Source organism: Urtica dioica, chromosome 8 (assembly GCF_054948205.1).
Source record: "Urtica dioica subsp. dioica isolate 48M chromosome 8, U.dioica_male_clone48M_v1_H2, whole genome shotgun sequence".
In the NCBI taxonomy this organism is placed as follows: domain Eukaryota; kingdom Viridiplantae; phylum Streptophyta; class Magnoliopsida; order Rosales; family Urticaceae; genus Urtica; species Urtica dioica.
In genome coordinates this window covers 39,858,886-39,930,974 of record NC_142763.1, presented here as the reverse complement: position 1 = coordinate 39,930,974, position 72,089 = coordinate 39,858,886, and the positions used below count along the sequence as shown (strand labels likewise).

General features: G+C 38.7%; 3 protein-coding genes, 1 long non-coding RNA gene and 1 pseudogene across 6 annotated transcripts; 4 read left to right on the top strand and 1 right to left on the bottom strand.

Annotated features, from left to right (window-relative positions):
* The first annotated feature begins 1,945 nt into the window (after positions 1–1,945).
* Positions 1,946–2,677, top strand: LOC149389782 (secreted RxLR effector protein 161 pseudogene; annotated as a pseudogene).
* Positions 2,678–18,710: 16,033 nt separating this feature from the next.
* On the top strand, positions 18,711–23,094 carry LOC149389781 (Inositol 1,3,4-trisphosphate 5/6-kinase family protein). Of its 3 annotated transcripts, none has more exons than XM_089623203.1 (10): positions 18,711–19,177; positions 20,119–20,200; positions 20,428–20,460; positions 21,209–21,329; positions 21,431–21,523; positions 21,759–21,866; positions 21,950–22,126; positions 22,558–22,613; positions 22,724–22,812; positions 22,909–23,094. In XM_089623203.1, the coding sequence occupies exons 1-10, from the start codon at positions 18,990–18,992 to the stop codon at positions 22,925–22,927; spliced, it is 966 nt and encodes a 321-aa protein (XP_089479329.1). In that variant the 5' UTR covers positions 18,711–18,989; the 3' UTR covers positions 22,928–23,094. The 3 variants fall into 3 exon arrangements, with proteins under 3 accessions (XP_089479329.1, XP_089479327.1, XP_089479328.1); XM_089623201.1 differs by having other exon boundaries at positions 22,724–22,808; positions 22,909–23,092; XM_089623202.1 differs by lacking the exon at positions 20,428–20,460 and having other exon boundaries at positions 22,724–22,808; positions 22,909–23,093.
* A 215-nt stretch (positions 23,095–23,309) lies between these two features.
* Positions 23,310–42,349, bottom strand: TOR (target of rapamycin). Its single transcript, XM_089623200.1, has 57 exons — positions 42,044–42,349; positions 41,140–41,478; positions 40,912–40,986; positions 40,422–40,594; positions 40,067–40,165; positions 39,244–39,403; positions 38,945–39,088; positions 38,694–38,863; positions 38,413–38,617; positions 38,139–38,333; positions 37,887–38,039; positions 37,485–37,606; positions 37,202–37,301; positions 36,989–37,084; positions 36,411–36,541; positions 35,954–36,062; positions 35,430–35,612; positions 35,229–35,321; positions 35,085–35,120; positions 34,749–34,847; positions 34,565–34,663; positions 34,213–34,375; positions 33,871–33,995; positions 33,717–33,769; positions 33,316–33,463; positions 33,050–33,235; positions 32,753–32,905; positions 32,532–32,684; positions 31,585–31,656; positions 31,338–31,472; positions 31,152–31,213; positions 30,865–30,962; positions 30,245–30,354; positions 29,988–30,161; positions 29,825–29,890; positions 29,539–29,607; positions 29,343–29,453; positions 29,130–29,270; positions 28,897–29,025; positions 28,646–28,808; positions 28,343–28,557; positions 28,055–28,261; positions 27,690–27,803; positions 27,397–27,600; positions 27,012–27,092; positions 26,447–26,521; positions 26,304–26,370; positions 26,033–26,193; positions 25,744–25,917; positions 25,471–25,599; positions 25,290–25,373; positions 25,027–25,088; positions 24,885–24,957; positions 24,660–24,794; positions 24,406–24,576; positions 23,544–23,794; positions 23,310–23,457 (listed from the first exon to the last, which is right to left on the bottom strand). Exons 1-57 carry the CDS (start codon positions 42,161–42,163, stop codon positions 23,439–23,441), a joined length of 7,434 nt encoding a protein of 2,477 aa, XP_089479326.1. The 5' UTR covers positions 42,164–42,349; the 3' UTR covers positions 23,310–23,438.
* A 418-nt stretch (positions 42,350–42,767) lies between these two features.
* Positions 42,768–43,303, top strand: LOC149389779 (uncharacterized). Its single transcript, XR_016300699.1, has 2 exons — positions 42,768–42,868; positions 43,042–43,303. It is a non-coding gene; the product is annotated as an uncharacterized LOC149389779 (long non-coding RNA).
* A 5,317-nt stretch (positions 43,304–48,620) lies between these two features.
* Positions 48,621–49,191, top strand: LOC149389778 (uncharacterized). The gene is made up of 2 exons (XM_089622719.1): positions 48,621–48,692; positions 48,775–49,191. The coding sequence occupies exons 1-2, from the start codon at positions 48,621–48,623 to the stop codon at positions 49,189–49,191; spliced, it is 489 nt and encodes a 162-aa protein (XP_089478845.1).
* The last annotated feature ends 22,898 nt before the right edge of the window (positions 49,192–72,089 follow it).

The following is a 72,089-nucleotide window of genomic DNA, read 5'->3' as shown; positions in this document are numbered from 1 at the left end:
TTATAGATATTAAACGCCCCAATAATAAGTATTTTTTATGAAGCCATAATAAGTATTTAACCTCCGAAATAATGGGTTAGCATAGCATTTCTTTCATTTTCTTTCGGTACTTAGCGTTTTCAGAAAATATATTAATAGCTCTCGAGACTACGATTTTCTTTTCTCTTCTACGATTTTTCTTCTCTCCTCCCTCCCTTTCTCTCTCAACCAAATTGTTGGTACATTCAAGTTGGAATAATTTTTTAGTGCAAGTTTTTTAGGATAGATGTCGGTCTTCATGCTTCAGCTTTTGTCGACACATCCTTCTTCTTGTGCACGGACTGTTTTTCTGGCAAGTTTCTTGTTTTGTCAGATTGCTTCGCAGACACTTTCCTTGGTGATCTTCTCGCGTGTATGGGTAAGGAAACCCTAGATTTACTTCCAGAGATGTATGACTGCTATAAAAGCCGTGCGCTCCCCCTTAGCAGTATTGACGCTTTAACAAAAAGAATTAGGGTTCCTAGGCGTGCACGATCGGCGGATTGGGAAACTAATTATTTTTGGTTAAGAACGGTGTTATTCTTCAAACACTATTCCAGAAGACTGAGTGTTTGTGAGTTTTGGGTTTTGTTTCTACGTGATTGAAGTTTTCGCGTATAAAGAGATTGAAGCCAACCAAGCATAGGCGAGTGCTTGAAGAGTGGAATTGAAAGGGGTCTCAAAGTCAGGGGGAGTCCTTGTTCTAGGTAATCACTCGTGGTAATAGTTTCTAAGGCATTGATATTTGTTATATTCATATAACTCCTATTTGTACTATTGACTACATTATAGTGAAATCCTTTCTACTGACTGTGAGCCCCCAGACGTAGGTGACGTTACACCGAACTGGGTAACCAATTTGTGTGTCTCTTACTCTTTTGTACTCTTTGTTATCTATTTATTATTTGTGTTAAAGCAAGTTGTCGGACACATTGACTCAACATTGTGAGCGACATCTCGTCTTCCTTGCTAAACAGATTTTCAATTGGTATCAGAGCGGGCACCCAGATCTTAGGGTGGTTTCCTGGCTATTTTATTATGTTTGGCTGTGATGGATAGTTCAAGCGAAGGAGGATCCATAAATCGTCCTCCAGTACTTGATGGGACCAACTATGATTAATGGAAAGCTCGTATGGGCGCCTTTATGAAGTCCCTCGACAACAAGACTTGGAAAGCTTGATTCACGGTTGGGAAGCCCATGTCATGTTGACGATAAAGGCTCAGAAACTGGCCACAAACCTGAGAAAGACTGGAGTCCTACAGAAGATGAAGCAGCGTTGGGTAATTCTCGTGCTCTCAATGTTATCTTTAATGAGGTTGACAAAAATGTTTTCAGGCTTATAAATACCTGCATGAGCGCTAAAGAAGCATACGAGATCCTCAGGTGGCAATATAACTCAAAAAAAATCTAGACTTGTGGCACATGGTTATACTCAGGTGGAAGGTGTGGATTTCGATGAAACTTTTGCTCCTGTTGCTCGCCTCGAAGCCATCAGATTGTTGCTTGGCATTTCTTGATCTCTACTTCAAACTCATTCAGATGTGTCAAAACTGCCTTCCTAAATGGGTACCTGAATGAGGAAGTGTATGTTGCCCAACCTAAAGGGTTTGTGGATCCCAGTTCGCCTCAACATGTTTACAAACTTCGAAAGCTCTCTACGGGCTTAAGCAGGCATCTCGCGCCTGGTACGAAAGGCTAACTCAGTTTCTTGTGCAGAATGGATATGTCAGAGGTGGAGTCGATAAAACTCTATTCATAAAGAAGGATGAAGGGAATGTCATGATTGCACAAATCTATGTTGATGACATTGTCTTTGGTGGAATGTCGAACAAGAGATGGATCTTTTTGTGCGAAAAATGCAATCTGAGTTTGAAATGAGCATGGTTGGTGAGCTCAACTTCTTTTTGGGTTTTTCAGATCATACAGATGGATGATGGTATATTTATCTCTCAAAGTAAGCATGCCAAGAACATTGTAAAGAAGTTTGGGCTGGAAAAATCGTCTCATAAGCGAACTCATGCTGCTACTCATGTGAAACTCATTAAGGATGAGCTTGGTGAATCTGTCGATCAAAGTCTATACAAGAGCATCATTGGAAGCCTTCTTTACCTCACGGCCAGTCATCCAGACATAGCTTACTCTTTTGGGGTTTGTGCTCGATATCAAGCCATTCCCAAAGCTAGTCATCTGTCTCAAGCTAAGCATATTGTGAGGTACATATCAAGAACTGCTGATTTTGGGCTACTATATACTTTTGATACGTCTTCTACTCTTATGGGATATCGTGATGCTGATTGGGTAGGAAGCACTGACGATAGAAGAAGCACATCTGGTGGATGCTTCTACCATGGAAACAATCTTATATCCTGGTTCAGCAAGAAGCAGGACTGCATTTCCTTGTCCACTGCTGAGTCAGAATATATTGCAGTAGAAAGCAGTTGCACTCAGTTGCTATGGATGACACAAATGCTGGATGAGTATGGTGTCGGACAAGATGTCGTGACATTGTTTTACGACAACATCAGTGCCATCAATATTTCTAAAAATCATGTCCAACACAGAAAGACTAAGCACATTGAAATCAGACACCACTTTATTCGGGATCTGGTGCAGGATAAGAAGATCAGACTAGAATACATTCACACTAAAAACAACTAGCTGACATCTCTACCAAGGCATTGGATGCAAGCCGGTTTGAGAGTCTCTAATCTTCCCTGGGTCTATGCATTATTGACCAATAGCAATTACAGGGCTGTGGGCAGTTGTATAATCGTGAGTCTCGTCTATATTGTGGTGATACTTTTCTGACTCGTGTTTCTTTGTTTCACGAAAGTTTTCTCTCATGGGCCCATGTTTCTGGTTGGCCCATTCGACATGTTTAAAGGGCTACAATGCCATTAATTTCTCACTTGGGCTGGGAATGGACCAAGATTTGGTTATTCAGCAACGTTTTGATCTTCGTCAACTCCTCAAGCATGCAATAGAGGGTTTGTATTTCGGGAAAGCATGGGAAGTTACTCTTTTTTCAAATTTTGCTGAAGCTCCGTTTCTTGATTTCTCGCCCATCTCCCATGCGCGTGCCAGCGCGCGCCTTGCGTCCGGCCGCCTGCCCGCACGTGCGCCCCGCGCTCGGCCGGGCCTCCTACCCATGCGCGCCCTGGCCGAAGCTGCTGCCCGCGCGTACGTCACTCCTCGTGCCCGGCCTTCCGCTTGCACGTCGCTCCCCGCACCCAGCCTTCTGCATACACGCTGCTCCCCGCGCCTGGCCGTCCTATGGGCCCCCAAGAGGCCGGCTCATAGCCTTCTCCAAACTCTATAAATACCACCCCCCCCCCCTCTTCACTTGAGGGGGACCGAAAATTTCCTCTCTTGAGGCCATTCTCTCTACTCTCCTCTTGTGATATTCCAAGAGCTCTCTCCTTCTCTCCAGGCTCGGCTCAGAAATCCGAGAACCCCCTCGACAACAGGGAGCGCGTTCCAATTCTGAGACCCGAGCATTCGCGACGCACACGATGTGCCCTCGCCTCTTAACCTCCGAGTCTAAGATAGCCACAACCCCTACATTGAACTACGTTCTGACCTGATCCCAGACTATGGGTACGTAGGCAGCCAACATTTGGCACGGTCACACCTCCCGAAACACACCTCTAGGTTTGGAGGGTGCAACTCGGTCTTCGAGTTCACACTTTGGTTCAGGCGCGATCACTTGGTCCGACCTTGGATAGAACCGCCCGAAGTCTTAAATCGTTGTCCGTTTTTGTGCGACAAACATTTTGGCGCTAGAAGGAAGGGACTTCCCGACTTATACAGCCCGAGATCACTTCTACAATCATAGTCTTCCCTTTCTAGACTTGAGGAAGATATGAACGACCAACCACCCATTCGTTCTGAGGGCGTGAACAACCCCGATAATGCAACCCGAGTGAAGAAATACTTCTTGCGCTCCTGAGTGCATGGTGATGAGGAATCTCTCCAAGACGAGAGTCAAACTGTTGTCAATGGTGCCCACAAGAAGAGTTGTAGTCTTTATATTTTACATTTGATGTAATAAAGTCTCATGAAGACTCTTGCTTGTAATTGCTTATTCATTAATAAATAGTTGAAACGTTCATTCATTCCTCCTTGTCTGTTTGAAGCTTTATGATAAAACATTAGTCTTTAGTCCATAAACAAACTAAACAACTTACGAAGAGACAAATGTAGATTTGCATGAACAAACTCTTCGTAGTTTTCTTAAAACGAAATATTCGCAATCTAAGGGTCAAAGGACTATTGACCTCAGTACGATTGTTAGGAGAATCTATGATGTCTGGTTATGGGGCATTGAGAGTTGGAGACTCTATAGTTCTTCTAGGTATCTTCTGAAGGTACTGAATTGATCAGTGCACTTCTAGAGACAAAATAAGAACAAACCATTTAACCTCTTATGTCTCGAAGTCACTACGTATGAATTGCATCGTGCTTACCTTAATCCTGAAATGAGACATGCCATTTCACAGCTTACGTATTCTCATTTGAGAAAGTCAGAGTTCGGACTCACTATGTGATTCCGAACAGGGCCTATTGGTGAAGTAATAAGTTGTGAGAATGTCATGAGTAACTTTGTGAAGTTCTCATAGATATGGAATTAATGTACAAGATTGCTGAAATGCAATGTATATCACCTCATGCTTTGTTCCTTGGAGTGTGAATAAATGAACTGGCCAGTGTCCAAATTGAGTTCTGACTCTTTTTGGATGAAACAATGTGACTTGTTAGCTCCTCGTCAATACATTGTTTCTAACTTATTCACAAGCGACAAAGGAGTTGAGGAAATAACAGCTAGAAGGGTAAAATGGTAATTTCGTAAATCCCGACTAGCTGATGATATTCATGAAGGGTAAACACTGATAATATTCTGTGGATCCACTCATTACAATTAGGTTGAATTCTTGAGTAGAAAATAAATTCATTTTAACCGAGAGATTTTCAGTGTCAACTCTTTAGTGGAGTCAGTTGACACTAAGCTAAACTTGGAAAAGGTTTGTGTACTTTTGAGTCCAAGTGTTTAGCTCAAGCTTTGTTCATTAGGATCCATGAGGTCACTGTCACAAATCACATCAAGTAGGAATAGTTAAACTACAAGCTAAGTCAAAACAAGAACGAGACAAGTTTTACGAAAATTGTCAAAAGGGTAATTTTGTCTTTTTGGACATGGCATGAAATGAATGTCAATAAATTTTTTGACATAGTCATATGATGATATTATATCACTCGGCCATGATGTGTTCATTGGGTCTAGTGAATTAATTTCATTTCATAGAATTTTACTTGAAAATTCTTAATGGGCTTTTCTTATGTTGTCATGAACAATTAAAGAAAAACCTAGAAAGCCTTTCTAGAAGGCTTTTGGCCGTCCAACCCAAGTGAATGGGAGACCAAATTTCGTGCAGCCCTTAGTGTGAAAGAGAGATTATTTTGTGCATTAATGTATGAAGATACTTGCCAAAAGAAAAAGAGGAAACAAATTTCCTCAAGGAGGAAATGACATGGGCGGCCAAGGCAAGCAAAATAGGAAACAAATTTGCTTCTAGATGCCAAGGCTTACACGCCCAAATGAGAAAAGGAAATAAGGAATATTTCCTCATGAATATGTGATATTCTATAGAAAAGGAAACTACCTTATTGAAGGTAAAGCCTCTCCTATAAATAGGGGCCTTATTCTTCTCATTTCATTCATTCCCAAGTTTTAGATATTGAGAGCTTCTCTCTCTAGCTTGGCCGCCCCTCTCATCTCTCACTCTCTATTCAATTTCGGTTTTTGTTTTGGCACCTAGGTCCTCATTTGACCTAGTCTTTAGCTCTTCGACTTCAAGACTCGTTCTTAAGTCGTAGTGTTTAAAAGTACCCACACACTAATTCCTTTTCATCTTGAGTGATTTAGTGATAGAAACTTTCGTGGTTGCTCGAGTTAACGAGGAAAAGAAGAGAGACGTGCTGCGAGCGAGACGAACGTTTTCAACCTTCCGAAGGCTCATCAACGTTCAAGCTTCTAAAAGGTTAGTAAATTAATTATGCTCATAATAGTTTTTACTTACGTGTGCTTGCTCTTTGTCTAGGTTAGTAAAATCGTTTTACTTGTTAAAAGAAAAATTTTAAAATTCCGCCGCTTACCGAAGCGTTAAACTTTTTCTTAAACCCTAGATCAATTCCAACACAAACTCCATCACCATCTGCGCCTCAAGATAGCCGGGATAACCGCATCCTCAATATGGAGGAGAAGATTCTCCAACTAAGGGCGGCTAACGCAAGGTACCACCGCCAACTGGCGAGTAAGGGACCTATGCAAGAAATTCCGCAAGGGGAACCAGGGACCTCGTAGATGAAGGACATGACTATGATCCTAACTACGAAGGTCTGGAAATTTTGGCAGATATCAAGACTTCTCTCACTAAAGACGGGGAACTGCCCATAGAGATTGAAGCCGGTACATTGAACCCGCCACCTGAGAAAAAAGTAATATCTGTTTCCTCCCACGATGAGACTTCCCGACGTTCAGCCCATGACCGACTTGGTCAAAGAGGAAATGTCAGGGAAGGCCAGGAAACTTGGCGAGTGAGGCGTGTTACTCAAAACTCACGCCACTGCCACTGACCGAGACCTAAGGGATCGGATTACCGCCCAATGAAATAGTCGTGGCGAAGACCTACGAGAGAGGTTGAGTACCCGTCAGGGCAACAATCATGCGGCCCCAATCAATGGGAATCCCCGCACGGCACAAGGGTTGAATGAAAGGCGTCAGGTGACTCCTCCCGAACAGAGAGTGACTCCGAAGACTGGCCTCGACGTCGTCACCATGATTCACAATCTTTGCAATGAAGTACGCGATCTACGTGAGGACGGCCTGGCCGGTGATAATATGGGGTCGTAGAAGAACATTCCTCGCCATTCACCGCCCAAATTCTGGCTGAGGTATGCACGGGAAACTTTAAACTCCCGAATCTACCTCTCTACAATGGGAAAACCGACCCCACTTACCACATCCAACACTACGAAACTTGGATGACGATGCAGGGTATTGCACTTGGGGCTCTATGCCAAGCTTTTAGTTTTACCCTCACCGGACCCGGTTTTGAGTGTTTAAGAATTTAAGACCAGGAAGCATCCAGTCGTTCAAAGACCTAAAGCACTTGTTCCTCGCACTAATTTGCTACATCGATGGTTCAAAAGAAAACTAAGATGTACTTATGGTCATTCAGGCTAGAGAATAATGAGTCCTTGAGACAATATCTCACTCGATTCACCGGGGAATCGAACAATGTCGACCGCTTCGACGATAGTGACGCAATAACAGCCATCATCGAGGGCTTGCGCACTGGAGACTTCCTAAAGTCCGTCGTAGACAGGGTCCTATCTACAATGGCCGAGTTAATGAACCGAACCAAGACTTTCATGGGAGTCGAAGACTACATTGACAGCCGTAGGGGCAAGAACCAAAACCCCCATCGTCGAGATGAGCCAGGCAACGAGCAGGGCAACCCCAAAAAGATAGTGAACAAGGGAGGTCAGGCTTCGGATAGCCGACCCCCTATGTATCAGAAACCGCGTCTTGCAAACAATTTCCGAGACTATTCACCATTCACTCCACTGAAAGCCCCGGTAGATCGAATCTACGCTGTGGCGCGTGACAAGTTCACCACTCCTACTCCAATGAAGGGAGACCCCGTATCTCGCGACCGGTTCCGTTATTGTGAATTTCACCAGGATTATGGTCATTTGACCGCTTAGTGCTTCGCGCTCAAGAGGCAGATTGAAGCATTGATTCAAAGAGGCGAGTTCAAAGAGTTCGTTCTCTGAATGATAAGTGTTGCGGTCCCCACCACTAACGGGCAACATTCCAGGAAGGATAGAGGAACCAACACTAACGCTAACTGTTCCACGGTCGCGGTCACAGCCGACACACAACTCCATGTCCTTGCCACTATACTGGGTGGTCCGCAAGACGGTGATTCAGCCCAACAAAGAAAAAAGCTCCTGAGGGCTGCCTCTTAAGAAGGCCTTGCCGGGCAGGTTAACCTCACCTATGAGGAGTCTCCGTCCGTACCATACGAGACAATACAATTCACCAATGAGGAAGCTAAGCGAGTTGTGCATCCACACAATGACGCAATAGTCCTCAAAGCCCACGTGGCTAACAACTTGGTGAAAATGGGTCCTTATTGATAACGACAGCGCAGCCGATATAATCTTTAAGACTACCCTAGAGCGCATGAAGCTCGGGGGGCTCCACCCCGTCCCGACCCAAACACCTTTGTTTGGGTTCACGGGAGAAAAGGTCATGACCGAAGGAATCATCGATTTATCGGTCACCTTCGGAACTGCCGGAGGTATTGAAGTCGTTCACATGGTCTCATTTCTTGTGGTTGACCAGGAGTCGCCCTACAATGTTATCATTGGGCAACCCACGTTGAACATGCTAAGGGCCATCACATTCACATATCACCTACTGGTGAAGTTCCCCACCGAAGAGGGAATTGGCGTCATGGTTGGGGATCAAACCCAAGCGAGGATACGCTACGTCCAAGGAGTGGATGGCAAGCCCGCTGAAAAAAGGGTTAACACGATCTACCAGTTGTAAGACGACTACCCGCGTGATAAAAAAGACGCACGACAGTTTGGGGACCTAGATCCCCCCCGATGAGAGCGGGAGGTTGAAGGTTGACACCCCCGATGATCTCACTTCGATCGTTCTCGATGAAGCCAAACCTGACCACGTTGTGAAGATCGGTGCACAACTCCCTCTCGCCATCAAAACTCAACTAGCGTCCTTCCTTCGGGAGTTTAAGGATGTCTTTGCATGGAATCATGCAGACATACCTGGAATAGACCCCGATGTGATAGTGCACCAGTTGAATGACGACAAAAGTATCGCCAAAAAAGTACAAGCTAGATGCGCGTTCAATCCTGAATGATACCTGGCAATAAACGAAGAGGTTGAAAAACTTCTCTCCGCTGGCTTCATACAAGAAGCCAAGTACCCCAAGTGGGTGGCCAACGTGGTCCTAGGTAAAAATCCTAATGGGAAGTGGCGCATTTGTATAGACTACAAAGATCTTAACAAAGCCTGCCCAAAAGATTGTTGTCCACTTTCGCGCATCGAACAACTGGTCGACGCCACGGCCGGACATGAGTTACTAAGTTTCATGGACGCCTAATCGGGCTACAACCAGATACAAATGCACGAGCCCGATCAGATAAAGATAACTTTTGTCACTGATCGAGATTTCTACTGCTACAAGGTCATGCCTTTTGGCCTTAAGAATGCGGGAGCTACTTACCATTACTGGTAAACCGGATCTTCGCCGATCAAATCAGCAAGACTAAGGAAGTATACGTGGACGACGTGCTCGTTAAAACCCCATCGGTAAAGCTCTTTAAAAGGGAACATCGACTCGCATGGCGATCTGGTCCCAAGAATTGAGCGAGTACGGAATTGAGTTCCACCCGAGACCGGCAATAAAGGCTCAGGCCCTAGCTGATTTCGTGGCAGAATTCTCCTATACTCCCGACATGGAGAGAGCGGAAGATTACTCGACCGACAACTTGTCGGCTCGAAAGAGAAAGGTTGACCCTACAGGTCCCATCTGGGAGTTACACGTAGACGGAGCGTCCAACGCTCAAGGGGCTAGCGCCGACGTAATCTTGACCAATCCCGATCGGAAAAAATTACGCTACGCCCTCCACTATGGATTCCAAGCCTTCAACAACGAGGCCGAGTACAAAGCCCTCATTGTGGGGCTACAGCTCGCTCAAAAGCTCAACGTACAGAACTTACGAATACACTGTGACTCGCAGTTGATCGTAAACCAGGTCAAGGGCGATTACATCACCAAAGAATCTAACATGATTGCCTACTTGGCAAAGACAAATGCCAAGCTTGACGTCTTCTCTTGGTTTGAGATCACCCAGATCCCAAGGGAGGAGAACACCGACCGAGGCTGAGGCTCTTGCTCGCCTCGGTTCTGGCATCACCGAAGACTGGTTAGGGACTATCCCGGTCGAGTCTCTCTCGCGACCATCCGTCTCTCGAGACGAGGTTGGGACGATCGAGAATACCGCTCATCCGACTTGGATGACTCCAATTATAGACTTCTTGCGAGGAGGGATACTCCCCGAAGACCGCAAGGAAGTCGAAAAACTAAAGGCCCTCGCATCTAAGTATGTGTTAAGAGGAAAAGTCATGTACAAGCATGGGTACTCGACCCCCACTGCTCCGATGCCTCAGTAGTGTAGAGTCCACTAAGGTCATCCACGAAATTCACGAGGGCATCTGTGGGAACCACTCCGTTGGGAGATCCCTCGCGCTCAAAGCGCTCCGACAAGGCTATTTCTGGCCCACGATGAAGAAAGACGCCTGCAACTGGGCGAGAAAGTGTGACAAGTGTCAACGTTTCTCTAACGTTCCACGGCAACCGCCATCTCCCCTGGGCAGCATCGTTGTGTCGCGTCCCTTTGCAAAATGGGGCATGGACATAATCGGCAAGCTTCCTAAAGCTCCGAGGCAATACGAATATGCCATCGTTGCTATCGACTACTTCACTAAGTGGGTCGAAGCCGAGGCTCTAGCCAGAATCACCGAGGCCAATACAGCAAACTTCATCTGGAAGTCTATCATATGCCAACACAGCATCCCAGCATCAATTGTGACCGAAAATGGTGCATAATTCGACAACGACCGGGTTAGAGAGATTTGCACCCAACTAGGGATCAGCAACACATTCTCGTCCCCGCGACATCCACAAGCTAATGGCCAAGTGGAAGATGTCAACAAGACGATCAAGAGCAATCTCAAAAAGAAGCTCGAGGCCAAGAAGGGTGCCTGGGCTGAAGAGCTACCGTTCATCCTATGGGCCTACCGGACAACTGCTCGAAACGCCACTGGAGAGACCCCCTTCTCCCTAGCTTACGGGATTGAGATGGTAGTCCCCGTGGAAACCGAGGTCCCCACTTACCGAGTCGACACTTTCGACGAGGAAGAAAACAACGAGGCCATGTTGCCAATGGCACGAAACACACGGGTTTGAGTAAAATCGTCGGCCTACCCTGGTGTGCCGTAAGTCGTGTAAAGGCCCAGGTAAAGGCGATTGGGCCACTCCTACCGCCACGGCCAAATCTGAGCCACACATTCGGTCGCCAAATGGCACGAAACAAAATTGGTCGAGCCACTCCCGGCGCAACGGCCAAATCTGAGCCACACATTCAGTCGCCAAATGGCACGAAACCAAAGTCGCTGGGCCACTCCCGGCACAACGCCTAAATCTGAGCCACATATTCGGTCGCCAAATGGCACGAAACAAAAGTCGTTGGGCCACTCTCGGCGCAACGGCCAAATCTGAGCCACGCCTTCGGTCGCCAAATGGTACAAAGCAAAGTCGTTGGACCACTCCCAACGCGATGGCCAAAACTTGGCACGCAAAACTGTCGGCCTAACCCGACATACCGATATCGCCACACAAGATGGGTCAATTGACCGCAGCGAGTCGCATCTAGCAATGAAAGCTGAGCAATGCCTAGCTAGGCACGAATGTCACCCACCTCGAACGCTAAGTGATGATGATTCATAACGCTAAACGAGTGGAGGCTGAATCCCAACTAGGGATGCAAACTTGTCAAAACTATTAACAAAGTTACAAGCCCTTTGAGATATGCTATGGCAGCTCAAATAAGAGGCACGTACAGGAAAAATTGTTCAAACAATCAACAAAGAGATAATCATTCACCTTGAAAGAAAATAGATGTCTCGTAAACAAAAGAGCAACTGCTCTAAAAATCCCACAAAGAAAAGCACTAGACATACGTGCTATAAAAATAAAGAAGCCATTCGGCTCACGACTCGTCCTCATTAAGAGGAGGGAACAAGGTATCAAAAAAGTCGAACTGAGTCTCGTTCTCGGCCGCGGTCGCCTCCCGACACTCCATCGCCCCGGCACGGCGGGCTTCTTCGGCCCCAATGTTGTAGTCGTCCTACAGATCGGATGCCCGCCGCTCTGCCTCAGCAAGCAGAGAAGAAAGGCGAGCATTCTCCTCCGCCAAAGAGTCGCGCTCGCGCTCTGCCCGAACACGCGCTGCTTTGCTCGAAGTAAGTTGGCCGTGAGAAGTCTTCATGGCGTCTGACCGGGCGTCCAGCTGTTGGCGGAGTTTGGTAGCCTTGGTCCAAAAAATCTCTGTCGATCGGGATGCCACTTCACAAGCTCGACGCTCCTCAGTCAGCTCTCCCGCCATCTTAGCGACCGACGTCTGAGCTCTATCGCACCGATCCTGAATGACCTAGAGCTCCACTTGAGCTTCCCGAAGTTGGTCCCAAAGCGTCTCGAGTTCCACCCCCGAGTGTGAACTACGATCGACCTGGGCCAGCCTAGACTTCACCTGAGCAAGCTCCTCTTGAGCAGCTCCCAAGCGCCGAATGAAGTCGTGCAAAATCTTGTCACTCCGCACGGCTCTCGCATACGCCTATGGCAAAAAACAAAAACAAAGGTCAAATATGAACCTCTGCATATCGGAAGATAAAGAAAGGTACTGACCCTCTGAGTGTCGGTAACCCCAGCCTGGAAGAAGGCGATGTCACTCTTTGACACCACGCCTTTCCACCAAGATAAGGGAGACTCCTCAAGATGTCGGAAACATTCGGCTCGAGACTCCCTGGCCTCTATCTCCACTGCAGAGTTCACCCTCTTGGACTCAGTACGTTCATCAGAAAGCACCGAGGCAGAGGCCCTCTTCAGCGAGGCATGGGACTCTTGCTCAACTAAGCGGGTAGCTCCAACGCGGTCCTCTCTTGTCCGGCGGTCGGCAACTCTAGAACGGATCTTCGTCATCCTTTCGGGATTCCAGGAAGCTGAAGCCAGGCTCCGAGCCCTCTTCCTAGCAGCTGCACCCGCTAAACCATGAACGTTAAGGTTTCAACTAATACAAGAAATCTTAAATAACGGAGCTACCTTGAGAAACAGGGGTAGCAAGCTTGGCCTCAGGGCTAGGCGGCCTATCTACCCGGAGCGCCTGCTCGGAGCCTAGGGTGAAAGGTGGGAACTACTTGGTCAGCGCCACCAACTCAGGAGAGCGAAACCGTTCGCCCGCCTTACGAGCCTCAGACACTCCCAAAATCTCCCTCACAAATGCGAGCTCCGTCACTCCCTCGTCCGCCAGGAAGTTCGCCATGCAACCAAAACGAAGGGGTGCTTCGCCAAAAGCGTCCGTTGAAACCCACGCCCACGACCTGGGGCTAGGTGGGTCGTTGTCGTCGATCAGCCTCGTGTTTTCGCGGGCACGGGCCATGTGAAATCCCGCTTGCCCCGGCGCCAGGAATACGGCGACTAAATTACGGAAGTCATCCACAGTCATGGCACGTTGAGTCTGACAATGCCACTCCATAAAACTCATCGCCAGCAGGCGATAGAACGCCAGACTCATCTGGCAAGCATGAACTCCTAATCGAACGAGAATGTGCTGAACAATAGGCGGGAAAGGGAGGCGTAACCCGCAAACAAGACTCCCTATTGTGACGGCGGCAAACCCGTTCCTCAGGCGGGTCGACCGGTCCTCGGGGGCAGGCCGAAGTAATCCCACCGAGGAAGGGATGTTGTATGTCTCCCAAAGTGTGTTGAAAACTCGGGTGGTGAGCGTGCTTGCAACATCGACCCCCTTGCAGTCCAAGCCCTCGGGGGCAACGGAATCGCCCACTCTACACCAACGAGTCCTCTCCAAGGACCGATCCTTCGGACAGAAAGACCTCTTTAGCCATCCCAGCACTTTCCCAGTACGTTCCACTATCCCCGCCACACGGAAGGCATCCAGGTCCAGGACCCTCCAAGTCTGACCCAAGGGGGTCATCGAAGTGGATCTCATCCAAGAACGACTCAGACGGAGCCATCACAGATTCAACACCCGAGGCCTCTAAGTCAGGCACCCGGGGAAGCCTTGCAGACTTGGCAACCTCATCTCGCTGCTTAGGTGATGGGGCATCAAAGGACGCCTCACGGGCAACCAAGTTGATTACTAAGCGCGAAGAGCGTGCGTCGTGAGGGCCCTCTCCTCCCCTATCGGGGCCACACTTAGTTGGAGGGCCGCTCCTGGGTTCCGCCAACTCGGCTACCGCCACGGCGTTAGTCTCTAATTCAGTGAGTCATTGATCGGCCACGCGAGAATCTTCCTCGACATAAATCGGAATCCCATCAAGTTCCTCAAAGGGGCCTTTTACCGCCCTCCAAGAATCCTGAGAAGGGCAGGAAAGGTCGACCTCGGGACCATCGACTTGGGAAAAGAACTCACTCCCCATCGAAGGATGGAAAAAATAGGCAAGTCCCAAAATATTCAACTCAAAAAATGAACTTTTAATTTTTGAGGCTGCCAGGTGTGAAGAAAATGGGAGGGGGGGCTCTCCTATTTATAGGAGAGGAAAGAGTATGAGACCTGCTCCTAACCCCCCCCCCCCCCCCCTCATGCGTGCGCGCAAGGCCCGGCCCGTGCGCCTGGCCTCGTGAGCGCCCGGGCCCGCTGGCTAGCATGCCTCGCGCGGCCCGCGGGTCTTGCGGTCCAGCCGGTCGGCTAGATACCGGCCTGACCCCGGCGGTCTGACCACTATGGGTCCGACCCCTGCCAAAAAAAATGAGGGAAAACCTCAAACGCCCTCAAGATTGAATTTCACGACTCGTGATCCACGAGCCATAAACATGGGGGGCTAATAAACTTCGCCGACCAGATCGTCTGCTGGGCCCCCGGCCCATGCTCGTGCCGGTGCACGCACGGCCCTGCCGGGCCTCCTGCCCATGCGAGCCCCGCGCCCTAGCCAAAGCTGTTGCCCGCGCGCACTTCTCTCCCCACGCCCGGCCGTCCTACGGGCCCCCAAGAGGCCGGCCCATAGCCTCCTCCAAACTCTATAAATATCACCCCCGTCTTCACTTGAGGGGGACCAAAAATTTCTTCTCTTGAGGCCATTCTCTCTACTCTCTTCTTGTGATATTCCAAGAGCTCTCTTCTCCTCTCCAGGCTCGGTTTAGAAATCCGAGAACCCCCCTCAACAACAAGTAGCGCGTTCCAATTCTGAGACCCGAGCATTCGCGACGCACACGTTGTGCCCTCGCTTCTTGACCCTTTAGTCAGAGCGCTAAGCTACGAGTCAAGCGACCCCTCTAAAGTCTTCACAGGAAGCTACGAGCGAGGTCCTTCTCTAAAGTCTTAAGTTCTTAACCTCCGAGTCTAAGATAGCCACAACCCCTACATTGAACTACGTTCTGACCTGATCCCGGGCTACGGGTATGTAGGCAGCCAACATTTGGTACGGTCACACCTCCCAAAACACACCTTCGGGTTTGGAGGGTGCAACTCGGTCTTCGAGTTCACACTTTGGTTCGGGAGCGATCACTTGGTCCGGCCTTGGATCGAACCGCCCGAAGTCTTAAATCGTTGTTCGTTTTCATGCGACAATAGTGTCCGAGTTCGTGGAATGCGACCTAATAATCGTACCGATGGTAATTCCGGAGGTGTTATTGCTTGGTCTTCAGTTCCACCTGAAAACCCTTCCCTCGCCGCCGCCAGAAAAGCTATGCTCGAGAAATCTACCTTTACCATCGCTGACATCACTGGAGATGTTAGCTCGAGCAGTTCCACAGAAGAAAGGACTGATGATCCTATCGATGTCATTGAAGAAGTTCTCGCGAATGTCTCTCCTCTTGAAAGTCTGCATATCTTGATTCATGGTAATCATGTTCCTCTCACACGCCTGATCTTGTAGAGGAGAACCTAAAAGATAGTGAGAACCTGGAATCACTTCTTGTGGATCATGAACCCCTACATGTGGATGTGATCGGTGGAATTTTAGGCTTAGGTCAACATGTCGAAAGTGTTGTTCCAACATCTTCTTCCCCTGTCTCTGAAGGGGATATTGAGAAAAAGAAAACCACTTGTGAGGCTATTCCTGCCTCCTTAAAAGAAAAGGTTGCTCATGATGATGATGTGTGCATTGCTACTCTTCTGTCGGAAAAGAAAAAGAGAAAGAGGAAGATTTCATAGGCCAACAAGCCTAAGGATGTTGTTGTCAGGCCCAAAAAGAAGAAGAAGGCCAAGGTCGGTCTCAATAAGAAATTGATGAAGAAACCAGTGGTGGAAGAAGTAGTCAACAGCTCTGCTGACATTGAAGAGGAGATTCCTTCGTTGCCTCTCTCTCTTGAGAACAGAAGGTTTGTGGGAGGACAGAAGCTCCCAAAGAATGTCTCGTCTGCTCCCATGGACAATGTCTCTTTTCACAAGGAAGATGGGGTTCTTAAGTGGCGGTTTGTGTATCATTGTGTGATCTTTCCCGAGAAAGAGTTGTCTAGCAAAGCTCTAAAGATTTGAATCATCATGGAACTCATGCATGATGCTGAGATGATCAAGACGGTCACTGACATAGGAGTCTACCACCCCAGTCTGGTGAAGGAATTCATATTAAATTTCTCCTCGTCCTTTGATGTTCCTGATGATGCTGAATTCATAAAAGTGTATGTCAGAGGTCATTGTTTTGAGATTTCTCTTGATGTTATTAACGACTTCCTTAGTTGAAGAAAAATCATAACTGCTAACCGAGTCTCTTCCCTGGACATCATTGCTAAAGAAATTACTGGTGATCATACCAAAGTTTGGCCTTCCAAGGTACTTTGCCGTCTTCTGATCTCTCTGCAAAGTACTATGTGCTCTATCGCATCGCTATCTGGGCTCTCTCCTCGCATGGGTCTAGCATCAAGGCAGAGCTGGCCTGCTTGATCTACCAAATATGTACTCGCTCCTCCTTTGATTTTGGAGAATTTTTTTTTATCACTTGGCAAAACATGCCAAGTCATATGTTGTGAAGCTTCCCATCGATTTTCCATCTATCATCACTGGCATTTTGCTCAAGCAAAACCACAACATTCTGCGAAGTACGGATATAGCAAGGAAAAAGTCTAGTGTTCTTTCTTTTAGCCACAAGCTCTTCGAAGGGAAACATGCATGTGACCTTGTCAGGCCTTCTACCGCGACATATTTCGCCTCAGACAGCACACTGAAGATAGGTCATCTCTCGATTGTTATGCAAAGTAATCTCTTGAAGGGACCGTATGATGAGATTGATGCCCTCGAGGAAATCATAGAGACCTCATCTCGCAGGAAGTCCATTTGTGAGCGACTTATGAAAGAGATGACGTCTGGAAAAGATGGAGCGTCTACCTCGCAGCATGGTCAGGACAAGGATGCTGAAGGTGATGAAGAGAATGGAGCTTCAGGCAACAGTGACTCTGACGAGCTTGAAGAAGAAAGTGATGACGACTCCTCCAAAACTGTTGCTGCCTAATCTGTCTTCATGATAGTCTGTTTCTTGAATTGTGCTCGTATATTTTGTTTGTTCTGGCTGGAACACCCTGACTGCTTTTTGTGTTCAGCTTTTTCTACTACTTTGGTATGTACTTGTTCAGACTATGATCGGATTGTGGTATGTTGTTTATCTGCTGTTTCAATTCTGATCTCTATGCCTTAGACTTTTTGGTTCCTCTCTTTGTCTGGTCTTTCCTTGCCTTTGGTATGTTTTTGAGGCAATCAGGGGGAGAGGTAGTCTTGTGGTCATGTATTTTGACATGTTCTACTCATGACGTTGTCTGATTGAAAACTGTTCTAGAAGTGCTTGCCTAAAAAATAGCCAAAGGGGGAGATTGTTGGTACGTTCAAGTTGGCATTATTTTTTAGTGCAAGTTGTTGAGGAAAGATGTCGATCTTCATGCTTCAGCTTTTGTCAAGACATCCTTCTTCTTGTGCGCAGACTATTTTTCTGGCAAGTTTCCTGTTTTGCCAGATTGCTTCGCATAAGACTTTCCTTGGTGATCTTCTCACGTGTATGGGTAAGGAAACCCTAGATTTACTTCCAGAGATGTATGACTGCTATAAAAGCCGTGCGCTCCCCCCTTAGCAGTCTTGACGCTTTAACAAAAAGAATTAGGGTTCCTAGACGAGCACGATCGGCGAATTGGAAAACTAATTGTTTTTGGTTAAGAGCGGTGTTATTCTTCAAACACTATTCCAGAAGACTGAGTGTTTGTGAGATTTGGATTTTGTGTCTACGTGATTGAAGTTTTCACGTGCGATGAGATTGAAGCCAATCAAGCAAGGTGAGTGCTTGGAGAGTGGAACTGAGAGGGATCTCAAAGTCAGGGGGAGTCCCTGTTCTTGGTAATCACTCGTGGTAATAGTTTCTATGGCATTGATATTTGTTGTATTCATATAAGTCCTATTTGTACTATTGACTACATTATAGTGAAATATTTTCCACTGGCTGTGAGCCCCCAGACGTAGGTGACGTTGCACCGAGCTGAGTAACCAATTTGTGTGACTCTTACTCTTTCGTACTCTTTGTTATCTATTCATTATTTGTGTTGAAGCAAGTTCTCGGACAATCTGGAAAATAAGGAGTGCAACTTGTTGGGAAAAGATAGAGTGAATACGTGCGAATAATTTAAAAAATTTTGACGTTTTGTGCACGAGAAAAGACAATCTGGATCTGATATGCTAAAAGGAAAAAAATAGAAGGATGATATCGCAATTCTTCAAATAGTTGAAGGGGCAGTTATTTATGCTGTAATAAAGTTATTGGATCATGCATACAATACAAAGGACAAATACATATCAATATCTTCAAATTAAAAATAATAATAATAACAATAAAGGAAAGATGAATATTCGCTGCGAAATCCATGGCCTCATCTATTTCTCATCTCTTTCCTCGTCTTTGAAGCACACGTATATATACACTCATTACAACGTTGCTATATATTCAATCGCTCGCGCGTATAGATATAAATCCTTCTTCTTCTTCTTCTTCTTCTTCTCTGCCGTACCCATTTCATTAGTCTGTTTTTCTTTCGTGAATCGCATTTCCGAAGCGATCAGAGCATAAGGGTTTTTTTTTCGTTCCTTTCTAGTGGAATTGGTTGATATGAGGTTTAACGGTGAGATTCGAATTATTGAAAACAACGACGACGAAGAAGAAGAAGAAGAACAGAGCTATTCGGTAATATGCCATGGCGTTGGGCTTCACAATCCAAACAAGCTTGTCGTTGGTTATGCTCTCACTTCAAAGAAAAAGAAGAGCTTTCTACAGCCCAAGCTCTTATTCTTGGCTCGGTATATTGTATATACATATACACAATATGCATATATACATATATATTCCTCTATAATTAGTCCTTATGGTTATGGCTCTGTGATTTTGTGTGTGTTTGTGACGGGAAAAAAAAAATCAACTTTGCCTAGCTTTTGAGTAATTTTCCTTTTATAGGTTGGTTCGACATTTTTTTCGTTATTTGTTTTGTAGTTTATCAGGTTTTTTTGGTTGTTGCTATGCTTTTATAAATTTATTGGCCAATAAGGTAAGAAAAGACAATAAATTTTGTAGCAATTGCTTTGTTTGTTTATAGCAGTTAAAAATAGAAAGAACAAAAATCACTTTCTCCAAAAGATTGGTAATTTGCCTACTGTTTTTGGCTTTTGGATTTTTGAGTCATCTGTTTTTGCTTAGAATCTGTTGTGGGTATATTGGAATCTATTGTTTTTGCCTTACTTTCTTTTATGGGAATATTCCATATTCCAGAATTACCCTTTGGACATTCGCCTTTTTATGGAACTAAAAGTCAATTCTTGTGGGTAGTTCTATTTTGACATCATTCAGCAATTTTACATTCTTGTTCTTGAACTAGTTTGTAATTGCTTATAACATTTTCCTGAGCAATTGATGTATAAAAATGATATTTTTTAAACAAATAATATTTTTCCCCCAATTTTCTGTATGGAAGTTTAACAAGAAGCCTTTGAGAAATGTGAAAAATATTTTTCTTATAGAAAAACATGGTTATATTCAATTGAGATTGTGAAACGGGAATCGGAATTTCGGCTGTAGAAATCTTCTGGATGGGAGCTTTAACATATGTTCAAGCTATCTGTTTTAAGCTTGATGAAACAAGTTTTATAATTTGGTTTATTATGTTTTATTAAACAGACTTAACTTGCAGACTACTGAGAAGATCTACACGTGCAAATAATTAAATTAATATAATTTTTGGATGCAGGAGCAAGGGAATATTCTTTGTTGCAATTGATATAAATAGGCCACTCTCGGATCAAGGTCCCTTTGACATTCTTCTGCATAAGGTTAGAATTTGTATTCGATGTCTCGTATTCAATGAATTGATTTTATTATTTAACTAGAGAAACTGTAATAAAATTAAGTAAAGAAGGTAAAGTCAAAGAAATAGTAGGGAAATCTGAAACTAAAAACTGTGAGGCAAAGGGCTGCCCAACACTTTCTTGATACGCTCGCAGTATTCGCTTGCATATTCAGTTTAAACAATCTTTGACGAACTCTTTATTTCTCTCAGTTGTCAGGAGATGAATGGAGCGACTTGATTGAGGTTCGTAAGAATTAATCCTTGCTCAACGACACATCTCCTCTTTTTGTTTCATTTTGATTGAAAATGTAGTCGTACTTTCTGGCTGTATACACTATTATGATGATATGTGTATTGTGTAGTAATGATCCGGATTGGCTGCTGGAAAAACCTCTTAACCCTTTCAAAACTTATTTTTTTATTGACATAAGTTGCAGTGTTCTTGGTTTCATGAATATTGATCGCTCACACGAATGTTGAACAAGAGTTTCATTGATATCTTGTATAGGTGTTTCTGAGCAAGTACATTGAGATGTATTGAGTTCTCTTACCGAATTCATTGTTTTTTAAGTAATTATATATTAGTATTATGGCTTGGATTTAATTACGTTTCTTTACTAGGTAGTTATGATATTATTCAGGAGGGGTATTTTAGTAATGATCTGAAAATTTAGTACAAATACTGCTTGTAATCACATTCCGGGGAAAATAAAATACATTCACCTTTGGAGGCATGATTTTACCACTGATATCTAGTTCAACATCAGGTACATAGGGTTCAATTTAAATATGTTTGACTGATTCGTCATTAATGGTTATGCTCTTCTTTGAATTTGATTTCTTATGACTATCTGGTTCTCAGTCATTATATTTTTTGTCGAGTTGATTACAAATTATCCTTTATTGTTCTTGTATGAAAGCCTAATGCTTTACGTGATGGAATTTGTTATATCTCAATTCTATTTCTAATGTTTCTCTTTCTCTTGTGTAGGATTACAAGCAAAAGCATCCTGAAGTAACTGTGCTTGATCCGCCAAAGGCAATCAAGCATCTGCATAATCGCCAGTCTATGCTTCAGGGTGTAATTGATCTAGACTTATCTGATTACCACGGTATAATAGTTATAATAATATGTTTTGACTATCTGTGGGAATCATTTGAAATGTTTCTTCTGATTTACAGAGTCTTTTTTTTAATTCGAGATATAATGCAGGTAAAGTTGGCGTCCCGAGGCAATTGGTAGTCATGAAAGACCCAATGTCTATACCGTACGAAGTTACTAAAGCCGGTTTACGGTTACCACTAGGTATGCTACGTTCTCTTGTATTTTGTATTTTTACATCATTTATAACTGAATTACAAAAGTTCTTGTCAGGAGGGTTATTTAGTATGGTTTTGGGGTTCTTAAGGTCTTTATGAAATAGGGCTTTTAAGGTGTTAGATTCATGAGAATCATCTAGGGCTTTTAAGGTGCTAAATTCATGAGAAAATTGCTCCAAGTTAAATTATTTGATGTTTCTTTCTTCGTTTTGTCACCTAAGTTGCGAAGCCGTTAACAGCCAAGTCTCATGAACTATTTCTCGCCTACGATCAATTCTCTCTCCAAGAGCTAAAACCTCCCTTGGTCCTACAAGAGTTTGTAAACCACGGTATACTGTTATTTCCGATGTATTATCGACCCGAAAAGTTTAGTAGGACATTGCAACTTATATTACATTTTACTTGTTTTCAGGTGGTGTTGTTTTCAAAATCTATATTGTCGGAGAGAGTATAAAAGTGGTGAGGCGCTTTTCGCTCCCTGATGTCACTAAGCAGGATCTATCAGAGGTCTCTGGTTTGTTCCGTTTTCCTAGGGTTTCGTGCGCTGCGGCTACGGCCAACGAGGCTGATCTGGACCCTAGTATTGCTGGTGAGGCACGATTGAACTTGTTCCTTTTTAGGCAATTATTATGGTCAATAAATAGTTCTTAGTCGGTTAAGCAAAGATTGTTCCTTTAGGCAGACATTTGAAAAAACACTGGCCGGATGGTTCCGTTTACAGAAATGCAGAAGTGGATGAAAAGGCCGACGGAAATTTTATAACCTTTTGATTACAAAAATTCACCGAAATTCCAACAAATCTATGTTTATCAATTGAAGTTTCGTTATTTGGAAGGAAAAAAAAAAAAATCAGTGTCCCCATTTTTTGGCAGGATGACGACTTATAATAACAAAACAAAATAATATACATTCCATCGGCGGTATATGTCAAAAATCGAAAGAAATAAAAAACGATTTTACAAACCTTGGTTCTACTAAGATGCATCGTCCTCAAATAGCCGTCTCTGTTGACTGTTACAGAACTTCCTCCACAACCGTTGCTCGAGAGACTTGTTAAAGAGCTTCGTCACAGACTGGTAAAAATTAATTTACCTGCAGCAAGCATTTGTAATTTATTTTTACCTGCAACAAGCATTGGAAATTTTCTCTTAACCCATGTTTTGATTTTGATCATATTGTGTGACAGGACCTCCGATTGTTCAACATAGACATGATCCGAAAACTTGGGACCAAAGATGTATTTTACGTCATCGATATCAATTACTTTCCCGGCAAGTATACACAAGTCATGGTCTTTCTCTCTAGTTTCTGACGATTACACTAATTTAATAATACTGAACGTTACATATGATAATAATAATAATAATGCAGGTTACGGGAAACTGCCTGATTACGAGCACGTCTTTACGGATTTTCTGCTGAACCTAAAGCAGAAAAAATAAACTTACGACTTGGATGTAATTTATCACTAATATATATATATATATATATATATATATATATATAGAGAGAGAGAGAGAGAGAGAGAGAGAGAGAGATGCATAACACAGGCGGTGAGCCATGTAATTAATAACCAGTTACAGATTGACATTATACGTACTCTTTTTAGTATATAACTAACTTTATTAACTAATTTTCTCGTATTTCAATCGTAAAACAAACATGCATTTGGACTCGAAGCGCAATCTAGATTTTTAGGAGATAGCGAGAATACACGAGGACAAACATAAATGAATTTGGCTTCTTAGGATAAATGCTAGGGAATCATCGACTATGCACATATATGTACAAATAACAATAATAAAAAAAGACAATGTCGTCAAAGAAACTTTCACAGATATTGACTATTTACACAACTATGTAAAGCAGTGTATGTACAGTTCCCAAGACAACTCCGAATTCTACCAAAATGGGCACCACCTGAAAGCAGCAAAGTCACAACCAATCACTTTCAAACAACAAATCCAAGGCGTCAAACGGGAAAAAAGAAACCAGCTGAAACATACCCGACGTAATTTTGGCAGAGATTTTCATGGGACGTGGCTTGAATGATCAACTTTTGAACTTGAACTTTGACCGACAAGCCGTGGTCCGCCTCTCGGGCATCTCCAGCAAAGGCATTGTGGTCAACAGCGGGTGGAACAGAGTTGGTCGGCGTTGAAAAGTCGCGGCCGGTGAGTTTGTGACTCATGCGAGCCATCACAACCACCGCCCGCTCGTTCAGCACCTCGTTTGCGTCACCCAGTTGATTTACGGCCTACATGTCACAATACGCTCAGTGGTTACAGTGACAGTAAAATAATGTTAACCTTCACTTTTTTTCTTTTTTTTCCGACGTCTAGCTTTTTAATTGTACAAAAAAATACCATAACATTTCAAAATTTTGCAATAATACCCAATTTTCAATTTTGCAAATTTATGCCCTCATTTGTCAATTTTTAAATTTTATAATTAGATAATTTTGAGAGACATTAAATATTAAAATCATGTAGTTAGGAACTTAAAATATAAAAAATATTATTACTATATAGTAAATTTAACCAAGGTATAAAATTGAATATGAAAAGTGAGGGTTTAGTTTCGCAGAAAGTGAAAATTGTCAGATATTATTTTGTAGTTAGTACTGATAGGACCCTGGGTAGTTTAGACACTCAGATCAAACTTGACGAGTACACCAAATCGGCCAACAATTCTAGAGACCAGTCAATCTCTCCGTCTATATCACTCTACTCATAATAACTCAACTTATAACTAAATCAATTATCTCATGAACCCCTATGATCTATTCATTTACTAAAATATAGTTAAACGAATAAAATTCCTAATCCACCCCTCTTGCTCGTTAATGTTACTGAGTCTAACAGGTACCTGAAGCAATTCTCTCTCACGAGCACCACGCTGGGGTTGCTGAAGATTATCTTCTGGAGGCTCTTCAGCGTTCACTGCAGACGTGCCGTGAGAATTTCCGAGCAACGACATTTGTGGGACTTCGTTGAAGTTGAACAGACGCCAATTGATGAGAGGGTCATGTACAAAGGCCTGTGAGACAAGCCACAAAGGATTAGCTCTGAATTATGACAGAGAGAGAGAGAGAGAGAGAGAGAGAGACTCGTAGGTTCTACCTCCATCATCGCCATAACACTATCTTTGTGCGCTCGTAGAACTTGCATTACATTTTCACAAGTTGAACGGAAGTTTCCCTCGATACCACTGACCTCCATAGCTTTTGTGAGCATTCTTGTCAAGCGGAACGGAACCTGAATGATAAATTACATAAATAAGAAAACATATAGGCAAAAATAGAAAAATAAAAAAGAAATATTTTTTATGTTATTCCGAGGGAGAACCTTCTCAGGGAACTTTTCACGGTTCATAGAAGCTTCGAAACAGTCTCCAAAATCAATGTGCAAGATCTTCCCACTGCAAAAGAAAACAGAGATAAGATTTTCGGTATATAGTGGCAAGCACTATTTTTCATCTCCTTCATACCTATAGCGGTGCAGCATAAGATTGCTCGGGTGGCGATCACCTAACCCGAGAAGGTAACCAACCTGGAAAAGTTAGATATGCAATGTCAATGGCCGAGCTTTCTTATTTTACTTGATAATGATAAAAAATGAAACTTAATAATTACTACGAGAGAAATGGCAATTACAGCCATAGTTGTGAGATAAAACGAAGGAGCAAGATGACAGAACAAGAAGCCATTCATCAGGGTTGAGAAAAGAGTGCAAAACAAAATAAGTTTGTACCATGCTCATAACAGCTAAACTTCTAGTGTAATTCGTTCTTCTCTCCAGCCATACTTCAGATGTGCGACTTTTCAGCCAAAGAACCTACATGAAAAGCAGATCCAGTAAACTTGAGATAACACATTCAAGGAATGGGATGTAAAGCATGCAATGAAGGATATGGATTCTTAAGTATATGCACCCGTGAAAGATCGTTTCCTTCTGTATTTTGAAGCGCATAGTCAAAAACTTCAACTTTTGCTATAAGTGGCAAATGGTCGTAATCTGGAGCGAAACTTAGCATAAATTTGTGCTCTTGATTCAGTGTGATCTGCGAAACCAACAAACCATATTATCAGTTAGTACAGACAATCGAGCACCTACAAAAATTCCACCCACGCATGCATGCACAGACATACAAGCCAACACATGATAAGTATCACAAGTTTCTAAAATAAAAGAGTCGACAACAGACCTTTCTAGCATCTCTATACTCTCTAATAAGATGGTGAAGGGTGTCGCAGTGTGGGACCCAACCAATCAATCCACTGTTTGGAGACAATGGAATCACATCATATCGTTGAATTGACAAGTCCTTTTCCGAAGTTTTTCTCGAATTCTCCAGAAGAGTATTTACCAACCCAAATAGCTGAAAAAAGGTTAAAAAAGAGACGTATTATAGAAAATGGCAGGAAAGAAAGTAACAAGCAACATTTGGCACACAACTATCCATGTGAAAAATTTGAGTGGAAAGGATAATTCACCTGCATTACTCGTTCATCTTGTCGCAAGTCTTCGTGTCCCTTCAAGAGAAAGGCATAATCCTCGCCATCACTCCCATGAATTGTTAATTTTCTGGGTCTTTGCTTAGATGTTATGACAACAAGCTGGGGTGCGAATGACCCAATTGTTACAACTGGCGAGTCTGGATATATATAAAAACAAATAATAAATAAAAAAACTGACTATTTTTAGGCATGTAATTTCAATGAAATACCAAAACATTCCCTATAAACTATCCATCATAATCTTTACCGGCACGATATGTTCCGGGAACAGCAAGCTCTAAGTCACGACATTGTAGCAACTCCGGTGAGACGGACTATTAACAACACACACAGATCGTTAGCATCACTATAAAGAAAATAAGAGATCATAAGCTCGAAATTTAATCTTACTTGCAGATCCAGAGTAGTAAGAGTTTGAAGCTGCTTATCTATCCGCCTGAATACATGATAGTAGAGATCCCATGCCTATTTGAGCAATGAAAGAGATCATCAGAACCAAGGGTGTGCTAGATTGAAAATTGGGAGAAATGAACTTCCTCCTATAAACATTCTATTGTAACAAAATAAATAAATGAATAAATTTAAAAATTAAAAAATACATGTTTTAGAAAGAGGTTCCCTAAAATGAAACATTTTACCACAACTTCTATGCTGCTAAAAGCAAATAATACTATCCTAAGAAAATAAAAATAAAAGGAAAGAAACTATGCGTTTTGAGTTTCTATACCTGTTTAATTAATTTGGGAGGAATGAACTCTCTGCTATAACCAGTCTATTGTGACAAAATAAATAAATAAATAAAATAAATGAAAAAACAAATATAAATACATGTTTTAGAAAAAGGTTTCCTAAATGAACATTTGACCACAAATTCTATGCTGCTAAAGCATATAAATGTACTATCCCAAGAAAATAAAAATAAAACGAAAAAATTATGCGTTTTGAGTTTCTATACCTGAGTAAGCTCTGCGTCCTTTCCAGTTCTCTTGTATTTCATACAACACTCGTAGGCTTCAAGTAGTTCTCGGCGATAAGCCTCAATAAACAAAACCAAAACAATTAGTTTGGATAGCAGTCATGCACTAGACAGAATTTATAGTTCAAGAGTGTTATATTTATGAATCGGTTCCAAGTGCTGATGTTCAAATAACGAGTCAAAAAACTTGAGTAAAAAAAATTCACTTAATCACAATATTACTACTATTTTTTAGCAAAACAAACGATAGTAATGGATGCAATCAATTAGCATGAAAGTGGTTGACATTGCCAACAAGATCAATATCACTTTCGCTTCTTATTCTTTAAGTCACATGAAATGAAGGGTGAATTAATGCACCAACCTCAATAAATGCCCTCTCTTTCGTGGTGGTATTGGCTCTCATAGCACCTTCCTCGAGCATTTCATGTAATGGCTCTAATGTTTTTAACATTCCCTCAATGTTATGTTCACCAAAATACAACCGACTAGCTTCTTCAAGTGCTTCATGCCACATTTCATGCCAAAGTATAGCAACCCTGATTAGTTCCTGTGACACAAGTTGTGCCTGCCAGAAATATAACATATCAGACCCAACAGGCAGAAAAGGGTGAAATAAAACAGAACCATGAAGAGAATTTAGGTTTCTTGTATTACCTGGTCCACAAGCACACCACTGTGTTGTCGAACCCTGTCAACCACTTCTTGAGCTGCCGCTTTGCGCAAGTTACTAATGGACTTGCATGCTACAAGGAGCGGGTACATGAGAGCCTGCAATAGATATCAAATGCTGATTTACTTGGATCGAATTTTGGCAGCTTTACCTTTTATTCAATTTTTTTTTTTTTCAGGTTACAATTTAGTTAATATAGGAACTCAAAATTGTGTCCAAAATGAAAAGATATAATTTGAGAAATAAAATATTTCATAAATTAATACCACACTAACTCAAAAGAGAGAGAGAGAGAGAGAGAGAGAGAGAGAGAGAGAATGATTTGAGTGAAAGGCCAATAACAACAGACCTGCGGATGGGTTTGACCAATTCGAACCAATAGTGATTGTATGAGTTCTCTCACAGCATGATTATTAGAATGTATACGGGCAATTATCTGCGGTAAGACCACCAGCCATGTGTTGATGTTCACAAGTGCAAATCCTTTTTGAAGCGCCATTTGTACTTCCCCCGTGGCTCCATGATTGAACCATAATGTAAGAAGGCGAAGAATGTCCTGAAATGAGTCCACAGTCATTATATATGACGTTGATGAGAAATTAACATGTAACGCCCAAGTTGAAGGATAAACATTCACCTGCAAGCTATCATCAACCCCTTTTGCATTTGCTGCACATGCTATTGAATGAAAATATCCAGTGACTGCAGCTACAACAAACTGTCCGGCCACATTGGGATAACCTCTCAAGGTGTAATGAGACATTACTGCGGTGTTGAACAATGCCCACTTATGCCATGCTTTCGACCATTTGGTAGCACACTGGGTGGCGTTCCCAAAGGCAGTCAGGATATCTACACCAACCGAAAGTTACCAATCTTGATATGTTTTTCATGGAAAAAAAAAAAACAGTAACTATATATCAACTATAAGCATACATACCTTGTATAGAATCATCATCCAATCCAGGAGACAGAGCCCATTGCCAAATTCCAAGTCTAAGGTAGGCACGGGCAAGGAGCGGTACACTTGAGGTGTTACCGCTCATTATGCTCACTTGTGCACCTTGAATATTAGTTGAACTCGAAATCTCCATGACTAAACTCTGTGAGAGAATAGAGTATTGTTTAGATAAACCTCATCCTTAGCCAATCCTATATTCGTGGCTTGGAACATACACAAATAGGCTATACCTGCAACCGAGAAAATGCTTCCTTGCGCTTGAAATCCTCACCAAGAGACCATTGGTATTTCAAATATGCAACCATCACTTGTGGAGGCCCATTATATCGCACACTTTCATGAGATGTTTCGGGATCATACTGAAAAAAGTTCATAAATTTATCAGAGAACATGCATACACACAATACAGACGTGAACAAAGGAACATGGAAACATCAACTCAGAGCGAGTATAAACCACTGACCTGTAAGAGCTTGATTAGAGTAGACTTGGCCTGACTTATCCGTCCATTTTTTCGGCAAAGTGAAGCAAACTTAAGCCAATTATCAGTGTCTTCTGTGGGAGGAAGCACTAGTGCTCTGACAGCTAATAGTGCCTGCCAAACCTGAATTTTGGGAGAAAGATATAAGCATAATCATAAGATGAAATTCACTTACTAGAAAACTAATGTATATACCTCAACATTTCTTTTTGCTCCTTGTATGCGATCAGTCCACATATTACGGATAAGTGCTCGCCGTCCTTCAGCGACTGGATTTCCAATGGGAAGCGTGCAGTAATCAATTACCTGGTCAAACACCATATTTATAACCAACACAGCACGATAAAATAGGCACTGATATAAATCAACAAAGTTAAGCATCAGAACAAACCTCTTCAAGTTCCGACAGCTGCTGAACACGAACCATGTTGATATAAGCGCGGTCATAGCTTTCCAGAACCTGCACAGCAAAGGTGTATAGACTATCATCCTCTTTGACTATGTTAAAAGTACACACACACACACACACACACAGTATTTTCTTTGGAAGAAATCCACATGGAAAATGATGAACCTTGGAAGTTCATGCATCATAACAGAATTTAAATCAAGTTTTTTTTTTCAAAGGTATTAAATCAAGTATCCAGATAGCCAAAATTCAAAGCAAGAATACTCACCAGAGCAGCAAGCTCTGTTGCCAGGCATTTCCTAGCTCTCTCCACATATTCGCGTGCTTCATCATACTGGCCCAAATGAAACAGACACAAGATGTACGAAAATCAAAGCATAGCTGAAGAGTGAATAATCACCCATCGACGTCAGGAGGCATAATAGTTGTACCTTTGCTCTATGAACTAGTAGGACAGCCCTGAAGAATGTACCACTGCTGCTCCCATCACCACTAGTGGTGGTATTTCCCAATCCTCTCAGTTTAGTTTCATCCCCATCATCTAATCGAGAAACATACTCCGACATCTGATCCCACTCTCCCATATTCCAAGCAGCATTTGCAGCCTGGCACAATCATATCCATTATACATACAACCAACTATACATATTACAAGCGTTTTAGTCACAAATGAAGCACGCAAACTAACCATTGGTGCCATTTCCAACCGGGCAGCAGGTTCAGCCGGAGTCCAATATTCCTTACAAAGGCTGTTCAGCTCTTCCCACCGAGCCAAAGCAGCAAGGCATCGCATACGACCTTAAAACAGGACGCACCACAGAAAACGTTTATTAACAGTAAGATAATGGCATAAAATGGAAAACCCTTGAATCGGAAATGCAAACACAGAGAAAAAAAAATGCACTCTAGGATAAGGAGTTCGCAAAAAAGAGTGTATTATATTTTATTACCGATTTTTTTTACTGTTCCCTGCCTGACCACACAACATTTGGGAACCTGAAACACTAGCAATTGCTAGGTGGGTACCCAGATGTTTGTGAGAACTGAACTCAGGAGTCCGGGCCTCTTGGAAATAAACCAAGGGCCTGACCACTGGACCAACAACACTTGGGTATATTATTTTTTTTCGAACAAGAACACCATTATATTCTCTCCAAGATTAACTAAGCCTACACCACTATGATGTTTCGTGCAATCATCATTTTATTACTCTTTTTTTTTAACAAAATTGTTCTAAATATGTCAGTTACAAATTTGAAAGACCGCTCGACGAAATCTAAATAATGATAGGTCAAACTACGTACATACCTAAAGTTGCATCCAAAACAAGATGGGGACTTGACGCTTGGGCGGCTTTAGCAGTGTAGGCCTTCAAAGCATCCTCCCACCGTTGCAATTTCTCATACCTAAACAAATGCAACAATCATAACTATCTTGAATACAATTGAAAATAGTTCAAGAAGAAATGGCGATTAACTTACTACATGGATAGATCATGAATACAATATGACACCATAAGTACAACACAAACAGAAATGGCAATAAATCTTAAGAGTAACTAAATGATAAAGACATGAATCCCAATAATTATTTACCATGATTCCTTCAGTTGTACTTCCAAAATTTGCTGAGCATAGGTTAATATTCCAACAGCAGCCTACAAAGAAAAAATAATGAATAAATAATTGACACCCATATTCAAGAGCACACAGCTCAAAGTGCCTTCAAGGGGAAGCAGATAAAACTTCAGCGTTATAGATACATAAACATTTTTAAGAAACCTCATGCTGATGCAGCTGATTGTTGATATGGATAAGTGCTTCCACTACAGCCACAGGATTCGCATCCATCTTCTTGGAACAAGCTCCTTCGAATTCCATTTCTTTATAATGAAGGGCCTTTGCGAAGGCCCGACACTGCAGCATAGCGTTAACGATGAAATGTGTAAGGAGTAACAGAATCTGAAACTACTAAGGTATGGAGTATTAAAACAACGTCAGGAAAAAAGGTAACTATAAAAAAAGTTACCTTTTCTGCAAGAGCACCAAGAAGGCGAATATCTATTGGAAGAGCTTTTTCATCATGTTCCATAAACTCAGCCTGAAAAATCAGTCCATTTAGAAGACAGCAGGTCTCTACTACAGATTTACAATAAACAAAAACTTCCCGATCAAACAGAAATTCAAAAGGTAAGCACTTCAATTTAAGATCAGCTAGCTAAAAGGGGGAGGCTTTCTCATAGCTTCTCTTAACTTCTTCCTCTGGAAAAACAAGATCAGTTTCCACTTAACAAAATTGTTAGTTCTGGAATATGGTGGTGTCAAGTAGATATGTAACCTGTAATTTTTTTTTCAAAAAATTAGCCAAATAAGCCACCGAAAATCTAAGAATTGCTAGATAGCCAACCTTTTGTAAATTTTTTGTAAATAGCCACCTCAACTTATTTAAGGCACTCAAAAAGACACAAATACCCAAAAAACATTCCCGCTTATTTTGGGTTTTTTTTTTTTTTTGTCTTTTTAAGTGCCGTAAATAAGTTGATGTGGCTATTTACAGAAAATTAACAAAAAGTTGGCTATTATACAAAACGCTATAAGTCAAACGGCTATATAGCTAAAAGACCCCCTTTTTTTTACAAAAGTAACGAATAAACAAGTAAAAGCTTTGATAATGTAGAACCTCACACACTGATCATTCATATCAACACAAGAAACAGGGCACGATTCTGGTGCGCCCTTATGATCAAAGATTAAAACTAACTTGCTTACACTTAAAGCTTCCGAGAATCGCTTGGGTAGCTATAGAACAACCATGTTATAACCAAGGTGTAAAGCTATCAGAGACAAAAGCAGCCTCGACTAATTGAAAGTTTTGGTTGAAGTGCTATGTAAATTTCTCAAGCAACAAAAGTATTTTTAAATGAAAACAATAATGACATTAATGAGAATAGTTGTTTAGACGCTGAAAATACCTACCAAATTAAGAAGTGTAGCCAAAATATCTGGGGGGATGTTAGGAGATGAAAATGCCATCTCCATACTCCGAATCAACTGTCTCTGACTAGTCTCCTTCAGTTGTGACCAACAACTTACAAAACCGGCCGCAAACAACTCACGCCCAACAAAAGGCTGCAAAGCTTCTAATTAAAATCCATGCTTCAGATCAATGACCGGAAAGCAGAGTAACAAAATACTACCTGCAATTGTGCAAGCCTTGCACAGGTTCGCAAAGCTGGAGAAGGGGATTCCTTTAGAAGTTGAATACTAAAATGTCGCATCCATTCTGTCCAATCTTCTCTGGTACTACGCTGAGAAGCCTCTCCAGCGGAGCGTAACCGGCCATCATTAACCTATAATTTTCTCATAGTAATGAAAATCAGAAACACGACCATCTATTTTTTCAGCAAGAAACACAACCATCTATAATAGATTACAAAAATGCAAGGCGCGGCCAGTGATGCAAAACAGGCAGAATACTTCCGTACTCTACGTACCTGATGACCTCGAAGTTGTTTCTGTGCATCAGACCCTTCGTCATATGGATCATTCTCCACATTATTCAAAGGATCACTTACAACTTCAACTGGAAGCTTCCGACTTAATCGTTGGGCAGCAGTACTTCCTAAGATTAGTGGTTCCCGCTTTTTCAATCGTCCTTCAATTTCCTCAAAATCCTTATGCTACAGGAAGAACACGTTTATAGTTACAGAAGAATGAAATATATACTTATCATATTTGGAGCCAGAAAATGGTCATATACCCGCAACCGATGCTTCAACATAAGCTTGTGTATTGATGGGATAAAGATGGTGAAGTCCTCTCCGAGAGCTTGAGCCAAACAACAAAGGGCATCAACTGTATCCTTTCGAAGCGCATCAACTGCATCTTTTCGAAGCTCGTCATTCTTCCTGTGAATTGAAAAGAAGTTGAGCCTTGAGTTGTGGATATAAACAATTTTTTTTTTAAATCAGATTTAAGCACTGAAGTGCATCAAGGAAAGATCGATGAAAGGAAACGTAAGTAGAGAAGCCAGATGCAGCACATGCCTCTTTACCACTCTTCATTTGATCCCATTATAGATTATTCTTTTTTGTGTCACGGTTATTTTCAATCAGCCAAGCTACACTATTACATTTTAAATGGCGTGAGAATGAGGCATACCCATCCAAGACGACCTTCAGGTGATGCACAAGAGAAGATATATGGCCAGTAACCTAATAAAAGGGGAAAGAGCATTACCTCCTCCAACAGTTCATTCCAAAAAGACATAGAGAAAAAACGATTTCTACTTATCAAACTAGTCTAGCTTATGAACCTGCACACGTGGGATCAATCTTGTCAGAGTTTTGATAGCAGCCCTTCTTATTTCTACCGAAGCTTCCACTTTGAACAATCGAATAAGTGCGGGAAGAAGTAAATGCATATGTTCATCCAAAGTTCCTGCAAATTTAACAGTTTTGCATGAGAAACAAAGGTTTAAACTTTAAAGAGACAAGATTAAATTTAAATCCCCACAAATGGATGTAAGTTTACTAATCGTGTCCATGTAAAATTCATCGAGCACAATATCTGTATTTCGCACTTCACGGAACAATCCGCTGAACCGATGGGTGAAAGAAATAAGCAAAATGTCTACTAAAAAAACAAGAAAACTAACCACCAAACACTTCTAGTGTATGAAGCATGTCGAGAACATAGGTGTAATCATTATATCTTTCTGCATCACCCAGGACTTGGATACAGCATGGAAGAATATCGGGGAGATATGTTCTGAACTCATCATTGAGAGCTAAGCAAAGCTGTTCTACTAGATGCAAAACCTGTGAAGATATTGTTTAGTCTCCCTTGAAAAGTTGAGTAAGTGTATTTAAAAGAAAGAGAACATGTTGAATACGAAAGACACCCAACAAGTTAGAACAAGCAGGACCTAAATCCGAGCACACTGAAAGAGGTAGTTTAGCTTTTTAATATTAGTTTATTTTTTTTGGCTAACAGAAATAAGAACTTACTGGATAGCCAAGTGGAGGACGGTTGGCAGCAGGAAAACTGAAAGATGACCACAATTCTGAAACTAAGGAAAGCAACTCTGGAAGATACTTCCGGATGTGCTGCACAGATGTCGAGGTCACATGTTATCTCAAGAATTTCTTCAGAGGCACTTCATGAGAAAACAAAATTAGCATCATCATGTACCTGACGAACAATAGACACTAAAGTTCCGAGCTTCCATGTGATAAAATCTTTCAAGGCATCATCACATGTACGAACAATGTGAAAGAGATCCGGTAAAACCTACAAAAACCCAAAAGCAAAATGTTGACGCAATACAGACAAGTCCAGAGAAAAAGGCTTAATTTTCCATTATATCCTTCACTTAAGGGTGATGAAAACAGCACTAGAAGAATAAATGCCAGTAACCCATGTATTTGATAGGATTAACTTTCAAGTCATTAATCATTAATCTATATAACCATACTAAATGTGTTCTGTCAGGAAAAATAAAGAGTTTTCTGAGTAAAAGACACTAACCTTCTGCAAATATGGAACGCAGCCTAGCCCCATTGACTTGTGTCCAAAACAAACATAATGTTAAAATTAGTATCAAGGATAATAATAATAACAATAACAATAACAATAATAAGGACATGAACAACAGTCGTCATCTTAAAGTACCTTGAATATAAACATCAGCGATCCAACCACCTTAAGGTGGTAACTAGAAAGGGAAGGGTCTCTAAGTATTCGCATGAGGGAATTGATAGCAACCTGAGTGAGAATAAACAATGTAACAAACAGAAACGGCACAAACCATTAGTGGCAAAAGATCGGCAAAGCCCATCTTACACCAACTTGAAAAAACCCATAGTGCAATACCGTGGAATAGTAATCCTCAGAAGTAGCAAAAGAAGGCCAAAGATCAACAGGCAGATCATCCATCGACTGAAGGTGTTGACCAGAATCGCTGGCGGCGCGGGTAACATCTCCATGTGAGCCTGGCAGGCTAAGTTGATTTCTTTTATGCAGATGTGGATCCAAGGCACCAATAATTCCAAGAACCTTAAGAGTAATTCGCCAAATTAGTGGGACAGTTTTATATATATATATATATATATATATATATATATATATATATATATATATATATATATATATATATGTATACAAGTATCTATAGATTCTATATGATTAAACTAAGAAATCTTTCTATATCCAGCTTTTCTGTTTTCACTTTCCACGAGCTATACCGCAGCGTGTTATTCTATCGAATTAAATATATATATATATATGTAACTTTCGTCTCAACGTTCAAAATTATATTTATCTTCTAAAATTACTAAGTTTATATCAAAAATAAAATAAATAAATAAAAAATAAAAACACTGCTTGAAAGGCATTACCTTTAGCGCTTCACGTCTGGTAGACCACGCTAACTCTAACTCGCCATGCAGCAACTTCAAAAGTAAGCCAAGTAACTGTGGATACTCGTTGTATGGAGTTATAACATACCTGTCACATCAAATATTAGCATATTAAAGAGAATTCAAATGGTAAAACTAAGATCATTTCTTTGTAGACGAATGCAGGCTTAAGGTTACTCCATTTTTGTCTGATGCTATAATTATCTTTATCTTAGAGTTATGTCAGATGCTCTCTGAACTTTTTTATGAAAAAAGAAAATGACAATTACTTTTTATAATAAATTATATAGAGTACTAGAGGAACATCCTTAAAAGTGATCTCTGACTATATTGCTAAACAAAGCATAAGATCTACACAAGATTTTGCATAATTTTTTTTATATAACATCAAAGGTATAACATTAAACAAAGAAAAACCAAAACATGTAGCATGTACCCGGTGCTCTGGACAACTTGACCAAGAGTGGTAACTGCTACTTCACGTTTCGTGACAGCTGCCCCATCCAATAGAGCTTCGACAATTAAAGGCATAAGTTCAGGCATATATCGCCTCATCTCAAAACCACCCTAGCCAATAACAACAAAATGCATGATCAAAGAATAATTCAGGGGAATAGAAAATAAAGTCACAAAATACTTGGAAGGGCAATAAGGTCGACATTCCTGTTTGTTTATACAAGTGTCATCATTCACACTTGAAGATAAAAGTATTTTTAAGTTTACGTTCCACTAGATCAATCTTTATGCCCACTCAAATTCTCACTCGACACTAGAACAAGGAAAGTATAGGGTAACCGAAACAAGGACAATATTGACTTACTGATACAAACTGCAGTAGTTCAAAAGATAATACCTATATCAACTACAGACAAAGTACTCGAAAACAAGAAATTTTGCAGTATAGCAAACAAAGCATGACACCATATGAATGCCAGAACAAACTTGCACTACCCAAAACAAGTAAGAAATTTATACAACATGCAAATCAATAGTTCTGGGAGCATCACTGCATACCACTCTAGCAAGATCTCCAACAGTCACAAGAACTCCACTGATGATGGCATTGTTTGCATTTGCACCATTACCCTCATTAAGCCTTTCCACAAGTGCCTGCACCAAACAGCTATTTCAGCAAGGAAAGAGAGAACTATCCAAAGGACGGCAGTGTAATTTAGACTACAAATTAGATCAATATTTATATATAGTGGAAGGAAAAAAAATGTTAACCTTGTGTACAGGAGCAATATATGGGCGAATTAATCTTTCACAGTTGCGAATCAAGCAACCAAGTAACTTGGCACTTTCTTCTCTGCATTTACTATCTGCACTGCTGACACGGATCTAGAAGTTTTTATCTGTTCCTTTAGATGCAGTAAATAAACTTGTGTACTGGACTGGTTACAAAAAAAATTTTTTTTTTTTGAAACAATAACTACTTATATTAATGAAGACGTGAGCCGATTTACACAAAAAGGTGAGACACGAAAATACACCAATTCTTTCATATTACCTCTTTTCTAAGTATGTCAACAACTGTATAAGATGACGACGAAGCGCTGGAAGAACATATGCAGGATTTTTTTCTGATAGCCTCCCGGCCAATGAAATTGCAAACTCTCGAACTTCAAAATCCTACAAAAGTACACAAATTATAGAAATTTAACAAAAAAGTCATCCCAGTCCTATGACAATGCAATGATTGTGATCATGTAAGGAACAAACTTATACCGGCAATTAACAAACAAGCATTGAGAAATTTGAAAGTTCATCAAGCAGATAAAATACGTAACATAAAATAAATGATTTTCTCACATCACTTGCTCACACCACACGGTTTTTCAGGATCAAGCTTAAGCTTACAGTCTATAATTGTAAGACTTGCATGAACCAAAAGATAGATACAGCACCGCACCTCATCATTTAAAGCAGCAAAAACCGCACTCAGGCTATCAGCTTGTGCCAAAAAATCATCAAAACTTCTATCCCCGTGTAGAGCAGAAAAGATTGAATGCCGAACAGAAACTTCAGCATCTGCAACGGCTGCAATTAAAAGTCTTTCAACAATCTGCAGAAACAATATATGACACAAGTGTGTTATTTATAAAAGTAATGAAATAAAAAGATATACAGATTTTCCAAATGAAACACTTCGTGGGAAACCAACCTCTTCAACCAAGCGCCGACGCTTTCCACCGGTTCGATTAGATCTGCTTGAACCAAATTGAGTGGAGGCTAAACTAGAAAAGGAATTTGAAACTAGTCGGCAACAGCATAAAGCAGCATCTTTTCGTGTCGCTCCATCATCATCATCCAGATATACAACTACCGACACTCTTCCAAATTCAAGAAGGTCGTGACCCTACCAAAATCTTATATTTTAGTGATATTTATTTCAAATACACTTTTGAGTTCTAAATCAAAATAAAACATTCCCACACCTTGAAATTAAAACGAGACAAGGTTTGCAAAGCAAGTTGGACAAGAGCTGAAGCACCAAGTTCTGAAGCTTGCTGAGGAACAGTCACCAAACTTCCTCGACTTGGACCAACAATGGATCTCCCTTGCATGTAATGAGTCTTCGAAAGTACCATTGAAATGCTATCGAGCAATCGATCTTGAATAGAAGACAGCAATGAGGGAATACTGAAACAGCCACCAATGTTAAAATGAATAAACCTATTAAAAAGACATATTAGATCAGTTCAAAAAAGTCTAATACCTATCGGATATTTGTTGAAGGGCCACAACAAGAGTAGGGGAGAGACCTGTAGAAAACATAAGATCCAAAAGCCCGCGAACATGAGGTTCCATGGCAGGTCCCATAGCTTTTGCAATGTTTCCAACACAAGCTAAAGCCTCGAGTGAAGGCTTTCCCCTGCGGGGTGCAATCTACAACAATAACAAAAATAACTATGATTAGTTTTATATTAAGTTCTACAAAACAAACTCGTGATGGAGAATGTAGCATACTGCATCGCGTAAAGGAGCCATAATTGTCGGCAAATAGTTCACAAGTTCCCCATCCAAAGCACCAGCCATCTCCCCGAGAGCAATAAACCCACTAGCACGTTCAGCTGGTATACGCAGAACAGCGAGGATATGATTCATGCATATCTGCAAAATAACAATTAGTTAGACATAACACTAAATTAAGGATCAAATACTTTCTGCCTAAAGACATTAGCACTAATCATTCAGAGGGTAATAAAGGACTAAATGTTAAAAATAAAAATAAATAAATAAAAAAAAAAAAAACATTATACACAAACCGTTAAATAATTGGTAACAAATCGATCACGCAAAAAGTGAGCAATCCGTGGTAACAATGAAGTGATGCTCCGTCGAACAAGACGATCCCGGTGCTCTAGATATCTAAGAACAATTTCAGCAACTTCTCTGTACCTTGACATCATGAACTCGCCCGTATTTCTGGACAAATAAAATTTGTTTCAAATCGAACATCTAAACTAGAGCAAATCAATTGACAAGCCCAAAGGCAACACAATGGTAAAATGTAGTAAAAATTGTCTTGTCATTATACCACATTTCCAACATCTATGTTACTACTGTTATCATGTGCATCCTTTCGAAGTCGTTTTCATTATTCGACAGATGATCAAAATGCCAGGAAAGACATCTTAATATATTAAAATTGTCTTTCTGTTATAATAAATAAATATAGATCCTTCTAAACAGAGCATGCTTTGAACTTACCCCAGATTATAAAATGAAAATAACCATTGAGAAAGAAGTATCGGATAATAGTAAAATATGACCGACGAATAACATTCCAGAGGCCAACTAAAAAATTTCCAAGAGAAATAGGGGATAATCAACATATAAATAACTGACAAAATAGGGTATGAAAAAGAAAGTTACCCTGCCCCCCATCTACATTAGTACACCTCGGGCTATCAACTATCTCTCCATATTCGTTCACACAAGAACATCAAATCATATCATCAACAAAATTCATTTGCATACTCGATATGATCACGTAAACTAACAATCATTTTCTTGTACAGTTAGCATGCATTTTCCTAGGAAAATGTTCTATCGCCAAACTAAAAGTAAATTTTACTGCATCTAAACCTTAAGAGCTCTCCTACGGCAAGTAGAGAACCATGTATGCTGTGAACAGGAGCGTTTCTACCCAATCCATCTTGTGTAGCCTCAAACATACGATAATACCTGCAAATAACAGAAGTTTCATTTACGCATAACAATAAACAAAAGGGTTAATAAATAAATTTTAGTGAGAGAAAGGGGAAATCGGAAACAAGAGCTCTAAAATTTTAACATGTATAAGAGGAAGAAATCTTGACCTCAAATGTTTTTTTTAGGGGACTTAGACATGACTCGAACCCACAACCTCATTAGGTGTGGGTTGAGGAACTCACCACTTGAGCTACCCAGTAATACTATAATGTATAAGTAAGGAACAAACCATTGCACACGCCATCGGGTCTCTCGCTTCTCAATAACTCGAAGACAAGCACGCAATGCCTCCACGGCTCGCTCTCGAACATCCAATCTTGGATCTCTTAGTGCAACCCAAATGACATCAACAAATTCAGGTACATGTACATTGAACTTCGTTGAAGCATTTTCTGCCATTTCCTACAATGATATAGAACTACTCCAGTGAGCATTCATGTTCAATGTATATAAAACAATCAGTGAGAATCTGGACTGTTGATGTACAACCTCTGGAATCATATAAGCAAAACTAAAAATGATACAGTAATAGATAGCCTTCCAGTACATGATCTAGAAAAATATCAACAACTGACCAACAAACGGAATATAATTGCCCTTTTAGAGAATAATATATTTGATTCATAAATGAAGTATAATAAATAAGCAATGCAAGGGATTTACATAGCCTTTTTTTAATGAAACTGAAACTATTTTCTTTGATGATATAGGGGATTTACTTTAAGAATTAAGACAGCGGCATAGCGGCGATATTCTACTCTCTCTCCACGCAGCCAATCCAACGCAATCTTGATCTGAGAATAATAAAATGGCGTTTAATATACATATTTTAGTCCTCCACAAAGAAAGTATACAAATTTACTCCGCAAACCAGTAACAGCAAGATTCATAGAAGAAAAAAATAAATGTATGTAAAATTAAGGCGGAGAAGATGTAACGGGGCAAACCTGGTGTTCAACCTCATCTGCGGTCATTGCTCCACCAGCTCTGGCCAGATGACCCAGAACCCGACTAGCTAATTCTAGAATTTCAGGATCACGTTTTACATCAAACACAGTCCGCATATAGTTGGAGAACTTTGAGACCTTGGAGGCGTTCTCCCCAAGGGCAACATCTATTAACTCATCGATAGCCCTTAAAGCTCCCATGTTTTCCCCAGCGTCATTACTTTCTAACAGAGCAGAAATTCGATCATATAATTGATCCATGAAACGGGAAAATGCTTCTCCGCTAAGATCATGAGCTTCTTCCTCCAAGTGCTTCTTAAAAGCTAACGTGGCCCCCTCCTGCAAAAGTCCGGTGGCTCAGATTACATCAACCAAGGTATAATCACATCGAATTCTAAACATATTGATAAACTAATATGGATGTGAATTTTAATTATTGAGTGTGAAAAGTAAATTGCTTAGTAAAAGCGCCAAAACAACCATAATGACAACTGATATCTGAGACTAAACAAGACACCAAAGCATTAGATCAATGATCAATCCGAGGATATCAATAATAACCCGTAAAAGAAAAAAAAAATGTGTTCACGTTCGTAGACCTCAACGCCGCCAAGAATTCTTACCAAGAATTAAAAATCAATTATTCAATTCAGGTAACCAAAATCAACAATACCACCAATGACCTCCACTACTACAAAGAAAGACTTCCTCTCAACTAATCATAACCTAAAGAGGCCATTTCTCATTCTCTCTGTCTCTGAAATTCCCAGAGCTTGGCTAGCTTCAATCGCTTAATTCCCCTCAAAATATCCAGGTTTAACAATATTTCGACCAAGAAATTAAACTAAAGTAACCATTATGATTCTCCTGGGAAAGAAACGGAAAAATGTGAGAAAAATCGTGCCTTGGGAGTTCGAACGCAGAGGTCGGCGAGAATCCGGTTAAGCGCGTCGGAGTTCCCGCCGGAAGGTACGGCGGGTGCGGCGGCGGCACCGTAGCGAACGGACTGAGAAGAGGACGCCATCGAAGGCTCGCTCTCTCCTCTCTAGCAAACCCTAAAACCCAAAACGAAGCTCAATTCTTGATCTTCTCTCTTCTCTCGGCTCCAACTCTATTATTTATTTGTATTTTTCGGATCTCATATATCAATATAGTGAGACTGTTGATTTTGTTTCCTTTTCCTCAATCCTGCGTTGTTACATAAACGCCTTCGTGTTTTTACCCTTTTTTTCTCTCTCTCTCTCTCTCTCTCTCTCTCCCCTAACGAGACGGACGTCACATGATGAATTATTTACGACGCGTCGTTTTTATCGAATAAGAAGAGAAACGGACACATGCCATTTTTAATTTTTTTTAAAGAAAAATAGCTGCATAAATATCTATTATTTACTTTTAGTTCTACTATTACCAAGGAACTAAATGCCGGAGAAATTCCCAGAAATTCGGCTGGAAATTCCATTTCCACGGGTCAACGGCGAGCGGAAGAAGAAGATGTCGTTTCCACGTTGGATGTCGCTGGAATTTCCACGAAACGACATTTCGTTTCCGTCGTTTTATGCCGGTCATTGTCGTTCAAAAGTCTGTATAAAACCATCCCCATTTCCACGAAAGTCGAAGAAAGTCGAAGGAAAAGAAAAAAAAACGAGACGGGGCTGTGAAGGAGACAACTCGGCTGTCGGAGAAATTCCACGTCTATCGGCGAATTTCCATCATTTCCGTCACGGCGAAGGTATAAATCAACAATATGTCGACGAATTTCCCAGAATTTCCAAGGAATTTCCAAAACCCTAGATTCTGAAACTTGCACCTTCAATTTCTTGAGTAATATGATTTTTTTTTCATATAATCCTCTTCATGAAAGTTGTTTGTAATGTGACGATCTATCATATATATTTTTTCCAGATTTTTTGGTGAAATTCCGGCGAACCTTGAAATTTTCCGGCGAAACACCATTTTTTCCGGCGAACCTCGAGTTTTTCCGGCGACTGAAAAAACCGAAATTCAAGTTTTTTTTTTTCTGTTTTTAAGTAAGGTTTTGTGTTTAATTTTTATCTTGTATATGCTAGAAATGAAATTATTTAAGACTTAAGTGTATGAATTTATTGATATATTGAAATTGTTACGTTTTGAATTGAAATTAAATTAGTTTGAATTTGAATAGAAATTTTTGACATGTTGAAATAAATTTGTTGCATGTTTAAATTAGATTATGAATTGAAATTGTTACGTTTTGAATTGAAATTAAATTAGTTTGAACTTTGAATAGAATTTATTGATATCTTGAAATAAATTTGTTGACATGTTTAAATTAGTTATGAATTGAAATTGTTACGTTTTGAATTGAATTGAAATGAGTTTGAATATAATTTGTTGATATGTTGAAATAAATTTGTTGACATGTTTAAAGAAATTTGTTGACATGGTGAAAGAAATATGTTGACATATTGAAATGAAAGTAGTTTGATACTTTGATTATAATTTTTTGACAAGTTGAAATTGGATTGAAATGTTGAATTCAATATGCAGATATATCGAAGATGAGCGAGGAAGGAGTTCGTAAGCATTGCACCCCAGGTTCAACAAACCCGTTCCACTTCACGTGCAATTATCGTACCAAGGAAATTTCACTTGGTCTCAGTATTGCGAGCTTCAAGAAAACCAACCGAGTTTTATCCAACCGGGACGTCCATCGGGATTCTAATGATACATTTTTTTTAATATTGTAACTATATGGTTGTGAAACATATTTATTTCATGAACAAATAGAACATTTATGCTAGATATGTATGATTTGAAGTGTTTTAAATTTGAACTACATTTAAAAATATATATATTTATGTGTTTGTTTCGCCACATTATTTCCGTTCAGTTTTCCGTCGGCACGTCGAATTTCCATGGAAATCGGCATTTGAAAACGGCATTTTACTTGCCCATTTCCACAATTTTTCCGTTCGAAATTCCATCGGCATGACGAATTTCCGTAAATCAGGAGGCTCGAAACGGCAACGAAATCGGCATTTTTTTCCTTGACTATTACTACTTATTTTAAATTGACGGTCCGAATTTACCAAATTTTTAATTTATCTATTTTTTATGGGTCCAGTGGCTATCTAGCCATATGAAACGTTAGAAATTTCGAAAGAGCCAACGTTTCGTTAATTTTTTGTAAATAGCCACGTAAATCTATTTATGCTATCAAAATAATAAAAACCGTAGAGTAAATTTCTAGCAAATACGACTATTTACAAAATATTTACAATAGTTTTTGGCTATTTACAAAAAATTTACAAAACGTTGGCTAAAACACAAACACTTATGTGTACGTGGCTTATATCGCTAAATTTTTGATTTTTTATTATATGATAATAAAAAATAAAACAAAAGACAAAAAAAAAACTATAAAAAAAATTAAATAAACAAAATCACTCATGCTCACTATTTCTCCACGTACACATTCAACACCAACGATTTAAATATCGCTATATATGGCTGATATATCGATATCAATGAAGTCTCATTAAAATATCAGCTATAATTATTATCGTTTTATAAATATCATTAAAATATCAAAGATATATCAACAAAATATCGATATATTTTGGTAGTTAAAAAATTTAAAATATCGAGAAAAAATCGTCAGAATTTGATTTTTTTTAAATAAAAAAATTATTTGTATTATATTTTTCTTTATTTCTTTTATTTTTATTTCTTATTCTTTATTTTTTATTTTTTTTCTTATTCTTTATTTTTTATTTCTTTTACGTATTTATTTTACTTATTATTATTGTGACAACCCGACTTTTCGGACCGTCTTACTCTACTTGCTTTTTAAACTTTAGAAAATTCTTTAGAAAACTTGGAGGAATTTTAAAAAAAAACACATCGATTAAAGGTGAACCGGAATTTTAAAGATCTTTAAAAGAAACAAAAGAATTTAAGAAAAATATGAAGATTGCATATCAAACATTTCAACAGAAGTACTTAACCAAAATTGAAAATACGAATTTGAAACCGAACATAGCAGCAAACATACTAAAACATAATCCATAATCTAAATCTCAACCAAATTAGAAAACTCTTTGAAACTTCGTAACTTTGAAACAATTGAAAATAAAAACTATAAAATTTATTTCTAAAAGACTTGTAGCGGAAGACTTATTCTGTAAATGAAAAACCATAACTCAGCCCTCTCGTTATCGCCGCCGCTAGTCCGCCATGCTCAGTTCCTTGCAAGTCTTTTACCTACAACACAAACGTATATTTTTTTCGAAGAGATAAGCTTACGTTCAGCGAGAACAATATAAAGCCACAAAATAAAAAGAGTAATGCAATGCGTATTAGTATTTTAAAACTAATCGATGATTTGATCTTTCTTTTCTTGATTCTATCAACTTTTAGTTCAGGGTACCCCTAAGGTGGTAGTCGTACATATTTCAGTGCGCAGTTTAGAGATGAAGATATGGGGTTGTAAGGTCCCACACTTCGCTCTATCTAATAACATATTAGGGCATCGGCCCAAGAAATTTCCCCATTTGAGCCTCGGCCCGTGAAACTTCTCCTTAAAACCTCTCGAGGCAATACGACTCACTTGCTTATCTTTATCTTTTCACTTTGAGAATTACGTTACAAACAGATATGACATGTAAATAAAAACTTTCATACATATGCTCAAACAAAAACATGACTAAATAATAAAACATATACATTCATCTACTTTAACTTAACACCACATAGCTTACCACACATAAATCACTGCTTTAAATTACATTTAATAAATAGCATCAACACAGAACTTGCAAATCATAGCTCACTCAAATATCAAACCACAAAAGAACAAACACGTCATCAGATAGTAAAACGCATACTTAAGTATATAAAGTTCTACACATATTACTCATAAATATTATGTTGATCAAATTTATTTTTGAACTAATCTGTGTTGCAGTGAGATTATTCTCACCTAGACAAATCAGGAGTAAAGCTCCTTGGTCGAAGACAGAATTAGAAACTCTGTTAGACCATCGGAGATCAGCTAAGAAAAGGATTCAAGACATACTTTAGATCTGGAAATTTTCAGAAACGACATTCAACGTGAAAATTACTAAAATAACCTTGACTATTAGGGTTTCGGGGGAAAACTAAAACCATGTAAAAACTTCTGTAAATTTTTTTGTAAAGTCATCACTGCAAAAAACATCCTTTAACTATTTCTTAAAAATAAAACAAGTATAAAATCTTACTTTAAAAATTTGTGCCAAAACTGGTCTGCGCACAGATTGTAATATAATCAGAAAATATTAGAAAAATTAGTCAATCTAAGCCACATCAAACGTTGCAATTGTAAACTAGCCAACGTTTCCTTTATTTTTCGAATCTAGCCAATTTTGATGACGTGACATATTTATGTAAGATTGTATTTACTATATTAGTCTTCCTTTCAATTCAAAATGACTAGCCCACGTTTGAATCTTGGTTATATAGTCGATATTGTTATATTCTATTTTATTTATTCGGTTTATAAATATATTCCGTGTATTAATTATATTTATTCACGTTATTGAACCATGATAAGTTGACCTTCCTTTTTTGTAGCCACATTTAATGGAAATGAGAATATATCAACGTTACATCAGATTGGTTCATTTCAGTTGGAAGATTATCCCATTTTTTAGGGATTAGATTTGTTTTTTTTTAAAGCTAAAATTTTGAAATATATCGCTCACATTTATTCACTGGATCAAATTGCTACGTTATTCAAAATTTGAATTGTTCTGTTCCGCCTTAAATTGAACGTTCCTTTCCACTTTTTTCGTGTTTAAGAAATTTTATCGCAGTTTCACTGGTAAGAATGGTTTATTTTGGTTTATTTTTTGAAAATAAGTAATTTTTTACATATGTTACATCATGTTAACGCTGAATATATTGTTTCACAGATTTATTCGAAAGAGCATCATGAATGGTTCTCAGTTTTCTTTGACTGAATCAAGTATGTCCACTCTTAAATCATCAATAATATGTCTTCTAGATTATTGTAACGTTTTTTTTTTGTATATTTTCTCAGTTTTAACGTTTGAGAGACAGAGGCTTAATCAGTCACCTTCAGTTGTTTCGAACGTCGGAGAAGATTTATCTGAAGATTCAAAACTGACTCTTTTTGGTCAGGTTGATGTCGACAACTTCCCGATGAACATTGATTTGAATGTTAATGATCTATTCATCAATAAAGAGGTGATGGCCGATGCTTTTGGCGTACTAGCCGTACGGAATAATTTTGAGGTCAGAGTGTCTAGATCAAGCAATTCGCGCTATAACTTGATTTGTAAGGTTTCAAATTGTCCTTGGAAAATGAATGCAACTGTATGTCGTGAATCAAAGCTTTGGGTTATTCGTACTCTTGTGAAGACTCATAATTGTTACAGTCACGTCTCTTCGGCAACAAACAGACAATGTTCATCCAATTTGATTAGCAAAATGGTCAAGCAAGATTTCATGGGTGATCAAGCTGATTCCATTAAACCAAAGGGTGTTATTGATATTATGCGCACACGTTTTAAGGTTGAAATCAGCTATTTTAAGGCTTGGAAAGGGCGTGCTGAAGCTTTAACAAAGATTCGCGGTTCTTTCAGTCAATCATATTCGCACTTGCCTATAGTTGCTGAAATGATAAAAGAAACAAATCCCGGTAATGGTAATGCGATTAATTTTGGTTTATTTACACATACATTCTGGTTTGTTTTGATTAATTTCTGTTTATTTTTCAATTTGTGTAGGTACTTTTACGAGTATCGTGGTTGATGACCAACAACATTTTAAGTACTTTTTCTTGGCCCTAGGTGCGTCTATACATGGATGGAATCATTGTCGTCCGGTCATATCGGTTGATGGAACTTTCTTGAAAGGCAAGTACCGTGGCACTTTATTGCTTGCTACCGCCCAAGATGGAGATAACCATTTATTTCCCTTGGCCATGGCAATTGTTGACTCTGAAAACGATAAGTCATGGCATTGGTTTTTATCTCAATTAAGGTATGCATATGGTGTTCGAGATGAGATGGTTATTGTTTATGATCGTAATAGTTCTATTCCCAAGGCGGTGCATTCTGTGTTTCCCGAGTGCAAATATGCTATATGCATGCAACACTTGTGGTCTAACATGAAAAGTAAATTTGGGAAATCATACATACCACCTTTGTTTTTATAACTGTGCAAAGGCATATACTGTTAAACAATATGAGTATTGGAGGGGTTTGTTGGTGGCTGGTAATACTAGAATTGAAAAATATATTGATGATGCTAATCCACAATTGTGGGCAAGGTGCATGTTTCCTGGTAGAAGGTTTAACTTGATGACTACCAATATTTCCGAATGTCTCAATTCGGTCTTGAAAGAAGCTCGGGGGTGGCCCGTAGCTTGTCTTGTCTTGAGCTTTAGAAGTTTGCTACAACGGTGGTTTAATGAAAAAAGAAATTTAATCCCTCTCATGGTATCTGGACTTACTGGTAAAGCTCTAAACCTCTTCACGAAGGCTGAAGCGGATGCACGTACTATGAATGTAAGCGTCGCAGTGTTAATTTTTGTTAATTCCATGCATTTTGTAAATTTCTGTTAATTATCGTAAATTTATCAATGTCCAGGTGGAGCCGATCAATGCCGACCAGTTTGAAGTTATCGACGGGGTTATTCACAAGGTTGTTGACGTTGCCAACAAGACCTGTTCATGCGGTGTTTGGCAATTGGATTTGTTCCCATGTTCGCATGCTTTTGCTGCTTTGTGGAGGTTGAACCTCAAGCCAATGGATTTTATACCTCAATATTACACACAAAAGGATTATGTTGCTACGTATTCCATGGACGTTAACCGAATTGAACATGACGGAGATTGGGTCTTACCTCCCGAAGCTCAACTAATTCATCCTCCAATTCACAAAGTTCAAGCAGGAAGACCGAAACTGAAGCGATATCGTGCTAAGAGTGAGACTTTTCATCCATATCATCAAAGATGTGGAAAATGTGGACGAGCGGGACATAATAAGCGTTCTTGCAAATTGTAGTTATTTTATTTTTTTTCTTTCATTTTCATACAATTTTCAGTACAACTATGTTTTGGATTTTTGTTTTTCAATTCAGTTTGGTTTTAATAGTTGAATAAATTCAACTCTTAACCTGGTTTATTTCTGTTAATTATGTTACACTTTATTCAACTTCACTTGGTTGATTTCTGTTAATTTTGTCACTTTAAAACGTTTATTCTAAGCCTCGTTTATCTATCTTCTGTTTATTTTAGCTTCAATTATGATACCATTTTAGAAGGTTTTTCCTCATCTATGTATCTACACATTACTTTCATATCACAAGTAATTAACATAAATAAACCATCTCCGGAATCATATAGAAAGCACATTTAATTCATAGAAATTAACTAACATCTCTATCATAAACACAAACCAAAATAGGTGGGTATCATGCATTCCGCTAATCTTACATAATAAAACCAAGTCAAATGACCTTAAATATAAAGATCATTTTTTATATTTTGAAATCACAAAAACTAGACCATAAGTAGCATAATATAGTAAGTTAACATAATAGTCTAAATATCATCAATATTCAAATTGAAACTTGGTTGGCTGCTTGCTTCTCCTTCATTTCTTTTCGTCTTCTTCTCTTGAGTGTAAGTTGTCTTTGTCAATGCTGAAGGTTTTGTAGCCTGCTTTGGCCGTCCATAGTCTTGTGATGGCTCAGACTGAATTTTGGCAATTCTAGTTGACCTCTTTGGCGCAACAGCTTGAATGTACTCTTGCGGTTGAACCTGAGAAAGATTCTCAGTTCTAGAGTCAATCGAAACACCAAAAAGATTTATGTTGTCTATCATAAATGCTAAATCGTCGTTTAACTGCGTAACTTCTGCCTGTAAATATAATCAAACTTTGTGTTAATTTCAGTTAATCTAAACCCGGACCGTTAATTACGGTTAATTTAGGTTAATTCTTTTAAGTTCACACTTACTTGCTTCAAATGTTGAGCGCTTTTTAAACTTCCGAATAATGGTGACAGTTTTTCTACACCCTATTTATATCAAGACTTGTTACAGCCAAACATTAATAAATATATTTATTAAAGTTTTAAAATGTTGAAAATTTACCGGAGGTGTTATCTCATCTGCCTGGTTGGTTGCATCCTTTGGTGTTGCAGCAGCTGCCTCCTTAATTTCAGATGCTTTATTTGGTGTCCACTTTTTTATCTAAGCAAAAAAACACAATTAGAAAATCATTATCATGTTCAATATACAATAGAGACACTCATTTTGATCATGTTGGGGATATACTTACTTCAGCCATGGTTTCTGAGGACCCGGGATTATCAACTTCGTTAACATTGCTTTCGTAATTGGTATTGTCGTCATCCTCGACACCATCATCCTAAAGACAGAAATTTACAAAAATAAACGACCAAAGTAAGCACATTTCATCTATTCAAAATAACATTTTTAAAGTTACCTCTTCTACAAATTATGTCACCATGATGTCTTCAAAATTCATATTTCCATTAGCATCTTGGAAAATCTGTGTACGCAATACTCATGGTTAGATTACATATAAATGTTATGTAAACAAGATTTTTCGATTGTTCAAGAAATTTACCTCCTCAATCCTTGTTTCTTTTTGTCCTTCCTCTAGGAGCTGAACTTTGTTCTTCAATATTTTGATTTCTTCCATATCTTCAGTATGCTTTCGTTTCAGATCATTTACCTATTTCACTGTTTCTTCAAATTTAACACATATGTATTCATATCCTCTAAAAAGATTTTCTATTTTTTCCAATACCACTGGATCACTATCTTCATTCCTCTCAGAAGTCCCTACTGCTTCTTTTCCTTTTCTGCTTGGTGTGTTTTGTTCAGGAATACCATCAACTACCTCTCTTTCCGTGTGACCCATATCTTGTTCTTCCCGTGTGGCTGTTATAGTAAGCACTTCAATCTACATTTACGGAAATTAACAACAGTCCATATGTATTAACAAGAATTAATAATTTACAAAAATTAACAATGTAGTTATACCATACCTCCCCATTACCAAATATCTTGTCAACAAGATCATCGTAATCTGGATTATTGTTGTACGTCCATTTGAACATTCTTGGATAGCTCACGTCGTTGTTTCTTGTAGTGAATTCTTGATCAACAAGGGCTGGTATCACTTCGTATGCCCATGCAAGTAACGGATAAATAAAGCCTCCAATATCATAACCTATCAAAGTTTTCGAGGAAAGCTTCAACGAGATACTATGCATCGAAGAACATAGTGCATTGAAACGTGCTCGACCCCAAGGATACTCTGCAAACTCTCCGGGATTGGCAGCAAGTTGGAGATGTTCTTGCTGTATCAACACTTTTGGTTGCTTCGACATCAAGACGTGTTCGACTACAGCCAGATTTACAAGCGACACCCTCTCTTCATCATTCGCTTGGAGGATTGATTTCAAGAGTACTAAGAGAGTCCCCGGTAATTGCATGTCTCTTATTGGCATGAAACGTCCTGCTAAGTTGTTCCCCAAATTCTCTTCATTCGGTACTGGAATTTCATCACAATTCAGCCATGTATTCAAATGAAAACCAACAGTTCTTGATCAAATAATAACATAAATTACAACACCAATATGCGCAAATAAACATTAATTTACAATACAAATTAAACAAGTGCATAAGAATTAAACCAAATACTAACCTGACATGAGGAGAAAATCAAAGAGTGTGAAGTCTAAAATTTTGCCGCCAATTTTGAATCTCAGTTCATTTGCTCTTTTGTTGTTTACTTGATGCAAAACAAGCAAATGTGCAAGCTGTTTCGGAAACGTGTCACCAATAAATTGTGTCAATTTTCAAAATGGTCCATCAAGAAATAACCGTCTCTGGTCCTCAGTTGCTAGGCAAGCCAGTAGATCCTTCAAAACTCTCAGTTTTGAATGTTGACATATTCTTATTTTTGGGTTCCATAATTCTTGATCCACTACAAAATCACCAATCTGCGATACATTGATTTATTATTACGTATATTTATACAGGATATAGATATGGCATATCTTATATATAAGGGTATACCTTAGTTGATGATCTTGTACCCTTTTCCTTGAAGATTTACTCCCACTGCCTCGTTTGCCCATTGTTTCCTGTTTATTCACTCCCACAATGCGTTATAAACCAATATTAACAGTTCCAGAATAAACCAAAATAAACACTTCGACTCATTAACCTATTTATCAGTTCAAATCATTACCAGTTCAAGAATAAACCAAAATAAATAGTTCAAACTAAACTATTACATTCTCAGCCAATTTAAAAGTCATCAACCAATTGAATTGCTCATAAACCGAAATAAACCAATAAATAAACCATCTCCAGATCATCACCATAAATCATCCAATTAACCATACAAAAACAATGTTAAAAAATAGAAAATTCAACAATAACCGGTCAAAAATAATCTTTCACATTAACCCATAATAATTCTAAACGACAAAAATACACCTAAACATACCATTAAGCAAGAATCGACCCATAAATACTCTACCATAACCAAGAATCAACAATCACCAAATAGTGTTTGGAAAAAAACAATAACAGGACATTAAACAAAAAAACAAACCAACAACCATTTACCTTAACAACCCGACAAAACAAATCACCCCCATAAAACTGACAATAACCCCCATTAAACAAATCACCCTCATTAAACAAATCAACCCCACTACAAGATTAAACAAATCAACCCGACAAATACCTAAATATACCATATCAGGACAAAAAACAAGATTAGAACCATGAAACACCAAATACAAAATAGTACCTAAATATACAATAAACAAAACATCAACAATCTAAACAGGTTATCGAAAAAACCCCAAATAAAACCCCCATTTAACAATAACCCGACAAATACAAAAAAAATACTAAATCAGGACAAAAAACAAGATTAGACCCACGAAAATATACCTAAATATACAATAATAAAAAATAAACAAAAAATAAACCGGCTGTCGAAAAAACCCACAAAAAAATCATAAGAATCTTTCATACCTCTTTTGGAATCTTCGATGCATTCAATACTCTTTTATCCTTGAATCTTTGTGGGGTAGCTACAAAGGTTGCTGGGTTTATTTCGGGGATGGAGACATTTTGTGGGGTCTGTGGGGTTAATTTTTGGGACCGTCGGAGAGGTGGTTTAGGGATGAGAATCGAAAAAAGAAAAAAAAGAAAAAGGGAAACTTGAGAGAGTGACGGTTTAGAAGAGAGAGAAAGTGAGAAAGAAGAAATGCACGATTACAAGAGAGAGAAAGTCTTCGTGCATTAAATTGTATACCAATTTCAAATTTCAAAAATTGAACGGTTAATGCCATGTATTCAATGACGTGTTTTGACTTTGACCTATTCATTAATTAAAATTTAGCTTCCTCTTTTAATTTTGCTAAATATCTGCCGAATCTCATCTTAAATTGCTAAATATCCAACTAAATTGTGAAAACATCAAATTACGTCTACACAATTCTTAGTAGTCAAACGTGGGCTAGTACTTATATCTATACCTTATAAGGAAAAGGGTAAATAAGGAATTTTATACCCATAAATTTCAGTAAATGGCTACTTTGCAAAATTAACCAAACGTTGGCTAGATTCTAAAAACCATGTTTCAAAATGGCTACGTTGCTAGTTTGCCCAAAATATTATGTATAATATGAAAATATTTTTTTATTACATTTTTAAATAGAAGACATGTAAAACTAGTGTTTCCAAAAAGAATCAACACAAAATAATAATTTTTGTATCCACAGTAAATGTTACAATGTCTGAAAATCGAAATTACGTCAGGCCAGCGAATCAGGTCTGCGCACTGATTATAGAATAATCGGAAAATATTCTTTATTTCAAAAAAAAAATTATCCGATTAAGGATTTAGATAGAAGACATTTAAATTTTCAAAAATAAAAGATGCAACATAATGACTTTTGAAATCACATTAAGCATTTTAAGAAACGATTTTTATTGAATCCGAACCAGATAGAAGTAATACATCAAATTTTTTTTCAATGATTGAGCTACCTAACTAGAGCTACGAATTTTCAAAGAATAAGAAGAATAGGGGGAGAGAGAGCAGAGAGGAAGCGTGAAAAGAAAATGAGTGTATGTATATATAAAACTTGATTTAACCCTAAAAGCCCAAACATAATCCTGCTTCTACTCTTAATATATTAATTATTACTTTTGTTATATATAAACACATACGTCCAAAAACCACTTAATATATATATATATATATATATATATATATATATATATATATATAACTTACAACAACATATATAATATATAACCTACAATTTTTATATAATTTATATATAAATAACCTATATTATATACATATTCTCAATATACCAACTTTTCACTAATTATATATATATGTAACAATTATATATACATATATACTCGATATATGTAAAAAAATACTATAATAATGTATATATATATATATATATATATATATATATGAATACACGTATAAGTGTACACTTTTAAAATTTATATATAAGGAAACAACCTTATATATAACAATATATGATATAATTATGCAATATATCATATATATACGTATCACAAACACATATTATATATACATATATATATATGTATATATACTTATCATAAACACATTATCCTTATATATATAAATAAATAAAAGGCATATATATTTGTGAAATCCCAAATTTTAAGCTTAATTAAAAAGTTAAAATTTTGGTGTTCGAGTGACGTTAGTATTTTTTAATAAAGTAGTAGTGAATGATTTAGTTATGTGGTAGTTTTGATGTTTTAGTTTTTATGTGTGTGTTGGTGTGTTTTTGAATTTTAATATACTCTTTAAAATACAAATTATGGATATATATTGTATATAAGTTATATATTATAAATAAGTTATGTATATATATATATTATATACTTAATTAATTTGTTAAGTTATATATATGTATGTATGTAAGTATATATAATTAGCTTATATATTATGTTATAAAATAATATATTATAATATTATACTAACTCACGTAAAACATAGTATAAATAGTAGTAGGATTATATATATATATATATATATATATATATATATATATATTAGGTTTATACGTGTATATCTATAACATATTATATATACTAGTAGTATTATATATATATTAGGTTTATACATACGTATATATATAATAAAAGTAATAATAATAATAACTATTATTATTTAATAAAATAAGTATGATTAGGGTTTGAGCTTTTAGGGTTTGGGCTTTAAGGGTTTAATTAAACCATATATAAACACCCAATCATTTTTTCACGTTTTTTCTCTGCTTTCCCTCCCTCATTCCTCTCCTTGTTTGGAAATTCGTAGCTCTAATTAGGTATGCTTTCTTTTCTATCTGGTTCGGATTCCTTGAAAACGGTTTCTTAAAACGCTTGTCCTGGTTTCAAAAAGTATGTTCTTTTTTTGAAAAGTTAGTTTTAAGTGTCTTCTATCTAAATCTTTAATCGAAAAATATTTTTATAAAATACGGAATATTTTCCGATTATTTTCAAATCAGTGCACAGACTTGAGACCTATTTCCGATTTTCAGACTTTAAACGCTTACTGTGTATTCAACAAATTTGGTTTTGCGTTGATTATTTTTGGAAAAATTAGGTTTAAATGTCTTCTATCTAAACCTTTAATCGAAAAATATTTTTATGAAATACAAATATTTTCTGATTATTTTAAAAACGGTGCGCAGACAGTTTTTGGCAAAAATTTTAAAGTTAGATTTTAGCACTTCTTTTATTTTTAATAAATAGTTAAAAAAAATATTTTGGCCGTGGTGCCTTTACAAAAAGTGATCAAAATTATGTTACATACTGGAATTTTTACAGAAGTTTTCTCAGAGTTTTAGTTTTTCACTGAAACCCTAATAACCAAGGGTATTTTCGTAATTTCACGTTGAATGTCGTTTATGAAAACTTCCAGAATCTAAAGTATGTCTTGAATCCTTTTCTTAGCTGATCCCCGGTAGTCTTTTACCCCGATTAGGTTTTGAGTCATGTAGAGTTTTCAATCCGTCTTCGACCCAGAGAGCTTTATTCCCGTTTTGTCAAAGTGAGAATAATCTCACTGCAACACAGATTAGTTCAAAATAAAATACGATAATTATATGATCTGAATGAGTTAATAATATATTTTTTGTTGTTATTATGTGATTGTTGACATATGTGTGGTATGGTATGATATGATAAATTATTAATGATATGTTATGTATGCGGAGTTTATGATATGATATGGTATAGTATGTTATGTAATTATATGATATGATATGGTATGGTATGATAAATTATGAACGATATGTTATGATATGCTGAGTTTATGATATGGTATGGTATGTTATGTGATGATATGATATGGTATGATATGTTATAAATTAGAATACTTATATCATGTTATTTTTCTAGTCATGTTATCATGTTTATTGTATGTCATATGTCATTCGTGCATGTAACAAAAAAAGTGAAAAGATAAAGATAAGCAAGGGAGTCGTATCGCCTCGAGCTACGGAGGTGTTAAGGAGAATTTCTCGAGCCGACTTACAGGCTCAAATGGGGAAATTTCTCGGGCCGAGGCCCTAATAAGTTTATAATATAGAGCGAAGTGTGGAACCTTGCAATCCCATATCTTCGTCTCTAAAGTGTGCACTGAAATAAGTACGACTACCATAGGGGCACCCCGAATTAAAAGTTGTTAGAATCAAGAAAAGAAAGATCAAGTCACCGTTTTGTTTTAAAATACTAATAACCGGTTCATGCATTGCATTACTCTTTTTATTTTGTGAGCTTTATATTATTCTCGCTGAGCGTAAGCTCATCTCTTCGAAAAAAATATATGTCTATGTTGTAGGTAAACAACTTGCAAGGAACTGAGCAGGGCGGACTAGCGGCGTCGATAGCGAGAGGGTTGGGTCATGGTTTCCATTCACGAAATAAGTCTTCCACTACAAGTTATTAAGTAGTAAAGTTTAAAGTTTTGTTTTCGTTATTAAGAAATACGTCTTCCACTACAAGTCTTTTAGAAATAAATTTTTTAAAGTTTTTATTTTCAATTATTTCAAAGTTATGAAGTTTCAAAGAGTTTTATAATTTGGTTGAGATTTAGAATATGGATTATGTTTTAGTATTATTGCCGCTATGTTTGGTTTAAAATTGGTTTCAGTTTTGGTTAAGTATTTTTCTAATTAATTTGTTTTAAATGCAATCTTAAGTTTTTTTAATGTTTCGTTTCTTTTTAAGATCTTTAAAATTTTGGTTCGCCTTTATTCGATGTGTTTTAAAAAAAAAAAACTCCTCCAAGTTTTCTAAAGAATTTTCTAAAGTTGAAAAAGTAAAATAAGTAAGACGGTCCGAAAAGTCGGGTCGTCACAATATTAAATCTACTAAAATACTAAAAAAAATCAACAATATTTCTAAAAAATTATGGGGTTTCACAATTATTATTATCAATGTTTTCTTATTTATATTTAATAATACATATAATTATATATATATATATATATATATATATATATGACAATACCTATTTATATGTATATATCTATATGTAAAATAAAGAATCAAAGTTTTGAATATATATATATATATATATATATATATATATATGTATACGTACATATAGTTGGCATAATTTTAATTTTAATTTTTGTAAAAGAAAAAATCAACCTTTTGAATATATATATATATATATATGTATATATACATATAATTATAAAAAAAAAATTATAATTTGTTAAAATATATTATAAACTATACTCGATATATGTAAAAAAAAATACTACAATAATGTATATATATCTATACATACATATATATGTATCAATACACGTATAAGTGTACACTTTTAAAATTTATATATAAGGAAATAACCTCATATATAACAGTATATAATTGTACAATATATCATATATACGTATCACAAGCACATACTATATATATATATATGTATATATACTTATCACAAGCACACTATCCTTATATATATATAAAAGGCATATATATTAAATCTACTAAAATACTAAAAAAAAATTCAACAATATTTCTAAAAAATTATGGGGTTTCACAATTATTGTTATCAATGTTTTCTTATTCATATTTAATAATACATATACTTATATATATAAATATGACAATATCTATTATATGTATATATCTATATGTAAAATAAAGAATATATATATATATATATATAAGTATACATACATATAGTTGTCATACTTTGATTTTTTTAATTTTTGTAAAAGAAAAAAATCAACCTTTTGAATATATATATATATATATATATATATATATATATATTTCTATATATATATATATATGTATATATACATATATAAAAAATTGTAATTTGTTAAAATTTATTATAAACTAGATAATTAATTTATTATATGTAAATTAAAAATAAAAAAATATTTGAGTTTATATCATAAATTGGTAGTATTTGCATACTATTTTATTATTTGTACTGTTCATTTTGAGTTTATTTGTTGCCTTGAATATGTAGTATTTGAGAATTATTTCATCATACTAATAAATAAATAAAAACTATTTTATCTTTTGGAATTGGAGACACACACACACACACACACATATATATATATATATATATATATATGATTTTTAAAATTATATTTTGCTATAGGATTTTCGTCAATATATCATCGCTATATCATCTGTATCATCAGTGGTCGATATTGAAAATTTTATAGTATACCAATCGATATATCTGTCGGTAGTCGATTTAACAAAAAAATCAGAACCTCAATATCAGCACCGGTATCGATATTTTAATCTGTGTTCAATACACAAAGTTAACTAAGTCATTGCGGTTGATATCACAGTAAACTAATATTCTTTGTCACTGACAAAAAAAAAACAAAATCTCATAACTCGACTACTACAATAGAGCTTCAAATTCTAAGCAAAAAAAAAAACAATCATAGCTTCAAATTATCTCTCCGTCTGCATTGACGACTTCTATGAAGCCAAGCTTCTTGATCTCCAACGCCGAGCTAATACTCGCCCGTAGAACAAGTAAAACACCATCATCTTTGTTGTCGGAGAATCGGAGTTCTGACGAGACTGTAAATTCTGCCATTCTTCTCACTAACGCCGACGAGCTCCGGATCACGAATCTTGGCCTAGATTTTTCACCTCCTAGAAACTAAAACCTCTATTCTTTATTTCACAATTCGGGTCCCCTTGCTTGTCTTCAACGTCTTCTGGATCTTCTTCTTTTCAGAGAAATTTAATTTAATTTTCTTCTTAACTATAATTAATTATTTTCTTCTTAATTATCTTCTGGGTCCTCTGAACTATGAGAGCCACTATTGAGTGGATACGAAGCCTCACTAAGGCAAGCCAAAAAAAGTCGGGAAATTTGTCAAGCATCTATATCAAGGCCGCGAACGGGGAGAATTGGTTGATCTCTTTGGCTGACACCAAGGACTTCGATGGAGCGAAAGCTGAATGCATAGAGAGCTCTAACAACATGAATACTGGGCCTCGTAGAGAGATCCATTATACGGACAGGGGAGAGAAGTCCGGACATCAGAGAAATTGGGGTTTGCGAGGACGTCAGACGGTTATGATATTATTTAGTTTTAATATTTTTTATTTGTTTTATTAGTAATAAGTCACTACTAGACAAATAGCTTTTGGTGGCAGTTTTTTAATGCTACTAAACACAAAAGATGGCATTTAAAAATTGCTACCTATGTGAGTGCTACTAAAAATTATTTACTTTTTAGTGGCGGTCAAAATTTATATGATAGTTATTATTTAAACAAAAAATTAGCCAAATAAGCCATAAAAAATCTAAGAATTACTAGATAGCCAATCTTTTGTAATTTTTTTGTAAATAACCACCTAAACTTATTTATGGCACTCCAGAAGACAAAAATACCCAAAAACATTCCTGCATATTTTGGGTTTTTTTTGTCTTTTTGAATGCCATAAATAAGTTCAGGTGACTATTTACAGAAAATTTACAAAAAGTTGGCTATCATACAAAACGCTATAATTCAAATGGCTATATAGCTAAATGACCCTTATTTAAATGCCATTAAATAAAAAGAACCGCCACTAAAAGACGTGCTTCCAAAAACATTTGTCTCATATTGAGTTAAAGAAAAAGCAAAATTTTGTAATAACATGTCGAAGATTTTCAGAGACTATGCACCGAATCGCAATAGGAAGGAACTGTTGCATCAAAGTATGGCAATCATTAGACTTTATTCCATATAATTTCAAATCTTTCATTGATACGATATTTCGAATATTGGACGAGTATCCTTATGGCATCTTGATATTTGCTTAGAATTGACAAAATTGTTCTCTTTCAATCTTTGATAAATTATAGCATGTTGGCGGAATGTAACTTCGACTTCCTACAATCACCGGCACTAATTTTAGCATTATCTCCATTCCTTAAGGTCTAAGCGTGATGTATATCCATCCTTAGTCTTACCCGGGATATTAAGTAGTGTACCTATGATACTCTCACATACATTTTTTTCAATGTGCATTAGGTCTAAATTGTGGCTTACCAATATTTGTTCCCAATATTCAAGCTCGAAAAATATTGACTTATTTTCCAACATTAGTTGCTTTCCGTTTCTTCTTCCGAATCCTGATTTGTTGAGTTTTCTTCATTTCGAGGACGCTTCTTGGACTTTATTTTCTTACATTTTCCAAAGTGAAAATTCAATTTGCTCACTCTGATTCTCACTTGTGCATCCGTCAATATTTTTGGAGCTTTTTTAACTTCTTTCTCTCCATAAAACTATTTACTTTTTTTGAAGGGATGATCTTTAGGTAAAAACCGTCTATGCCCAAGATAGCAATTTTTTCCATGTGTCAGTCTATGTGAGCTTATTTCGTCCCCGCATATTAGACATGCATGATAGCCTTTTAAATTGTGCCCATAAAAATTTCCATAAGCGGGATAGTCGCTAATTGTCCATAATAAGATTCCACGCATCGTAAAATACTCATTTGCATGAGCATCATACGTTCTTTCTTCACCTTTCCAAAGCCATTGTAGATCTTCAATCAATGGTGCTAGATACACGTCAATGTCATTTTCAGGTTGTTTACTTCCAGATATCAACGATGTTAACATCATATATTTTCTTTTCATTCACAAAGAATGAGGCAAATTGTATATCACAAGTATAACTGTCCAACAACTATACCGACTATCGAGCGATCGAAACGTATTTATACCATCTGTAGAGAGCCCGAGATGAATATTTATGGGCTCATCATAAAATTCTGGATATTTGTGATCAATGGACTTCCACGATGGTGAATCTGCAGGGTGTCGAAGATTTCCATCTACAACTCTGTTAATTGCATGCCAAATTAAATTTTTTGCATGTTCTGTATTTCGAAAAAGTCTCTTGAAACGCGAAATCGGTGACAAATACCATAAAACTTTTGCAGGGATTCCTTCCATTACCTCGTCATAATTTTTTTCTTTTTCCATCTTGATATATCACAAACTGGGCAACGATCTTCATCATCGTAGGTTTTTCTGTACAAGATACAATTGTTTGGACAAGCATTATCTTCTCATAATCCATACCCAAGGTGGATAACTTCTTTTTTGCTGCATATTCATAGGGAGGTATTCCATTATCTTATGGCAACATTTTCTTAAGCAAATCATGCAGCTCTGAAAATCCTTTGTCACTCAAATTGTTTCTTGCTTTAAAGCTGTACAACTCAACCAATGCAGATAAATTAGTATACTTATCACATCCTTGATAAAAGGTTTTTTTTCATCTGATAATATGTCATTGAACATCGTAGGATCATCTGGCAAAGGACTTGCTGGGATGGGTGGTCGCGGATGGTGGGTGAAAGGCAGAGATGGTTGTCAAAGCTTGTCTGCGGTCTGCGGTCGACAAGCTTCATGGTTCACCATAGAATAGTTGCAGAAACTCGGCCGTGGTGGCGAATAAGATGTGATGGATTCCCGGAGATGAAGAGTTGCGTTGTGAGCTTCGTGCAAGGTTTCGGTGGTATGGAGGGTGTCGACGGGGATTGCTAGCGAAGGGCTAGGCATGCGAGGTCTCACCGGTGGAGTTTTGTTCGACAGTGTAGTGGATGCTCAAGGAGTTGCGCTGCTGGTCATTGACAAAGCTCGGTGCTGGATTCGTAGGGGCATGGTGTCCGCAGCTCGTTGGAGGGAGAGCAAAGTTCATTGCAGTGATATGGAGCTTTCACATAATAATAAGGCAGAATCACATCGGGGAATACACAGCAGCAATGTTGTTTTTTTTTTTTTGAAAAAAATACATAAATAAATTAAAAATAAATCTCGGGTTGCCTCCCGAAAAACACTTGATTTAACGCCTTTGGCCCGACGTGAAGTCGATGTTGTCACTCAAAATACGGTCTTCTTCCATGGAGAATCGAGTACCCCACCACGAAAGGATCTTTGTTTTGGATGCCCTCAATTTTGGCATGATACAAGTGGTGAAAGTGCGGCGCACCAATTAATTTCGATTCGGTTGCATAGATTTTGGGAGCTTGAAAGCTCATTGCTTTTGCCAGTGAAGAGGAAGTAAGCTTCATGGAATCGTTGTCGACGGAATCTGAGATTATCAATGTTAGCATATGAAGTGGGGATTCATCTTTTTTACCCTGCGATTCATGGCCTTCGACATCTTCGTGTGATGACTTGTCAAATATGAAATCGTGAGAATCCATGATATGGAAGTAGACGAAACAATTTTTTGAATCTCCACCAAGCATTATGAAAATGCTCATAATTTTTTTGGCGAACGAGAACGAGGATCCCATAACGTGACATTTTAAATTTTTACCTTGAACCAGAAAAATAAGAAAAAAAATGTTGGTTTAAATAAATAAAAACTTGAAACCAAAAAGTCTAATAATAAAATAAAGGTCCCCGGCAACGGCGTCAAAATTTGATGCGTATTGTTCAGCGATTAAAATAAATTCCTTAAATGAATACCAAATATAGTAGCAAATAAGAGTCGAATCCACAAGGACCTAGATTAATTAAATGACTATTTAATTTCAGGAAAAATAACAATAATACAAAGAATTTGGGGTTTTTGAAAATTATAAATTTAACAAAGAAAATCAAATAGAAAAAAGACACGATTAAGGTTCTATTCGCTCCCGCAACAATCATATTCAATCTTGGTTCGACAATACTCGCGCAACTCGTATGAAATTAACGTCCACTAAAAATTAACACACGCAACCAATAGTCTCCGCAATACTTTGATATTAGCTAATCATGGCGTTGCGCTGATAAAAAAAAACCCTAATTGTTAAAACAACCTATTGAGCACGTGCCTAGATTTAACCTAACAACAACAATGAATTCAGAAAGTGAGACGAACAGAGCACTGTAAATTCAACACGCGTGATTCAATTAAGTCTGGTTGTTCTTTTCACTACGTGCACAAGATCCTTGCAAAACCCGTATCCGTAGTCGAACCACTAATTACTAACAATCTTAACAATTACAGATTAAAATTATGAGTATGACAATGAATGAAAATATTCATTTATAGGTGATCAATCCAAATGGAATTAGAATAATTGAATAACAATGAACAAATTGAAAAGAGAAAACAACTTCAATACGAGAAATAATAAGTAATGTCTACACCAAGATCTTCAATTCATGTTTAGGGATTGAAATTTCCCTTAACCGTTCAAAATCTAACTAGACATAATTAAATAAAAACAATACAAGGAATAGAATAGAGAAATAAGATAGAACGAGTTTGGGCGGTCTCTATAGGGAAACCGCCCGTACTTCGGTTGTCGCCGAAAGTCCTCTTCTCTCTTTGTAGTCTTTCGGCTCTTCTTTGGCGGAAAATCGTAGTCTAAGTGTTTTAGATCGAAATCCCGAAGTCCCTTTTTTAATTAGGATTCAAATGGGTTTTATATGAGCTGGAATGAGCTTTTAACGGAACTGTACCGCGGTACAGATTCGCTATACTACGGTACAAGTAGTGAATTTTGCTTCTGTACCTCAGTACATGCTTTCTGTACTACAGTACAACCACTGTTTTGTTACTATTCAATGTGGCTGATCCGTTTTCTTCCAACAAGTTGATATTTAAACTCCAAACTCATCCGGAATCACCTAAACACATGTAAACACTCAAATCATAAGATGTTCAATTACAAAATAATTTTGAGTGATTACAATGAATAATGTGATAGAGAATGATTGCAAAATGAATAAGAATTATGCACTTATCATCCCATCTCAACTCACCCTTCTTAGTGTGCTCTTAAACTATAAATATACTAAGCATTATCACGTAATACACAGATCCTACCATATTTATCATTTCATTTTTTTTTTCATATTGTTTATTTCATTTTTTTAGTCTGAAATCTGGAAAAATAAAAGAAATAAGGAAAATTATGTTGCTAGCCTCATATATATAACTGTCTTTTAAAATATTTTATTCAATTAATTAAACCTGAGATATAAATTTCTTTTAAAATGCTTCACTCAATTAATCAAACAAACTAAAAAAAATAAGCTACAGAAAACAGAATGCAAACCTTGAATTCAAGCTCAATCATTACTAGATACAAAAACACAAACAAAACCTTTTATTTCAAATTCTCTGACTTGGAAATTCAAACAGTACCAATGACCGATTATATAAACATTTTATTCAATATTAACTATCGCACAGGCAATGACGTTGATGTTAGTAGATTTATTAAAATAACATCTTATGAAGATTTCAGTTTTTTAAAGAATAATAAGAAAGAAATTACTAAAGGTGTTGTGTCATCATTTTCACAAGGTGAAAATAATACTCTTATTGCAAAAACAGCCAACAAGACCCGAAATAACTCATTAGATCCACGACAACAAAAGCTCAAGACATGGCCAACAAATTCTTAACCAAAGCCCAAGTAAGCCCACATGTCTCACCTAGCTCGTTTGAGAGTAGGAGCAACGAGCGCTCACTCACACCGCGATGAGCGACGAGCGTTCACTCGCACCACCATGAGAGATGAGAGCTCGATCGCGCCACGACGAATGATAAGCGCCTACTTGTCCTCACGCCAAGACAAGGCAACCACCCGACCTTGGCCATGATCGGGCCAGCTTTATTGGCAAGCCCAAGCGGGCTAACTCATCTCCACCTTGCTCGGTCATTGGACGCCCGTCCTCTTCCAGCTCGCCCAGACCTCCCGCGGGCTTTCCCTAGTGCACGGGTGAGCGCCAAGCCTCGCTCAACACTCAGGTGAGCTCTCTAGGTTGCTCGTGCCTCGACCAGCGCCGAGGCGAGCAGCCCTCTCGGCCATGCTCCGCGAGCCAGCTCTTCATGCCCATGGCCTGCCTGGGTGAGTGGTCCTCTCCGCCAATTCCCCTAAACAAGCCAAAAGCCTCGTCAGTCTAGGTTCCTCAACCAAAATGGGCCCCCACGACCATTCAAGGGTATCCTAACACCCTCAAACTCTGTAAAAATATTCCCCACTTCAACATTTGTGGGTAAGTTTTTTCTCAGCCAAGGAAAATCTCTATCGAAACTCTATATCGCTCTTCGCTTCAATCTCTTTATCCACTACTACAAATTCACATTTCTGGTACAGAAGGGTATTAGGTACGACATGTCGCACCTAAACATATATTAGGTGCGACATGTCGCACCTAAACATATATTAGGTGCGACATGTCGCACCTGATACCCATCCAGGTGACTAAATATCTCGGTAATGTTAAGTGGTATTCGGTGCGACATTGTCGCACCGAATATGATTATTAGGTGCGACGACGTCGCATCCAATAGTTTTAGTGTATTATAAAAACCCGAGCCTTCTTATTCCTCGCCCAAGCCTTCTCTCTCTCTCTAACTACCTGCCCCGCGTCTCTCTCTGCAACTCCGGCGAGCTCGACCTTGGCCCAGCCCCGCACACAGCCGTCCTTCGCTGTGAACCTCCTCCTCCTCCTCCGGTACGCCTCTCTCTCTGTCTCACCATCTCTCTCAATCTCACTCTCTCTCTCTCTCTCTCTCTCTCCAATCAGTGCGTCCCATCGGCCCGTCTCCGGCGACCAGCGCTTCCTCCCCACCCCCCGCCCGCGATCAGCCCCCCATCCGCTGTGAACCTCGCCGTCCTCCTCTGGTATGCCTCTCTCTCTCTCTCTATCTGTCTCACCCTCTCTCTCAATCTCTCTCTCTCTCTCTCTCTCTCTATCTCTCTCCGACCAGCGCGTCCCCTCAGCCCGTCTCCGGCGACCAGCGCGTCCTCCCCGCCCCCCATCCGCGACCAGCGCGTCCTCCCCGCCCCCCATCCGCGACCAGCGCGTCCTCCCTGCCCCCCATCCGCGACCAGCCCCCCTCCGCCCCTCGCCCCCAGCCAGCGCGCCGCCCTACGCCTCCTTCCCGTGACCCCTCCCCTCCCCCGCCCTCGACCAACCCGACGCTCCAGCACGCCGCCCCTCGCCCCCGGCCGCGACCAGCCCCCTTGCCCTCGACCAGCGCCGCTCGCCCGCCCGCCCGCCCGTGTGAGGTAAGTTATTTTTTTTTGTTTATTGTAATCTAGTATAATAAATTAGTAATAAGTTTATTATAATCTAGTATAATAATTATGAATTGCAAATGTAGTATTTTAGTTTCACTTAATTGAAAATATGATTAGAATATGATTAATTAGTTTAAGTTAATTGTAATTTTACGTGTTAAACTTATTGCAAATTTATTGCGACCGAGCCACGGAGGCTCGGTTTAGTATTTAGTATGTCAATAAGATAGTCCTGGTTGGTTATATAAGTGTTTTTTTTAATTACAGATTTTGGTTGGTCAATTTTATAGGGGAAACTCTACCAAATTTTTGGTAGAATAAAATGTATTTGTCAAAAAATTAACTCTTTCGATAATATATTTTAACGAATTAACTAATTTGTCGAAATTGGTTAACTCGTTAATAAAATCAGTAGTGAATTTGTATATAATAACGAATTCTAACAATTTTTCAAAATTAATACATGTCTTTCACAATTTCTCTTTCACTCTTACAAATTCGCTCTCGACTCTTTCAAATATTAACGATTCATTTTTTCATCTCAAATTCCTTACGAAACGGATCTTAACCATTCATTTTTACCTCTCAATTTCCTAACAATTCACTCTTACAAAATGAATTCTAACGATTCATTTTTATCTCTTAATTTCTCCTCCCATTCAGCGGAATGTCAAATCCAAGTACAAATTGGATTACCGAGAACAATCGGTTGAGTTTACAGTAGTTTATCCGCCTTGCAAGCAGAGTCCCGAACGAAAATGGTCAATATCGTTGTCCTTGTAAGTTTTACAATAATGTGAGATGGCAGGACATCGGGTTCGTAAAGAATCACCTTTTGAACAAGGGGTTTACCCCGGGATACACCGAATGGTATCATCACGGCAAACGTCATGTGCTTACCCAAGTAGAAGATGCCAGCGAAACTAACCAGAGAGGAGTCGGTGGATTGCACGATTCTCTCCATGATATAATGGATCACGAGGACTTCGACGACTCGCGGATCCGACTCCGAGTGAAGTGCGTGCAGATGAGCAAGTGGAAGACTTATTCGTCGAGTTGGAAGCGGAATTGTACCCAGGATGCAAAGAGTTTTTGTCTTTGTCATTCCTGGTTTCGTTGATGCACATCAAAGTCACGAACCATTGGACGAACAAGTCGTTGACAGAATTATTGAAGCTCTTGAGGAAGTCTCATCCAATTGGTAACCGAATTCCAGAAAAACACTACGAGGCCAAGGTGAAGCTGAAGCGTTTCGGCATGAGATACGATATGATCGACGCGTGCATCAACAATTGTGTGTTATTTTGAAAAGATCTCGAGAAAGCTGAAGTGTGCCCAATTTGCAATGAGAGCAGATGGAAGCCAACCGGTAAGAATGTATCACAAAAGATATTGCAATACTTTCCCTTGAAAGATAGATTGAAGCGATTGTACGCTTCTCGACACACGTTGCTTGAGATGCAGTGGCACGAACGAGATCGCGTCAAGGAATAAGGCGTTTTGCGACATCTTGCGGATGGTTCGACGTGGAAGAATCTAGACGAGAGATATCCGGATTTTGCTGCAGAGCCTCGGAACGTACGGCTGGGACTAGCTTCTGACGGGTTCAACCCGTTTGGGGAAATGAGTCTAGCGTACAGTATGTGGCTCGTGGTACTAAATGCGTACAACTTGCCGCCTTGGTTGTGCATGAAAAAGGAGTACCTGATGCTAACGCTTCTGATACCTGGACCGAGCTCACTTGGAAAAGACATGGACGTGTTCTTACAACCAGTTGTTGAAGAGCTGAAAGAATTGTGGGATTATGGGTTCCAAGTGCGAGATGGGGCGAACGATGAAGTGTTTCAGTTGCGTGCCGCGCTTCTATGGACGATAAACGACTTTCCGGCTCGATCGTATTTGTTGAGATGGAGTGGCCAAGGGTATCTTGCGTGCCCCACATTCAACCTTGAGACGCCATCTATGAAAGTCAGAAACATGATCGTCTACTGTGACCATCGTCGATTCTTGCCTACGCCTCACCGATTGAGGAAAAGTATTGATCACTACGTAGATTGCCACGAGAAACGCCGTAAACTTGTCAAGTTGACTGCGCAAGACATACTCGATCAATTGGCTAGTGTTTCTTGCACGACAACTAGCAAACATGCCGGTAAATGAAAACGTGCTGAGTGCGAATTGAATTGGACCAAAAAGAGCATCTTCTATGAGTTGTCTTACTGATCAGAGTTGGAGTTGAAGCACAACATGGACGTCATGCATATAGAGAAGAACGCGTGCGAGAATCTTCTCGGGATGATGCTTAGCTTGGAAAAGAAGAACTATGGTCATGGTTCATGTGGCAATTCATCTACCAGATGAAGCATTGTGTGGCGGTCCGCTGCATATGCGATGGATATACCCAGTTGAGAGATACCTTGGAACGTTAAAACATTTTATCGGAAATAGAGCTAGGCCAGAAGACTTTATTGCGGATGCTTACGTTGTAGAAGAGGCATTGACATTTGTTGCAAGGTATCTCGAAGATAAGAAAACTGTCAATGAAGTTCAAGTGCTGAAACTTTATGTTTTCCGGTCCGAAAACTGTGTGCCTTACAGGATGATGAAACCGATAGTTTTAGACGACGACCAGAAAGAGAAGGCATAGTGGTACATTTATACCAATTTTCCAGAAGTCAATCCGTATATGATGTAAGTGAATAGTTCATTTAAATATGTACATTACCTATTTACATCTAGTTACGTAACGTTAACAGTGAGCATTTGGTACTTATTCAAAATAACTCTGAAGCGGGAATTGAAGATTCTGATATCAAAGCAATGCATAGAAAAGAATTCAAAATTTGGTTTGTGAAAAAGGTAAAATGAAAGAATTCATTTGCTGAAAGCATATTAAAAATGCTAATGACATCTTCATTTGCTTTGTTTCGTATCCAGATTTATGACATGAAAGTTAGTGGTTCCGACGTGTCCGAAGAGCTTTACGCATTGTCTATCGGATCCTTGCAAATTGTTCATCAGTATCCGAGCTGCTTTGTGAATGGCGTGAAGTTCATCACTCGTCGTCGTGATAACCAACGTATCACCTAGAACAGCGGTGTTTGTGTGCCCGTGAACGAGTACTATTTTTACGGTCGAATGGAAGACGTCATCGTGTTGAACTATAGACATAACTATCGTTTCGTACTGTTCAAATACATATGGTATGGTGACAAGTACCATGCAGAGCGTATAGTGCACGTTGATAAGACCACTAGAGCAACGAGTTCGTATACCGCGAAAGAGTGGTTTACAGAAGAGCCGTATATACTCGCGACTCAGGGGAAACAAGTGTTTTACATCCAAGATCTCATTAAGGGTCACAAATGGGAAATCGTTCAGGAATGCAATCATCGAGGGATATGGGACATTCCTGAAGTTGACCTGACCACTTCAGCATCGATTCTGTTGACAATAGAGTTGTCAAATATCGACCGTCTTAATCATCGACACGAAATCGCTACGGCTGAGCTTGTTACTGTTGTTGACGATGATGAAGAAGTTGATGAAGAAGATGAGGTATGCGCCGTTTTTTAGGGAGACGATGTTGATGTTGATACTAACATTACATCGAGTGACGACGATGAATGACTAACACCATGTAATAACCACGGTCGTCGAATATTAATTAAATACTAAATACTAACTACAATTCATTTTACAGGATGTCGACTTCAGGTCAGGACCCACCAGGAGGAGATCGTGATCCCCTGCAGATGCCGAGGAAGAAGCAGGGACCAATGACTGGCTTCGTTTTCGTGAGAGCTGGTGTTGTGACTCCTGGAGCGAATATAGTTCGTTACGATCACATACAACAGACGTTCTACCAAGTCGTCAGGGAGCAAAACCCATTGATCGGGACGTTCCAAAACTGCATAGGAAACCTGATCAAGAGTACCATTCCCGTCGACCTCCCTGACTGGAATCACGTGCCTGCTCAGAGTGTGGCGGCTATTATGAGCTCGATTCATAACCAGTACCGCTTCGTGTACGCTAATCCTGACACTGGCGAGCTTGTGTCAGCAGATCCTATTCGCAACGAGATTGATATGGCTACGATTCGCGATGCGAAGAGGATGCGGCGTGGCCAGAAGTCGAGATTGTCGCAGCTCTTCTTTAAGACGTTTTGTGGGAGTAAAGATCTCGCTAGAAACGAAACTCCCGAAGGCTATAACTAGGAAGCCTAGTTGAAGACAATAGAGACGTTCGACTCGCCAGAGCATACAATATGAGTTGAACTTCCGAGGGTTATTTGAATTTCTTAATATTGAATTGAATGAATTTATGTCTCGCAGGCGAAGTCTCTCCACAACCGGAAAAATTCAAAGAAGAAGAAGACGAAGCCGAGACAAGGGTCGCTTAGTTTTTTTGGTCATTGCTCAAAGAACGTAAGTCGCTTAATTTTAAGATGCAATATATATGTGATTCTTATTTTAACGTTGAAAAATTACAGGGAAAGGAAGATGGGAGTATGGGCTCGGCTTTAGCGATATGGTAAGAAAAACACCATGATGCTAAGGGATCGTGGACGACGAACTTCGCGAAATCGCAATTTGTAAGTTATTTGTTTTATTTATTATATTTAATTACTTAAATTATTCTTATCTGATAAATTTTTGTGGTTTTTTGTGAAGGATCAAGTTACTACCCTGACGATAGATATTTTGCGACAAGCGGATGAGCAAAACACCGTGATCTCCCAAGAAGATGTAGAGGAGTACGCGATGCGCGAAGTTTTGAGGGTACGCAGAGACTGGGAAGTCGGGATAGGGCCTTCGATCCCAAGGTCATCGCTGGGTGTAGCCCAAGCGCTAGATAGAGGCTCGTCAAGTTCTTCATCTCAGACCGATCTATTGGTTAGCGAGATGCGAGCTCAAATGGCCGCCTAACAAGCCGAGCTGCAGGAGATGCGGCAACACATCGCCTTCCTCCCCCAATCCTAGATGCACAACCAACCTCCCACGACTCCCCAACCTCCGCATGCACCACAACCAGGTGGCACAGATCAGCAGACGTCAGGTTCTACGCAGGGTTCTATGGATTTCTTGCGAGATTATCCTTACGGAAGCGGCGGAACGAGCGGCAGCGCGTCAGGCAACGGCGAACGAGGACGAGGAAGCGGTTCCCGAAGTTTTGCCAACTTATTTGGTAGAGGGAATTCTACTATCGATAAGTTGTATAGGAAACAAAATTAGGAATTGTTTCGTTTTTATTAGACTGGATTTGTATGTTTAATTCAGAATTCTATTTTCAGAATATTATTTC

Bases quoted from the DNA above. Each gene is read 5' to 3' on its own strand.
- LOC149389781 (XM_089623201.1), top strand. From the start codon at position 18,990: ATGAGGTTTAACGGTGAGATTCGAATTATTGAAAACAACGACGACGAA. The intron at 20,461-21,208 runs GTTCGTAAGAAT...TCTCTTGTGTAG, and splicing joins AATGGAGCGACTTGATTGAG to GATTACAAGCAAAAGCATCC. The intron at 21,524-21,758 runs GTATGCTACGTT...TTGTCACCTAAG, and splicing joins CGGTTTACGGTTACCACTAG to TTGCGAAGCCGTTAACAGCC.
- TOR (XM_089623200.1), bottom strand. From the start codon at position 42,163: ATGGCGTCCTCTTCTCAGTCCGTTCGCTACGGTGCCGCCGCCGCACCC. The intron at 40,166-40,421 runs GTTTGTTCCTTA...TGTTATTTGCAG, and splicing joins ACCCGATGGCGTGTGCAATG to GTATTATCGTATGTTTGAGG. The intron at 35,121-35,228 runs GTACTTTAAGAT...TTTGGACACAAG, and splicing joins CGCTGATGTTTATATTCAAG to TCAATGGGGCTAGGCTGCGT.
- LOC149389778 (XM_089622719.1), top strand. From the start codon at position 48,621: ATGGTATCTGGACTTACTGGTAAAGCTCTAAACCTCTTCACGAAGGCT. The intron at 48,693-48,774 runs GTAAGCGTCGCA...ATCAATGTCCAG, and splicing joins CGGATGCACGTACTATGAAT to GTGGAGCCGATCAATGCCGA.